Below are 61,710 nucleotides of genomic sequence, written 5' to 3'. Positions count from 1 at the left end.
CTTCATCTTTCCTCTCTGGGGCTTCACCCCTGGGAGAATTTATATTCCAGCCCTCACCTTGACCTTCCGGTGAAAGCCTTTGACTCTGCAGGTCACATCTGGCCTGTGAGCCCCAGCTTTTCTGTGAGGTGCGGGGTCATGGGATTCTTTGCAGATAGGGAGGCAGCTGCTGTTCAGTGCTAGGCTGTGTCATTGGCACCTCCCTCAAACCCACCCTGTTCTCTGACTCACCAAGTGCTAGGGCAGAGAGGATTACATATGTTCCCAGATACTGGCTCTTATTTCCTCTAGGTGTGGGCTGGGGTTGGTGGAGATCAAGTTCAGAACCAGGGAATCCTGAGAGGGAGCAAGGCTGAGCTAGGCCCTAATAATGGCTCACATTTCAGGGCTGTGCAAGCCCCCTGCTAAGTGCGTAATCTATAACTTCTCAAAGGGCCCCTGTGAGGAAACAATGGGGGGCTCAGAAGTGGGAGTCACTAGCCTGGGGCTACCATCTGCCTCCTGATATTTCCAGGATATTCCCACCTGAGCCTCCCCTCAAATGTCTTCCAACTTGGTTGGCTTCCCTGCAACTTCCAGGCCCTGGTCTCCATCCTGCCCTCTGGAGAAGAGGAGGAGCTCAGTGCTGAACACCTACTGGGTGTCAGGTCTTTGCTGAGCCAGGCACTTCTCAAACACCATCTCATGACCTGACTTCCAGATAGGGGTGATGGTGCCCACCTTGCAGATGGGAAAACTGAGCTTCGTGCAACCACTGTTTCTTGCTGGAAAGGGCCTGGGGCTGGGTTTGAATCCCTGCTCTTCCTGACTTGCTGGCCACAGGACCTTCAGCAAGTGACTCAAACTCCTCGCCTCAGTTTCTCCAAGTAGCTCCCAGGGTTGATGGGAGCATTAACGAAATGAATGGAAGCAAACCACAAACGTGTTGGTCTACAGCAAGTGCTTGCTGAGTGTTGGTTGGATAAACTGTTCTTTTCGGGGCCTCTGTTTCCCTCTCTGTAAATAGCACTTGATGGAATGTAGACACAGACCAACTATGGGCGTGGTTTGCCACCCAAAGAGGGAGATATTTATACTGGAGGAGTCCCCACCTGCAGCACCCACCTGCCAGGTCCTGTGAGGGAGGCAGTAAGCTCCTGGAAGGTCTCACAGTACCCCCAGGGACAGTGCCAACTGAGGCAAGTGTCAGGCAGTGGCCCAGCACTGGGCTGCCTCTCCTGATGGTGCCAGTGGTGCTGGCTGGGCTCTGGCTTCTGCTCACTCATCAGCAAGCTGGTGCTGGCCAACCTCCCTGCCACCTCCCAACAATGGCAGGCAGTGCCTCTTGGCACCAGCAACTGACACCCCCCACCATGGGCACCTCAGCTGTACCTGGCGAGGGTGCCCAGGGGATCCCAGCTTTCCCCTGTCTGCCTGGCTTCCCCTGGGCAGGACACTGACTCTCTGCACCACCAGTTCCCGCTACTTCTCAGGAATCCCAGGAATCATCTGACACGATGGCCGTGAGCCAGGCCTGGGCACGGTGACAGGGCTTAATCAACCGAGGCTAGAGAGCCATTTGCCCAAGGTCATGTTAGCAACGCTGGCAACAGAGGAGGGGCACGGAGGCAGGCGGAGCCAGGTTCTCATCCCATGTCGGCCCCTTGAATGCCAATGAGTCTGTTTCTCATCTGGAAAATGGGGTTCACAGGCCCTGCCTCTCAAATGTGTTCATAGTGAAAAAGCAACAGTGTTCCTTTCCCAAGACGCTGGGCCCTTCCCTGGCTGGAGGGACACATCCTTGACAGACGACAGTCAAGACTAACTGGTTCAAAGGCAGCCTCGCTCAGCCTCCCAGAGGCTCAGAGAGGTCAGGCCCCTCCTCGAAAAGCACACAACAGTAGAGGCAGAACTGAATGTGCTGACCACTCCCTTGTAGCGGTTTCCCCCTTAGCCCATGTTTCCCTGTCAAAAACAAGGACAGGATGGCAAGCACTCCTTAAAAGAGTGCTCTGTGCCAGGCATCCCCTGAACAAGGCCTTGCTGTGGCCCTGTGCAGTGACACACTTAGCTCATTTCCAGGTGAGGAGGCAGAGGCTCACCTGAGGTGGCAGAGGAGGGACTGGAACACAGGCCTGGTGGACCTCAGTGAAATGTGGGGTCTTCAGCTGGGGGCCTCACCCAGCCTGGGGATGTCCAAACAGGCCCTGACCACACCCGCTGAAGACACCCTCAGGCAAGGTGGGGAGGACTGATAAGCAGGAGCCACCCCTCCTGGAAGAAGCCTGCAGCTGTACGAAGACTGGTTGAAAGCCCAGGGGAGGGGACTGGGGCTGCAGGGGCAGAGGCCTTCCCTCCAACCACCCTGTGTACCTATTAATTTATTCAGGTGTACATTCAAAAACATTTATGGGAAACTGGAGCAGAGTGGGGACCTAGGAGCCTGCCCATATGGAGCTCATGGACTCGGGGGAGGGGCAGACAAAGGAGAAAAGTCCACAAGTGAGGTGACCTTAGATGGGGTCAGAGGTCAAGGACACAGCACAAGTGGTGATTGGCTGGGCTGGGGGGGCGGTGCCAGGGCAGGGGAACAATAGGGAATCTCTGAGAAGGCAATGTATGATCTGGAACCTGGTGCCAGGAAGGAGCTGGCCACGGGGAGGGCTGGGGAAGGATGCTCCATGCAGCGTACAACATGTGCAAAGGCCCTGAGGTGGGGAGGCTGGAGTGACTGGAACTGTGATTAAATGGGAGCATGGGGAAGATGCGGGTGGGAGGTGGGTAGGGCCTGGAGGACAGTTTGGTTTTATGGAGAGGGCAATGGGGAGCCACAGGTAGGTTGAGAGCAGAGCTGAGGCAGGAATTACAGGGCTGGCACCTCAGACTTCCCCAGAAATGGACTAGTAGCACCCCCCGCCCCCACAATGAGACAGATGAAGAAACATGATGCTCACGGGGCCTGAGGACTGCTCCAAGGTCACAGGAATGACCCAAGGTCACATGGGCGGCCAACCTAGAAGTCAAGTCGGGGCAGCCTGGAGCAGGTGTGGCTTAGTCCCCATTGAGGAAGGTCAGGGCCGGGTGACTGGGTCAGAGGTTCTCATCAGCCCCACTGAGCTGGCAGGGCCCCCCCTCCATCCAGGGGCGGAGGAGGTTTGGACACCACAGGAAGGTGGGACCAGGGTGATGCTACCCCCATAGCTATTCGCATGGGCCAATTTCCATAGAAACTAGAAGCCTCTGGGCAAGGGCCTGAGTTGATGTCAAGGACTGAACTCAAGACATTCTTCAGCCTAGAGGAGGTGAATGACCAGTAGTGGGGTGGGGACTCCGAGAGGTGAGAGGAGCTCCTAATGTATGAGTTGGAGGTGTCAGGCATGGTGCCTGGAGCCCACCAGGGGGCCTGAGGCTGCCCTGACCCTGACTGGGCCACGCGGGATGCACGAGCTGCCAGGTGACCACAACATGACCCCGAGGGTGAATGCAGAGGAGAGCTGGGGTCTGCCAGGCACCCCTGCCTGGCAACCCCTCCAAGACACTTGGGGAGGATGGGCACTGGGGGCAGCGACAGTGATGCCCATTTTACAGATGGGGAAACTGAGGCCCAGAGAGGGAAGCCAGGCTGCCCAAGCCAACCAGTGAGTGAGGACCTCAACGTGGCCAGGCGGGAGAGTGCAGGATGGTTCTCCTGGGGTGACTCGGATGCTAAAAGCTAGACGATCGGCTGTCTCCCATGTGCTCACCTCTGCTCCAACACCCTTCGGAGGGGGCTCTATCCCCTCCCCTCTCCCTGCTTTATGGAGGAGCAAGTCAAGGCTCAGAGAGGTTAGGTCACCAGCTCAAGGCCACAGAGCTGGGTGGGGGCTAGACACTGAGCGCTCCAGCCCCCGAAAGTCAATGCACATTGAGAAACAGCAACCTTGGCACCCTTGGATCCCAAGTCTGACAATGACCCCAGCAGCCCACCCCTCTGAGGGTGACAGTGAATCATATATCCCAGGTTGCTCTCAAAACCCCTTCACTTTCCTCAGTGAACCCATGACCTCCCCAAACATGCACCCCTCTCCCCTGTCCTTTGAGGCCACTGGCTGTGGCTCCCATGCCACATGGTGCTACAGAAGAGACCCTTCCATTGATCAACCAACAGTCTTTTATTACCAGGCATCACTGGCTGGCCTGGGACACCTGGAGACAAACGAGCCTTGGTCCCTGTCCTCTGTTCAGCACAGCAAGGCATCTGTGATCCATTTTACAGGTGGGAGAAGCAGTAGCAGGGATGAGAACGGACTTGCAGGAACAGAAGTGGGATCCCTGCCCTGCTTTGAGATTGGCCAGTATGGTTTCCAGGTTTCAGACAGACCTTTGGCCCTAAGCAATGCTGAGGGGGCGCTTCTACTAGGAAAGGGCAGTGGGGTTGGGTGGCACAGGACGGATGAAGCCGATGCTGTCAGCCGGTGAGCGGAATAGCATGCGGGGAGGCCGGGACCCAGGGGCTGCTTTCTGCTGTGTAGGCACCTCACTAATGCTCCCTTCCCACCCCCTGGCCAATGCTTGGTACCCATCAGACAACACCTCCTGTTAATGGGGGAGGAATCTGGAGGCAGAGTAGCAGGGCATGATTCCTGCCCCCACCCTCTCCCCAGCTGTTCCTGAGTCACATGACTCACCCAGTCACAGCTCACACTGAGCCTGGGGTCATGGTGCCAGGTTACCCTTCTGGCCAGTCCACAGCTCTTGGAGCTCGACGTGGCAGCCCAGGTCCCTCAGGGCGGCCTTGGCCACATCCTCACAGTCGCGATGGGTGGCACGGGCCCGCGAGATGAGTGCCTCAGCCCCCAGGTCCAGAATGGGCTGTGAGAAGGTCTGGCTTCGGGCCACCAGGTTTCGGATCAGCATGCAGGCCTGTTTCTAGAAGAGAGAGCAGAAGGCGAGTGGCTGTGAGCCAGCAGGTGGGAGCCGGGGGTGGGGTCCACTCTGATCTCAGAGTCCTAATCATAAGACAACATGGCTGCAGCCAACATTCAGCAGGTGCCTACGCTATGATTCATCAGGCTAGACTCATGCCTACACTTCATCCTCTTGGCATTCCTGCAGGCAGGGCTAATCACCCCAGCTCCCAGGTGAGGAGACAAAAGCTCAGGGTAGCCAAGTGCTTGGCAGGAGGGGCTGGTCCCTCAAGTGCGAGATCCAAAGTCTCAGAGCAACATCCCCTGACCCTGGCAAGAGCCTGGCCGGGCGGCAGAGGAGATGGCAGGGAAACAGTGGGAAAAGGGGGGTTGTGTACAGGGTCCATCTGTCAATTACACTGTTATTCATTCAGTTGGCATTTGTGCTCTGTGTCTCTGCCGGGGGTGGTGGTGCTGAGAAGCACCCTAACATGGCATCCACCACCAGTGGGAGAGCAGGTGAGAAGCAGGTGAGGTGTGAGGGCCCGCTTGGCCGGGGTGGTCAGGAGTGGACAAAGTGATGGGCCAGCCAAAGGCACAGCATCCTGGAGGAGGGAGCAAAGGTCCCCAGTGGGACCAAGCCTGGTGTGTCTCAGGACCAACAAGGAGGCCCCTGTGCTGGGAGGGTATGAAAGGTGGGAGGCAGGGAGCGCCCTGGGGGCTGCTGCAGGGAGGAGTGTGGGTTTCTGGCAGAGCTGTGCATTGCACTGTCTACACTTCACCTCTGCTGACTCCCCATCAAGGCGTGGACAGTGGCCCCACATGCAAAACACAAAGCAGCAGCCTAAGGTGGGGCAGGGAACCTTTCCCAAACCCCAGCAGATGCCCAGCTGCTGGTCCCCCCAACTCCTCCTCCTCCTCAGATCCCTCTAAAGAGACTGTTCGGAAAGGAAAAGAGCAAATGCAAGAAGAGCAAAGAAGACAGCAGTGGGCAGAATTCAGCACATTTCTGGAGGATGCGAAGTAGATGCAGGACATCAGGGGCTGAGAAGGAAGAAGACCCTGGAGCCTTGGGTCATGATGGGGATGGGACAGGGACAAAGAGGACCTGCACCCTCCCCCTCCCGCCTCCGGCAATGTGCACGCTGGCCTCTTGCCCCACCTGCCCACCAGGCTCCCGTCCCCTCCTCCTGTCCCCCACGCCTACCTGCACGCCAACCTCCTGCGGGTGTGCCTTCATGGCCTGCAGGGCAGCCAGGGCCCCGCCGCCCTCCACGATGACCCGGCTGTTCTCTGGCTTGCGCAGTGCCAGGACACAAAGGGCCGCGCAGCTCTGCTCACACACCTGCGGGGTGAGTCACGGGGATGGCTGAGAGGAGGCAGACAGACCCCCACTGTCACCAGCTCCCCAGGTGAGTGCTTACGGGACCAGAAGTAACAGAAACGACAACAGGTGCATCAACCAAGCTCTTAGGGGTGACGGTCTCACCCCAGACCCCTTGCTCGCCCCACCCCAGCACTCACTCACTCTGCCCCCAGCCTCTTGCTCGCTGACCTCACCCTAGGCCTGGCCCTGCTTCGGGAGATGGGAAAGACCGTTATGTAGATACAGATACTGATCTAGGACTGGACTCCAGCCATGCAGCCCCACCTTGTGTGTCCCCCCTGCCCTGGGATGGGTACCTGGGGACTGGCCAGGTGCCGGGTCATGGCGGACACAATGGGCTCTGTCCCGCCAGCACGGACAATGGCATCCTTCACATCATCGTTGCCTGCGATAGCCCTCAGGGCGCCCAGCACTTGCTTCACAAGGTCCTGAAGAGAGGGCGATGCAAGGTTCACACCCAGCCACACCCTCTCCTGAGAGGCACCCAGGCGTTAACTGCTTGGTTGCTGGATTGTGGGAAGGGGTATCGAGGGAGAGTCTGGGGCTGTTTCAATGTCTGCTGTCTGAACACAGGTGGGGCCACCCCGGGGTGTGCCGCTGAGATGGAAGAGCAGGGTTATTCATCACTTGCTGTATAGAGAAGGCAGGGGAGGCTTGGGGAAGTGGACCCTGTGGTTCAGGCCACCTGCACCCAGGCAAGGCGTCTGGATGATTTCAATCCCCCCACACCCCACCCCACCCCACCCCGCCAAAACACACACAGAAGGGCGTGTGGCTGGCTCAGGCCAGCGAGCAGAGCACGGGTAGCCTCACTGAAGCATCACACACCTGAGCGGGGGTCTGGACCAGCCCCCCCACCACTAAAGGACAGTGAGAGAGAGTGGGTGGGTTTGTTTTCCCCCTAAATTTGAGGTCCTTCTCATGGGTCATGAGAAGTGAAAAGTGATCTTTGGATCTGGGTTCAGCAGACAGGGCCAGCGTGTTCTGACTCAAGCCTGGCTGGGTGATCGCAGCCTAGAGGGGCAGAGTTCACTGGGAGGCCCGGAGCATTCCCCAGGTGTTGAGAGAAATGACAGAGTGAAACTCAGGCGAGGGGACTTCACACCCTAAGACAGCTCTGGACGCCCACCTGGTGGTCACTGCAGTCGGCCAGCAGGGCCACCAGGACGCTGAGGCCCCCGAGGTCGACGACCTCCTGGCAGAACTCGTTGCGTACAGCCAGGCGGGACAGGGTGCTGCAGAGATCACTCAGGATGCTGGGGTTGTCGGGAAACGCTGCAGATGGGGAGGAGGAACCGCTGGGGTGAGGAGAGAGAAAACCAGCCCACGCTCCGAGCCAGTAGTCCTGGGAGGAATCCTGAATCCCGCTCCACCAGCGAAGCCTGGCCCCTCTGCCTGGCCGGGTGGCTGCCTGTACCAGGAGGGCCCCAGGGACCACAAGGTGCGGGGGTGGGGGCGGGGTGCTGCCTGGGCCTGCAGTGCCCCCTGCTGGCTGCCGGCGAAGACACAGGACTGTACCTTCCCCTCCACTGTGCCCCAGATAAATTCCAGACCAACTAATCTCGGCTAAAAAAAGAAAACCATAATAGTGCTATAATAAGACATCCGAGACTATTTTTATGATCTTGGGTAGGGAACGACCTTTCTAACTGCAACAGGACACCTAGAAGCTGCAGAGGGACATATGGATAGAGTTGACCTGAGCAAAATTAAACACGGATGCTGAAGACAGAGGCACCAGGGAGGAGAGGCATGACTGAGAATGATTGGGGAAGAAGAGTTAGGGAGTTGGCAGGGGGGGCACGGAGAACCATAATGACACAGAGCTCAGTAATGGTCATTTATAAGGCCCCCTGGCCAGACCACAGTCCCCAGTGACACCATGAATACTAATCCAGGTGTGCCATGGAGGCATTCTCTAGATGTGATACATCGACGACCAGCTGACTTCAAGGAAATGACCCTTGATGGTCTGCGTGGGCCTCATCTAGTAAGCCAAAGACCTAAGAGGGAAACTGAGGTCTCCCTGAAGAGGAAGAAGCTCGCTGGCAGAGTACAGTGTTGGTTCCTGCCCAAGCCTCCGGCCCGCCTCACAAATTTCAGATTCAAAAGCCCCACGACCACATGAACCAATTCCTTGCAATAAATCTCTCTCTCTCTATGTATATATACACACACATATATGTATACATATATATACAAAAATACACACACACACACACACACACACACACACATACACACACACACACACACCCCTTACTGGTTCTGTCTCTGTGGTAGCATGCTCACTGATAGGAGCTCCTGCAAATAAACAAGGAAGATGCAAAGCACCCCTTGGAAAAGCAGCCCAACTTTGCAGCTGGTTTTCACCCTCTCTCGGGAGGTATGAAGGGGAGAATGAGGCAGCCCCCACTCCTCCACAGACAGGGCCAGAGTTGCACACACAGGCCTGGAAAGAGAGCCAGAGCCACAGGGCAGGCTGGAGAGGGGAACTCATTCTTCTAGCGCCTTCTGTGCACCAGACCCCAGTCAGGCCTTTTCCAGTGGGTGCAGTGGACAGAGGTCAAGGGCTTTGGTGCCCAAACATCAGTGTTGTGACCTCCCTTGGCTGCCTCATCAGGGTCACCCCAGAGTCGGGCACATGGACATGCACAAGAATGGGCGGCCAAGTATGAACCAAAGTGTAAACCTCCGCCTGGGAGCGGCCACAGTGAGTGCCAGCAACACTCCCCCATCTTCGGGAAACAGCACCCTTATTTTTCCCTTTGAGGAGCCCCCTTTTCCACTCTCAGTCTGTGTTGCTGGACAGAGCCAAGATCCCTCCCCAGATGGTTTACAGATGAGCATGGGATGTGGTCTGGGCCAATGAGTGCTGGCTTGGAACTCTCTTGGAGCAACTAGGAGTAAGGACACTGTTATGCTAGGGCTGCCATGCAGGTGGGACCAAGCTGACAAATACAAGTGGTGCCCAGAGCCAGCCGGACCTGAAGCAGTCTTAAACCCTGACTCTCACTCTTGCCACACCTGCTCCTACCTTTGGTGGCCTCAATGAGCACCTTCAAGCCTCCATTCTCCTGCACGATCATCTTGGCATGGTCATGGGCACGGCCGAAGGGCACACGAATGTCATCATCAAAGGTCATGATGCGTAGGGCCCAGCAGGCCTCCCTGACCACGTCGGCACAGCAGCTGTGCCGGGCAATGGCGCCAGTCAGCAGGGGTAGCACGCCGGCCTTCACCAGGCTCTGCCGGTTCTGCTCGTGCTTCAGGCAGGCGTGGCGCACACAGCGGATCCCCAAGCAGGTCACGTTGGCCGAGTCAGCATTCCGGGCCAGTGTGGCCACCAGGAGCTGCAGGCCCTGAGTGTCCAAGAGGTCAGGCTGCCCATCAGTCAGGGCTGACAGGGCATTGAGGGCCTGGAGCAGGAGACCCTGGTCACCTGCTGCGGCCAACTTCCAGGTGGCGAGGAGGATGGGGTAGGCCCCCTTCTCGGCTGCCAAGAAGCGGCAGGCCTTTTGCTGCTCGCACTGCTCGCAAAAGCGGGCGAGGTGTGCTGACACCTCCTGGGGGTGAGAGCGGGCCATGGACTCCTGCAGGTCATCCAGGGCCTAAGGGACATGGGAGAAACCTCAGTGTCAGCTCAGTCGAAAGACGGTCACAGCGACAGTGCTGCACCCCTGTGGGATCCCCTCACGTGGGCTCTGGGCCTTGGTGGAAGTTCTGTGGGGCTAGTTCCAGCTGTGGCAGCTTCCACACCTGTGCTTTTATTTATTTATTTTTTTAATATTTATTTATTTGGCTGTGCTGGGTCTTAGCTGCGGCATGCAGGATCTTATAGTTGCAGCACGTGGGATCTTTAGTTGCGGCATGCGAACTCTTAGTTGTGGCATATGAGATCTAGTTCCCTGACCAGGGATTGAACCCGGGCCCCCACGCATTGGGAGCGTGGAGTCTTAGCCCCTGGACCACCAGGGAAGTCCCCACTGAGCTTGAGAGGCCATGGAGGGAGGGAGGGAGGAAGGGAGGGAGGGAGGGAGAGGGAGAGAGAAAGAGAGAGGCCCTGCCATCTCAGTGTCCCTGACGAGGAGCCACACACACGAATACAGACATTAAACATTCTAGCTCTAGCTGCCATTGCATGAGAGGCCCCCAAGTGAGACCAGAAGAAGAACCATCCAGCTGAGATCAGTCAACCCAGCAAAACCATCAAAAACAATAAAATGGCTATTGTTTTGGGTTGTTTGTTGTTGTTGTTTTTTGGCCGTGCCACGTGGCTTGCAGAATCCTAGTTCCCTGACCAGGGATCGAACCCGGGCCCACAGAAGTGAAAGCATGGAGTCCTAACCACCGGACTGCCAGGGACGTCCCCTTGGTTTGTTCGTTATGCAGTCATAACTCACTGACATACCCACCAATGGCTAGCTCTCTAAGGAAGGTGAAAGCCACCTTTACCAGTCCTGCCCATATCATATACCTCCTGTTCATCTCTCTCATTCACTCCACAAATATTTACTGAGCACCTGCCAAATGAAACCATGCTGTACACACGGTTGGTTTACCCATGTTCAACTCTAAGCCCTTGGGGAAAAAGCTTATAATGAGAGAAGACAATGTGAATAGGGCACACAAGTCTAGTGGCCACTCAAAGCCATGACCTGAGGACCTGTCTCAGCTTGAGCCCAAGATGAACCCATGCCCCTGGAGCTTATGACATCATTTGCATCCAGCCCTGGTGAGGGTGGGTCGACAGATACCATCAGCCCGAAGTGCTTTGATTTGCCCTCGACTGCTATGAAAGTCAAAAATGCCTGTCAGCCAACCCTTGCTGAGCTCTGATTTGTGGACTTAACTAAACATATGTTATGATGAAACAGAATATTAAGAAATAGGGTAATTGGCCCAACATTGTAAATCAACTCCAATAAAAATGAAAATTTTTAAAAAGGTGAAAGAAATAGGTTAAAACCTATTTGTGTGTGTGACTCGAATAGACATTTCTCCAGAGAAGATACACAAATGGCCACTAAGCACATGAAAAGATGTTCAACATCACATCATTAGGGAAATGCAAATCAAAACCACAATGAGACACCATCATGCCCATTAAGGTGGCTACTATGAAAAGAAAAACAAACTGAAAATAACAAGTGTTGGTGAGGATGTGGAGAAACTGGAACCCTGTGCACTATTGGTGGGAATGTAAAATGGTGCAGCTGCTGTGGAAAGCAGTATGGTGGTTCCTCAAAAAATTAAACCAAGAGATCCAGCAATTCCACTTCTGGGTATATACCTAAAAGAATTGAAAGCAGGGTCTCAAAGAGATATCTGCACACCCATATTCACAGTAGCATTATTTATAGCAGTCAAAAGGCAGAAACAACCCAAGTGTCCATCAATGGACGAATGGATAAACAAAATGTGGTGTAGCCGTGCAATGGAATATTATTCAACCATACAAAGGAATACTATTCAGCCACAAATACTACAATATGGATGAACCTTGAGGACATCATGCTAAGTGAAATAAGCCAGTTCCAAAAGGACAGATACTGTATGATTTCCCTTAGGTTCACATCCACGGCTGTCTCCCCCTCCTCCTCCCTTTTTTTTGGGGGGGCGGGTCCGTGCTGTGTGGCTTGTGGGATCCTTTCTTCTCTTTGGATCTCAATTTTCCCATCCTTTAAAAGGGGATGATAACCCTACCCTCACAGGTGTCTTTGGGGGAATAATTGAAATGGCATGAGGAAAGCACCTGGCACAGAACTGAGTCCACAGCCGGTTCTCAATAAACACTAGAACCTTCTGCTGTTTTATCAACAGTTTACCAGTTTGATGGATGACCTTAAATAAAGGACTTAACCTCTGTGAGCTGTACTTTCCTTGTTGGGTCACTGGAGAGCAAGGGCAGGCTCTGGGCCTCCGTTTCCCCATCAGAAAGCCAGAGATGACACCACCTACCTTGCAGACCAGTTTGAGTGCTAAGGGGATGGGCTGTAATGTGCCAGTAAAGAGTCGGTGCTCAGTAAGTGACAGCCTTACTATGATTGCACTCTCTTTTCCCGGGATTCCTATCCAATTTTCTGAGCAAATTCAGTGGTTGGGAGGCCAGAGAGAGGCTCCTCCAGGGGGCCATCCACCCCAAGGCTCCCAACACCAAGACAAACATGAATGCTGCCCGCCCCTTACGTCTGGAGTGCTATCCACTCCCTGTCCACTCTGGCAGCTCCAATCCCAGAATGTGGCATGTGGGTGAGTGGACAGATCACAGTGGTCCCTGAGAGGCCCTGTGATGTGGACTCTAGGAGCCCTGGTTGCACACACAGGCTTGCCTGTGCTTGCTGAGTAGGCTCTGACCTTCTGAATCTGTGTCTGCCATCTGGGAACCAGGGAAAGGGTGCCCCCAGCAGAGTTATGAGGTGATGCAGGACCATGCGTGTAAGGCTCACATGGGCTGCCCTCTCCTACCTGCAGGATGTCATGTGTGGGCTCCTGGGGTCCATCCGCAGAGACTTTCGGTGTCATCTTTACAATGTTGTCTAGATCAACCCCTGCGGGGGATGGGGAAGTCAGGAAACAAGTGACAGCCATCATCCCCATGGGCCTGCTGGAGTCACACCTCAGGTCCCTTCAGCTGGGACCACCCTACTCTGGAGGCCTTCAGGGATCTGCCCAGTTCCCCACCCCACTCCCTCCCTGCTTGGGCAGGGCCCAGCAGCCACACCCACACGGGGGTGGGGGGTGTCTTTGCACCTTGGCCCCATCCAGCCAATGGGAGCAGAGGAGAAGTGAAGCTACACACCAGCGCCACAGAGAGGGACACACTCTGCCCGGTGGGCTGAGGAGGGAGGGGAACCCATGGCCTTCTCCCTTGGGGCTCCCATTGTTCTTCACTTTGGCTGCATTCCCCAGCCTCGTCTGCACCCCCCGAAGGAAGCCCCCACTGTGCAGAACCTGTCTAGGTGCCCCGCCAGCCCCTGTCCAGTGTCTATACACTACTCTGTGGCCGGGACACCAGCTTCTGACCTCGAACGCTGGATCCCCAGTCTCCCTTGCCCTCTGGCATCTGACTGGGTTTGGCCAATGGGAAGCCGGACTCAAGATCAGAGGCAGGAGGAGTGGGAGGGTAGGGTGTTCATCCCCAGCTTCCTGCCTCTGCCTCTATCAGACGACCCTCATCCCTTGCCTTGGCCTGTCACGGGAAGGGGCAGGTCCCTGCTGTGGCTAGCAGGGTCTAACCCTGCCCACATTATTGCAAAGAGCTCCCTCTTAACCACCCTCTTCCATGGCCTGGCTGGAGCATGCCACCTGTTTCCAGAGGCTGGTCACCAACACCCCTTCTGCCTCCATGAACTCAAGCTGGGGTGCAGGTGGGGCAGGGAGACAGGTGGCCCTGTTTCTCGGGAGGTGGTCAAGAAAAGTCTCTTCAAGGACGCAACAGTTAAAATGAGACCCATCTTGAGGGACCTAGCCCTGCAGATGTCAGGGTAAGGTCCAGGCAAACAGTGGGTGGCCAGCGTGCTTGGGGCAGAGTGTAGGCAGAAGATAGTGCCCAGGGCTGCCATGCCAGGAGGGATGTGTCATGGCAGGCTACCACTCTTTTCACCTTAAGGGCTGTGGACTGGAGGCAACTATCGGGCAAAGAGCCAGATCAGCGCTGAGACCGAGCCACACTGCCCTACCTTGTGATTCAAACTGCTCCACGGCCTCTTTCACTGCCTCCTCTGGCCCCATCTCAAACTCCTCGATGTTCTCCCGAACGGCTGCATCAAAGGTCTCCTGGGTGATGCGCTTGGAGGCCATTTTCATCTCCTCTGTGTGGGGTCAAGGGCACCCAGTAATTGTTCCCAAGCTGAGAAGGTGAGAAGTAAGCATCACCAGAGGTCAGAGGGCAAATGAGAACCTGGCTACCACTTAGGGAGCATCTACCAAGGGGCTAGAGCCTATAGCCGCCCTGGAAAAATTCGTACAACCTGAGTCACGGGAAAGGGTGATCTCCCAACATCCACAGAATATCTAAAAGTACAGAAAAGGGCAGGTAGTTCAGTATATTTTATCTAAAAAATGAGGAATGTTAATATAATGTATGTCCTCATAGTAAAAAGTAGTAACAGTAAAATAAATATAAAATACCTTAATAATATTACGTTGTATGTTATATGATTATAATACACTATAATATTACAATATGAACAATATTATTCACATATTATTACTCTATTATATAGTTATATACTTCAAATGTACTTATCTAATGAAATAATATGTTATGATAGCATACCATTGCACTAATAAAATATAAAATTAAAAAATGATATGAAATTACTTATTTAATTAAATAAGTAGTTTGTTAGTGTTACTATATTTATTATTATTACTAAATAATAATAAATAAAAAGAAAAGTAAATCAAAAGCTAATAGAAATAGTTACCTGTAAGGGGAGGTAGAGAAAAGGATGGTGAGAGCAGGAATAGAAGCTGCATTATTCTCTCTTAACATACCTTGTTTTACAGGTTTGAATTTGGAACTCAACTAAATGCTTTATGTGATTAGGAAAAGAAATATGCCAAAATAAGCAAAATAAAAATAAAAGCAATCCCTAAAAATCAAGAGCAAAATGAAAGCCATGAACCTAACAGTATTTCTACGTGGATCAGATCATTTCATGCAATTTTAAAACACAGTGATATGACTGTATATTCTTACTGGGATCTACCCTAAGGATAAAACTGCAAAAGAAAATTTTCAACAGTTTTCAGGAATCATATTATTGGAAACCACATTAGCAATATTATTCAGAAACAATTATAGATGTAGCAAATAAGTAATAATGTTTGTATCATTAGGAATGAGCATAAAAGAAAAAAGATTCTAACATAAAATCAAAGAAGTAAAAACTCAGAACTCCTAAATTTGAACTGGAAATATGATATGAACTCATGATGCATTTTTTCTTGAGCAAATAACCAATTTTCAATTAATATGAACTGAAAATGCCTGGAGGAAATAATACCACAGCAGCAATGAGCAGCACCCTGAATTCCAACTGTGGTCTCTAAATACCATCTCCCACCAAAGAAGCCAGGGCTCTTGGAGTAAGGGTGGATTCCAGGTCTGGGCAGGAAATGGGCCAGAGAAGCCAGGAGCATCAAGTGAGACCAGAAAGCAAAGAAGCTTCTGAAGACCACTGGGGTCATGCTGCGCAGTACGGCCAAAAATTTAAAAAATGAGAAATACATCACTTTTCAAACTTATAGTAAAGCTGCAAGAATAGTACAAGGAGCACTGTATAACCGGAAGGATCTCCTAGCTTCACCAATTGTTAACATCTTGCCATGTTAACCTCTCTATGTGAGTGAGTGTGTGCCTACGAGTGTGTGACACGTACATCATTTGAGAGTGTGTTCCAGTCATGGGACCCCTTCCTCCTACACATGTCAGCATGAAAAGAACACTCTCTTATACATTCACGCAAAATTGAAATTTAGCACAAGAAATTTAACACTGATACAATGCTATTTTCTAACATAGCACACGATGGACTTTCTTGATTGTTGTAATATCATCTTTTAAAAGTTTTGTTTTTTTCTGGTCCCGAGTCCATTCCAGAATCATGCATCATAGAAAGCACAGAAAGTGCGTTAGGGGGACAAAGGCACATGGGGGCACTAGGACCGTGGCATGGGAATGTGCAAATTTGGGCTGTGAGGGAAACAAGCCACCCATGCCCTCACTTCTCTTTGTGGAGGCAGCACAGGATGTGACTATTCCATCTGTGTTTGTGCAGACGCTTGGGCTGGGGGTCGGGGGTAGGACAGGCTCCAGGGCCAGCCAGGGAGGCTCAAATCCCCAGCCCTCCACTTAACCTCACTGTTGGTCAATTTTCATGTGTGACACAGGGACAAACACAGAATCTACCTAGAGGGCTGCAGTGAAAATTCAACCCATCAATTTCTACAAAGCGCTTAGAACAGGATTTGGCACAGAGCTCAATAAACATCACCTAGTTGTTCCTTTGTTGCTTATGATGTAATTCAGCCAGTTTACTGGGGGGTGGCAGACATAAGGCATCAAACAGCTCACCTCACTCCCTTGCAGATATCCCCCTCTTTATTCTCCAGAAGAACAGGGAGCCTGTTTAGGGATTGCTAAGGATTTCCAAATCAAAGGTGGAGGAAAAGAATAAGGATTTTCTGTTTCAAGATAAAGAATTTCTCACTGGGGAGTCCAGGCTGGTGGTGGTGGGGTGCTCCTGGCCAGCTCTGAGGGGCTGGATGCTGCTGGAGGGACTCTGCTTCTGGCTCTGCCACCAGACGTTGCTTCCGCTACTCTGGCCATGCTTCAGACCCAAGTGGGCCATTGATGAGTGGCCACTCGGTCACAGAAGCACAGTCCTAAAGGGGAATGTCATCGTGCCTACTTTAAGGATGAGGAATCTGAAGCTCAGAGAGGCAGCAAGAGGCCTGGCCAGGATCCTATCCTGTCTCATTAACACTTTCCCTCCACCTACGTCCTCTGCGGAGCTTCCACCAGCCCTTCCAGGCCGCCTCCTCATAGGAGCCTTCCCTAGCTACTCAGACAGAGCCTGTGTACTCTCGGTACCCCCGCCCCCCCGCCAAGAATCTCCCTCTGCTCAGCCCTGAGATCCCTGAGCTGGGGAGGTCAGTGTCTGGCTCTGGAACCACCACTTAGGACAGTCCTTCAGGGTCCCCTGGGTCCAGCACAGGCCTGTGGGGGGCAGGGACAGGGATGAAAGTACAGCTCATGAGAAAGATGGTGCCTGGGAATCGTCATCTGGGAGCCACCTGGGGAACAGCCCAGGCCAGGAAAGGAAACAGCATTACCGACCCCCAAGCTGCGTCCAAGGCATGCTGAGGGGGAGTTATCAAGGATCTCTCCACTGACAGCCTGCTTCCCTCTTTAAGCCATGGTTCTGCTTATCAAGAAAACGGTGCCCTGACAAACCGGGGACCCTGAATGATTCATCTTCCTCCACCTGCCACACCCACCCTGGTTCAGGTGGCCTCACCTGCTTCCTCTCTGCCATACCCCGTGCCTCTGTGCTCTACAAGGCAGCCAGAGGGAGACTTGAAAGCACAGAGACCGCCTCATTCACCTATTCAAAATCCTGCAGTGGCTTCCCAACCCTCTCAGAACAAAACCCAGTTCCCTTACCAGCACTTTCCCTACCTACACCTTCTCACCTGGGCTTCCCCGCTTCTTTCTCATTCTTCCCAGCTACCCAAGGGACATCCTTCATAACCACCTTGTTTAAAGCAGCCCCGCTCTCCTACCGCATCGCTCTCTTTTAGTATTTTAATACTGTCTCAACATGGAGCGAAATGATTCATCTATTTATTTGCTTTTACTGTCTAGTCTCCTCCCCAATGATATTTAACCTGCATGAGAGCTGGGGCCCGTTTTGTTAAACACCTTCCCCCGCAAGGCCTAGGATGGGGCCGGGCATGCAGCAGGCAGTCAGTACATACACAGGTGGTGAAAGAATGAATAAATGAAAAAAAGCGAAGGACGGGGAAGTGGGCGATTTTGTCCCTGGGCGGCTTCCGTAACAGTCTTTCATTACCCAAAACCAAGTCCCAGATGGGCGTGCTACAATCACTAGTCCGACCCCGCGGCGTCCACTCTTTGCCTCGCGCGCGTGCGAGCTCGGCGGCCACCGCTCCTCACCCGGTCTTCGCGGCCACGTGGGGAAACGGTGAGGTTCGCGGCTGTCACCGGCTGGGCCGCCTCTGGTCCCTTTCGGCCGCCGTACGTGCGCAGGCGCTTTGGCGCCGCCTCGCCTCGGCCTTCCTCAGCCCTGTGAACTGCTCCCGGGGTGACCAGGGGTGACCGTGAGTGCAGGTAAAACCGAGGGAGCCAACAGGTGTGCGGCGGCGGCGTCTTTGTGTCCTTTTTCGGGTGGTTCCCGTTGCCGCCGCTCCAGGCAGAGAAATTTTTTGCCTCAGGAGTGTCCGCCCTGAAGACGGGGCAGTGCGCCTGCGCAAGAGGGTTTGGCGACGGCTGCCTGCGCCTGTGCATCAAGGCTCGGCGGCGGCCTGAGCCTGCGCGGCGCGGCGCTGCGGAGACCGTTGGCTCATTTGCATGTCCCCGCCTCGCGCGGTGGCGGCGGCGGGTGAGGAACCTGAGGTGGCGGTGGGGGCGGCTCCGCGCGCGGTGGGCTCGGGGTGAGGCCCGGGCCAGGGCGTTGTCGACGGATGGGCCCCGGGGTGGGGGCTTTGGGCTGGACCCCGGGAATCCCGGGTCTCCGCTATGGCGCAGCGGGCTCGGCCCTTGGCTGCGCGGCGGCCTCGTCGCGGCCGGGTCGGCTGGGGGGCTGTCTGCGGCCTGCCGGGCCCGACGCCCCCTTTTCTTCGTTCTCGGAGGCCGGTAGGAGGCAGGCCGCGCCCAAAGGGGTTCATTCGTTCGGTCGTTCATTCATTCAACCTGAGCCGGGAGCGACCCCTCTGGTGGGGCGATAACGGTGGCTGGGCGCTGAATCCGGCTCTTTGCCATTTTTTAACCGGCTCCGTCCCCACAGCAACCCCCATCATGAGCTGCCCATTACATAGATGGGGAAGCGGAGGCACGGAAAGATTAGGTCACTTGAATTGATCCCGGGCCACCTGGCCAGGAGACCCTGCCCTTCGGTAGTAGAGAACAAGGGGGCCCCGGGAAAAGGGCTGAAGGGTAGGAAAAGGGGGTGATGGTATAAGAAATGACTATAAGGCAGGGGCAGACTTGGGTTTTGAGGCTGGAGGTTTTAAGATGGAAGGGATATCTTGGTGGGTAAGGACACTGCCACTGGATTGCTCAGTGTTGCTTCTCAGTCTTTTTCTACTCAGTCTTCAGGGCTTTGTCCCCACTTCCAGTGCCCTGTTTGCCAGCTTTCAGTCTGGGCTGGCTGGCTGACCTTGGATGGGTCACTTAGCCTGAATCTCCCTTTTGCAGTTTTGTGTAATTTCATTCATAATAGGACCTACTTCTTTTTTGGGTTCTTGCAAGAAGTAAACGGGATTGTGGGAGTCCCTCCTCTGCAACAGGACCTGGCACAGAATAAGCTCTGTCAGTAGGTCATCATCACTGGTTAGGGATTTCTCCATTCACTCGTTGAGACATCTCTCTCAGAGGGGAAGATAGCTCTCAGAGCCTCTTCGCCATGTCTGTGAAAATAGGAAAATAGAAAATAGAAAAAGATTATGTCTTCCTAACCACCATTTGCAAGGGTTATGCTCCTACTGCCCTACATTGTTGTGTTTAGTTATGTGTGTTGTTTCATGTAGTCCTTCAGCAATCCCGGAGATAGGACTGCTTTTATAGACCTTCTTTTAAGGGACTCTGGGAAAATGGGCTCAGAGATGCAAAATAATTGTCTAAGATCAACATGTTTGTCTTACTCCTTCTCAGCCAATACACACCTGTGAGGTTCATGAGGGCAGAGCTCCCCTTAAAATTAATCCGGCCTCCCTCTGAAGTACCATGCCAGATTATGGATTACTGCCTCGTTACTTTGAGGATTAGGTGAAACAGATCAGGCTCTGTGAGCATTAGTTGTCATTCTTAGTGTCTTTCGTTTCCCCCTTCTCACTACAGGTCAGAGAAACATGGCAGCAAGGAGAATTGCACAGGAGACTTTTGATGCTGTATTGCAGGAAAAGGCTAACCGATATATGGATCCCAGTGGTGAGGCTGTAGGCGAAGCTCTTCAGTTTAAAGCTCAAGGTAAATTAAAGTGCCTGTTTTTTTTTGGGGGGGGTGGGGTGGAGCATGTGTTTAGGGTTGGGACAAGACCCTGACCTGAAACTCCTCAGATTCTACCTTCTTATTTGTTAAGGGGAGAGAAAATTTTCTCTTGGTCCACTTGTCATGTCACATCATTATGTAGAAGGAGGTATTGTCATTATCTCGAGGTTCTTCTCCCCGGGGACCTTCCCTCACCTAAAGACAGGTTCTTGGGCTTCCCTGGTGGCGCAGTGGTTGAGAGTCCGCCTGCCGATGCAGGGGACACGGGTTCGTGCCTCGGTCTGGGAAGATCCCACATGCCGCGGAACGGCTGGGCCCGTGAGCCGTGGCCGCTGAGCCTGCGCGTCCGGAGCCTGTGCTCCGCAACGGGAGAGGCCACAGCAGTGAGAGGCCTGCGTACCGCAAAATAAATAAATAAATAAATAAATAATAAAGACGGGTTCTTAAATAAACCTCCTGGCTCCATCCCCACCATCGTTACCCAGGTTTGAGCTCTTTTGAGTTCTCACCTGGATTATTGCAATAATCTCCTCCTGAAAGGTCTTTCAGCTTCTGGCTTCATTTCCTCAAATCTGCTTTCCCCACAGATCTCTTAATGCCAACCTTGCTGGGCCAAGTCCCTGCTTGGACTCTTGGGGCTCCCCATTTTGGGTTTACATCCTCAGACAAGTGCAGAAGCAGCCAGGTAACTGGTATGTGCAAGACAGGAGGGCCTGGGGGGCCTGTGGAGCTGCTGAATGTAGGCCCTGCCTGAAAACATTCCTTTTGCAAAGTTTTGAAACATCATGCCAGCAGAATTAAAAATGGTGCCCACACAGATTGCGGACAACTTGGAGGTCCTCCACAGCACACGAGGCTCCTAGCCCTCATCCCCTGCTTTGGGCCTGTTTTTTCAGTTATACTATGTGCCTCTCTGTGTTTTGAATCCCTCATCCCAGCTCTGCATGGTTAATTCCCTCAGGCACTAAGACCCAGCTCACAGGTGCCTTCCCCCAGGAGGCTCTAGTAGGCCTGGAGATTGATTTTGCACTGTGTACTTGCTCCTCTGCCATAGGCTGGCCTCCTCCAGGCCTCCTTTGGGCCTGTGCTGTTTGCTGCTGCACCAGCCCTTGAGCCAGCTGAGGTGTAGAGGCTTTCTCAGTGTTGGCTGGATGAGCCTAAGTGCTTGGGGTAGGGATGACTGTTTTTATGTGCTTTGGACCTGGAGAAACTGAGGCTTAGAGGCTGTCTCCAGATTCTGAGTTTTCAAAAATGAGTAGCAGACAAAACCATTCCTGTTACAAAAGATGGGAAGAATTAAGTACTTAAGAATAGGATGTAAAAAGTCTCTTTGCTGTTTCCTTACCCTTCAGAAGTAACCATATCTGTGGTGTTTTGTGCATCTTTTAATTCTTTTAGCCATATGTGAATCCTGAATACTTAATGTGTTTTTATATATATATGTGTATATACGTAAATGTGTGTATATATATATGGGTATTTGAATCTTGGTTTATCTTTATCTAGAGACTCAAACATTAATACGTATCTAAAGTTACCTCAGGAAAGGTTGGAGGCAGGGGAGACTGTGAACCCAGTAGGGTGCTAGATGGTTCTGGAACCATCTCTTTGTCACAGAGCTGCATGGTCCATCGGTCAGCCTTTCTCTGTGTGTGTGCTCTACTCTGCACTTTTCCAGTGCCTTGTAAACCAAGTCATTGGAAGATCCTGTTGTGTAGAATCCAGCCACTGCTCTCGCCCTAGTGCTACCACCCTCACCAGGCCATCAGTAACCATCACTGTCTGGATTATCTTGGTGGACTCCTTGCTAGAACATCCACATCCACTCTTGTCCCTTGTGGTCTGTTTCCCACATAGCAGCCAGTGAGGTCGTCCCTCGGCTCCAACCCTCCCTCACCCTTCACCCCCATGGCTTTCTGTCTCATTCATAGTAAACCCCAGAGTCCCATCAAGGTCCTGGCTTGATCTGGTACCCACACTGTTCTGTTTGCATCTCCTGTCATAATAGTTCCCTAATTTTGCTGCACATTCAAATCATTTGGGGGCTTTCTAAAAACCCTAATGCCCAGGTCACACCTCATTCTAGTTAATTAAATCAGGATGCCCAGGGACTTCAGTGTGCAGCAGAGTTTAGGTTCTGCCTTCTTACCACTTTGCCCCTCTTTCCCTCTGTTCCATTCTGGCCACATTTGTCCCCTTCCTCGTCTTACTTCAGTGCTTTGTCCTCACACTCCCTCTGCCTGGTAGGCTTTCCCCATAACTGCGAGTTCTGACCCCCACAGCAGGTCTCTGCTACTCAGATACATTGTTTCAGAGTTGCCCACCTTGACCAGCCTGTCTAAAAATGTCCTTCCCTCCTCACGTTCCCGCCTGTTTATTTCTTATTGGCACTTCCTTACACCTCAAGGACTTTTTATATTTGGCTCCCTCAACTGACAGGTCCAGGAAAGTGGGGTCTTTGCTATCTCCTTTCCCTGTTGTAACTTCAGGGCCTATAACAGTGCCCACATGCAGTAGGTGCTTAGAAAGTACTGGTTGGACAAATAAACTTGGATTTATACAAAGCCCTGGCTTCCTGTGGCCTCTTGGCCCATCACTACTTCCTGGCATCTCTCTCTCCCTTTTCTTACATTTGACTTTTTGACTAGGTAATAGATTCTGATTCAAAAGCTAGAAAGTAAGAAAGGCACTCTGTGCAAAGTCTCCCTGAGGCCCACTGTTCCCATATGCCCATAGTTCACTTCTGTTGCTGGCTTCTTACAGTTTCTTCTTTTTTTCTTGGCTGCGCCACGCTTCTTATGGGATATTAGTTCCCCACCAGGGATTAAACCCAAGTCCTTGGCAGTGAAAGCATGGAGTCCCAACCACTACACGGCCAGGGAATTTCCCTCACAGTTTCTTTATGCACAAATGAGCAAATGCAAACGTAGTTTCCTATTTTTCTCATTTCTCCACAGAAGAGGACAAAAGTACACAGTGTTTAGTTTCCATCGTGGCCTCTGTTGTTGTGGCTTGTTTAGCTTCTGTCTTCCCTCCTATCTCCTTCAGTCTCTGTTTTTCCAGGAATTGGTTGGCCTAATGGACCTTCCTGAGGGAGCCTATCAGCCAACTTTGGGTCAGATGCTCAGCCAAGGCCCAGCCAGCTGTGGTGGGTGCAGTGTCAGATATGTCTCCTGCCTCAGTGGCACTGTGGGCCAAGAGTTCCTCATAGGAAGTAGGGGAAGCAGACATCCTCTAGAAAACCCATCTGCTGTGTGATAGAAGTAGAAATACACAGGTGTTCTGGTCGCATTAAAGAAGCCCAGGTTATTTGGGGTCCAAATACCCTTCCCTGAGTCTAAAAGAGGGCTTGTAAAACAGAGCCAGGGCAGGAGATCTGAATGAGTGAGGGACACTGCTGCCCAGCCTCAATGGACTGTCATCAGGGCAAATGCAGGCCCAGTACTTGTAGGTCTTCTGTTTTTATAAGTAGTAAATCTGTTTTTAAGTGAAACCATACACGTTTTAAATGTTGGCAACAAATATGAGCTTCTAAAAGGCACTCTGACTGATAAAGCACCCCTGCTGGCTGGTGGTCTGTGGGTCATCCGTTTGCAGCCTGTGGTCTAAAGTACCTTTGTGTTGCTTTTTGGATTGTTTATTTCAGATCTTCTAAGGACAGTCCCAAGAGCCAGAGCAGATATGTATGATGACATTCATAGCAACAGCAGATACACTCTGGGCGGATCTGTAGCTCATCCTCGAGACACTGGGAGAGAAGGCCTGAGAGGTGATATATTTCCAGGACCTTCCTTCAGATCAAGCAACCCTTCTGTAAGTGACGACAGCTACTTTCGCAAAGAATGTGGTCGGGACCTGGAATTTTCCCACGCTGACTCCCGAGACCAGGTCTTTGGCCACCGGAAATTGGGACATTTCCGTTCTCAGGACTGGAAATTTGCACTCCGTGGCTCTTGGGAACAAGACTTTGGCCATTCAGTTTCTCAAGAATCCTCCTGGTCACAGGAGTATAGTTTTGGTCCTTCTGCATTACTGGGGGACTTTGGCTCCTCCAGGCTGATTGAGAAAGAGTGTTTGGAGAAAGAGAGTCGGGATTATGACGTGGACCGTCCAGGAGAAGCAGACACTGTGCTCCGGGGCAGCAGCCAAGTCCAGGGCAGAGGCCGAGGTCTAAACATCGTTGACCAGGAGGGTGCCCTCCTAGGAAAGGGGGAGACTCAAGGCCTGCTCACACCTAAAGGAGGGGTTGGGAAACTTGTCATGCTGAGAAATGTGAGCACAAAAAAGGTACCCACTATAAGTTGTATCACTCCCAAAACTCAGGGCACTAACCAAATTCAGAAAACCACCCCAAGTCCTGATCTGACCCTGGGGACAAACCCAGGGACGGAAGATGTCCAATTCCCCACTCAGAAAATCCCTTTGGGGCTTAATCTGAAGGATATTCGGCTCCCCAGAAGAAAGATGAGCTTCGATCTGATAGATAAGTCTGATGTTTTTTCGAGGTTTGGGATAGAAATAATCAAATGGGCAGGATTCCACACCATAAAAGATGATGTTAAATTTTCCCAGCTTTTCCAGACTCTCTTTGAACTTGAAACCGAAACCTGTGCTAAAATGCTCGCCTCATTCAAATGCTCCTTAAAACCAGAGCACAGAGATTTTTGCTTTTTTACTATCAAATTTTTAAAGCACTCTGCTTTGAAAACACCCAGAGTTGATAACGAGTTTTTAAACATGCTTTTAGACAAAGGTGCTGTGAAGACCAAAAATTGCTTTTTTGAAATCATAAAGCCCTTTGATAAATACATAATGAGGCTACAAGACCGGCTGCTGAAGAGTGTCACACCCCTGCTCATGGCCTGCAATGCCTACGAGCTGAGTGTCAAGATGAAGACCCTCAGTAACCCCCTGGACTTGGCTATTGCCCTGGAGACCACCAATTCTCTCTGCCGGAAGTCTTTAGCTCTTTTGGGACAGACGTTCTCCTTGGCCTCTTCTTTCCGGCAAGAGAAAATCTTAGAAGCCGTCGGCCTCCAAGATGTAGCTCCCTCTCCTGCCGCATTTCCAAACTTCGAGGACTCTACTCTGTTTGGGAGAGAGTACATCGATCACCTGAAGGCCTGGCTGGTCAGCAGTGGGTGTCCACTCCAGGTCAAGAAGGCCGAACCTGAGCCAACCCGAGATCAGGAGAAAACGGTTCCTCCTACCAAACCTGAAATTCAGGCTAAGGCTCTGAGTGGTCTAAGTGATGGTAAGGAAAGTAGCAAAAGTTTCTATTTGTTGCGATTTGCTTGCTTTTCATGTTTTCTTGTAATGTCTCTCATTCTCTTTGACATTTGTACATAAAACTCCTTTAGCCAGTTGGAAACAAATCAGAATTTTAGTAGTCAGCTCACAATGACCAGTATACATGCCTGTCATTCATTCTGTAAGCATGTAAGCATGCGTTAGGAATCTTCTGTCTGTTACAGAAGTCCTTAGACTCTCTGGGTCACAGACTCCTTTGGGAATCTGATGGAAAGCTGTGGTCCTTGCCAGGGAAAATACATATATGTTTGTACACAATGTTGCACTTTCTGGGGTGTTCCTGTCATCCTGCAGCCAAGTTTTAAGAAGCCTTATTCCAACAGCACCCCTTCTCTAGCCCTGCCCCTGCCAAGTTATTACTAGAAGGGAGAGTAAATGCTGGGCACAGTCTCTTAAGAATTCCCCAGGCTTCTAAAGGGAAAGAAATCACAAAACCCAGCCCCTCCTTTGCTGGGATTAAGGGGGCTATAGGAGAGGCCCCAGCTCAGCTCAGCCTGGGGAGTCGGGAAGGCCATGTTTGAGCTGTTTTGAGGGATGCGTGGTGGACGCACCTTTTCACCTGCTCGCTTTTCTAGACTGGCTAAAGTTTGAGAGATCCCTTAGGCATACCTGGTAACCTGCAGTTAACGAGTTGGCTTACTGGGGAGGGGGGGAAGGACTGGCTAAAGGTTGAGAGATCACTTAGGCATACCTGGTAACCTGCAGTTAACGAGTTGGCTTCCTGGGGAGGGGAAGGACCTAGAAGAAGGTAATAGAAATAGAAATGACTGGCTGGTGTCCCTTGTCCCTCCCCCTTTTCTCTCAGGATGGACGTTCTCACAACCCAGACATCCCAGAGGTCATGAACACACATAGTGGCCATGTGGCCATTTAGGAAGTCCCCTTTCCCTCTGATACAGTTTTCAGCTTCCATTGACCCAGCCAAGTTGGGAAGTCTCATTTGTCCCTGAGTCTCTTCAATCCTCTCCACCCTCGTGGAGCCCTGACTGCAACAGGCACTGGGTAGGTCACTCCACAGATGGGCGACCACACCTACTCCCAGAGGGAGAGCCTTCCAGTAGTGGGATCAGGGCTGAAGCAGGACCTCTCCTCCCCACATCCCCCAAAGTAGTGGGGTGGAAAGTCAGTATAACAATGATACTGAAGAACTGTAAGAAGGACAAAGAAGTCCCCCATAACCTAAGTTGCCTGCCACCATCCCCTGGTTGTGCTGCTATGTAGGCATGCCTGTAGCTGCAGTCTTGTTGTACTGAAAACACTACAATCTGCTCTTTTACAGGATTATCAAAGGCTCTTTTCTGTGTTTCTGTGGCATTTGCAGCATCATGACTAAATGTAAATTTACCTCACCTCTCCCTTGATGTTGGACTCATAGTTCATTTAACTAGAGGCTTCTGAGGCTGAGCAGAGCTCAGTTCCCATGAGATTGGCATCTGCAAAGCATTGGCTCCTTTTCTGGTCAACAGGTAGACAGCGCCAGCACCCATGTCTTATGGGGCGCTGCCCTGCCATTACTTCAGTACTGTTAGAAATGTTGGGATGACATCTTTGGTTGCATTTATTATTGCTATTATTTTCGTTAAAAATGTTTTTGAATCCTCCCTTAAAGGAGATATTCACAGAATGATTGCTGGGCCAAAAGTAGGACCCACTTTCTGGCCTTTACTATGGTCATCCTCTCTAGAGATGGTTGCAGTGATGCACAAATTTCATTGTCTTTGAATCTCTTATTCTTTTGTAAAATCATATAAAACTAGAAGTTCTATAAAATGAGAGCCAACAACAAAAAAAGGGAAAGTAACTTCAGAGGGGAAACGGCATATGACAATTGAAGGATTGACTCATCCTGTGTTAAGAATCACATTGATGTTTAAAATACCATTCCACAGAACAAACTGGAAAACCTCCCCAGTTCAGGGCTGATTTTTATTGAATGAATGAACAAATAGACCATCTGTGCTATTAAAACTAGCAAATATCAGAAAAATAAACAATCTTAGTGTTTTAAGGACATAATGCTCTTCTGTGTTGCTGGTGGCATTGTAAATTACAAGTCAATGGAGGAAATTCACACTTTAAGAAATGTTTTCTTTCATACATTCAGATATTTTCTGTGAACACCTACCTTGGAACTACTGACTTTTTTAATTGGGAAATTTTTCTTTGTAAATTTATGTATATGTTTTATGATTACAAAACACATGTGTGTTTAACTTTTATAGATGAAGCAAACACAAAAAATGAAATCCCTGATAAATCTACCACCCATAGATAAAACCTCTGTTAACTTTCTGGTATATTTCCTTCTACTTTTTTTCTGTGTGTCTGTATTTATGTATCTCTTTTCCTTTTTTTCATATTGCAACTCACAGTTTAGATATACTTTTTACATATTTTATACCTAGATACATTTTATGTCTTTTGTTCTCCCCTTAATATTGTGAACATTCAAGTTAAGATGTATGCAAAAAGTGGTATGGAGTTGCTACACACCATTTTCTCCTATAGAATATGTATATATATTGCTCTGTACAGTCATTGTAAGTTTTTTTTTTTTTAACATCTTTATTTGAGTATAACTGTTTTACAATAGTGTGTTAGTTTCTCCTTTACAACAAAGTGAATCAGTTATACATATACATATGTTCCCATAACTCTTCCCTCTTGTGTCACCCTCCCCTCCCACCCGGTCATCGTAAGTTTGTGACTATTTCTCTCCTAGCGATTATGCTGTTATAGCTTTTGAGAGGATATTTTGCATATTGGTTTCGAGGATAACAGGCCCCTTTCCTCTTTTCAACGCTGATCTGTCATGAACGAGGATTTCAGTTCCTGGTGCCTGCTTAGGCTCCAACCTAAGCCTTCAATTCTGTCCTGGTCTTCCCAGGCCCCATGTGGTCCAGTGTGTTTCTCAAAAAAGCCCTTCTTTGTGTTCCAGAGGTCCCCCAGCGAGCAGACCACAAGGTGGTGGACACCATTGACCAGCTGGTCACACGTGTTGTTGGAGGCAGCCTGTCTCCCAAAGAAAGAGCTCTTCTCAAGGATGACCCTGCTTACTGGTAGGTCTTTAAATGTTGCTCTTCAGAATTCCTCCTGTAAAGTACATGGCAATGTTTTCGTTGCTCTGATGATGTCCGGAGAAGAAGGTGAGATGCTTATTTTGTGCTGTGGTGTAGTCAGTGGGAAGAGCATGAGGGTGGGTCAGGTTCATGTGGGTTCAAGCTCCATCCTGCTGCTTGTGTGCCATGTGGCCTTCTCTCATCTGGACATGGAGCACTTTGTCCCTGCTTTGCTGGTTTGAGGATGAGGTGAAAGGTGTATGCAAAGAGTGAGTGTAAGATAAGGAATATATCACAGCAGTTGTTTGTGATTTATTGCTACTGTTTGTTAAACTGTCTTTTCCTTTTGCCTTATTGCCTCTTCACTTGAATAGAACTTTTTAAAATTAAGGTTTTCACCATAAATACAGTATTTGCTCATTAGAGAAGGTAAAGAAGAACAGAAAATTGGGCAAAGCCACCTGTGTGCTTACTGGCATTCACTGGCATTTTTGGGTATTTGCTTCCAGTCTTTCTGCTCATTGCGAGCTGTTTGGTTTTTAACACAGTTGTGATTATGCTGTGATACACCCTACTCCTTTTAGATAACAGGAAAATGCTCGTATTCCCTACTTTTTGTAAACATTTCAGATAGCTGTGTTTACCAGTTCGCAGAGTAGGTGATCAGTTTATCTAGCCATTCCTCTCTTGTTGGATTTTTAGAATTTTTTTTTTTTTCAGTACACGGGCCTCTCACCGCTGTGGCCTCTCCCGTTGCAGAGCACAGGCTCCGGACGCGCAGGCTCATCAGCCATGGCTCACGGGCCCAGTCACTCTGCGGCATGTGGGATCTTCCCGGACCGGGGCACGAACCCGTGTCCCCTGCATCAGCAGGAGGACTCTCAACCACTGTGCCACCAGGGAAGCCCTAGAATATTTTTTATTGTACACTATTTTTAATTTTTTCTGTGAATAGCTTAATGCGTCACATTTTTGTGTGTGTTTAGGATTATCTCTAGATTAGATTGCTGGAAGTTGAAAGGTTTTATACTTCGTTAACTTTAAAAAAAATGATCAAAGTGGCATATGCCTTTGTAAAAATAGAGAAAAGTAAAAAGGCAAAGATGGAGTTACTCAGAGCTCTCCCACTTCTCCCCCACTGTGTGTGCTCTGTAGTTGTGTCCTGTGTTTTAAACTTAACATAAATGTCCTTATTATCAATGAACGCATACTATTCCTTCTTACACAATATACTATGCTCAACCATTGCCCATTGGTGGATTCTTAGATTCTAATCACGTTATGATGAATGTTGTTTTGCTTTTATTTATGTCTACATTTCTGGCAGTTTATTAACGGTAGTATCTGGGAGTGAAATTGCTAGTTTAAAAGGAAAGCTCATTTTAGAGGCTTTTGATCTGTGTCAGTGTTTCACAACTGCAGCATTATTGATGTTTGAGGCTGGATATTTCTCTGCGGGGGGACTGTCCTGGGCACCCTTGGCCTCCACTCACTAGATGCCAGTAGAAGCCTCCATCTCAGCAAAAATACCTTCAGACATTGCTCAGTGTCCCCTGGGAGACAGAGTTGTCCCTGGTGGAGACCACTGATCTTTATCATCAGGTTATTTTCCGTGATTGACACCCTCACTGCCACTCCATACATGTGCCATGCCCTCACATGAGTGTTTTGACTTAAAGATAACTTCATAGTGTGATGTTTTACCTTATATTCTTTTGTTAATTAAAGAGATTATGTGTTTACTCATAGGACTTCTAGTTGTAGTTCCTCTTTTTTCAGTGGTCTGTTCAGGTCTGGTATAGTCAATGTTGTATCCATACGAAACTCTCTATTCTTGCTGTTTTAATTACTAAAGATGCTTGAAAGGTGTAAATTTCTGTGTAATGGCACCAGGGCTTTGGTCCTAACCAGAATGATTTTTCAGGAGAAGAGTTGGAACTTGTTATGGTTTTATTTTTACAGAATTTTTTTTTTTTTGGCTGCCCTGGGTCTGTGTTGCTGCACTCGGTCTTTCTCTAGTTGTGGCGAGTGGGGCTACTCTTTGTTGTGGTGCGCGGTCTTCTCATCATGGTGGCTTCTCTTGTGCAGAGCATGGGCTCTAGGTGCGTGGGCTTCAGTAGTTGCAGCACACAAGCCCTAAGACGCGCAGGCTTCAGTAGTTGCTGCGCTTGGGCTCAGAAGTTGGGACTCGTGGGCTCTAGCGCGCGTGCTCAGTAGTTGTGACACACGGGCTTAGATGCTCTGCGGCATGTGGGATCTTCCCGGACCAGGGCTCGAACCCGTGTTCCCTGCATTGGCAGGCGGATTCTTTACCACTGAGCCACCAGGGAAATCCTTTACAGAATTCTTGAATTCATCTAGATTATGTTCTTGTGTTGAATAAGATAGGCATGTAACTTAAAAGGTAAAAAAAAAAAAAAAAAAAAGAAACCCAGTAACCTAATTGCCCCAGTATCATTTATTGAATACTTTTAATTTAGCAAATACTTTTGCTTTCTGTGCACTTGGGTACTGTTCTAAGCACTTTACTGCTTTAAGCATTAGCTGGCCGAACCCTCATAAACAACCTTTGTAGGTAGATATGTTGTCATCCTGATTTTACAGACAGAAAACTTGAGGCTCAAAAGAGACCTCTTGCCTCAAGGAGGCAGAGCTAGTAAAAGACAGAGCTGAGATTCACATTCTGGCTCTGTGGTCTCAACCAGCGCTCATACTTAAGGAAGGAGGCTAGATAGCCTCAGATTGACGGATGAAAGCAGAGACCAGATTCTCTGGGTAAGATGTCATCTAGACTTGGAAGACCCAGGGGCAATTTCCAGGTGATTGCCGAGGTGATTGGGCTGGAGGGAAGGGAGACCCTGATAGGACTAGGAGCATGCCTCTCTGCCGCATGACCGCTGCGCACTACCCAGCAGGTTCATGATCACTGACAGCCAGGGGTGGCGGACGGAAGCATAGCCAGAGCTGGGTGTATGTGTGGCAGTGGGAGGGGGTTGCAAATCAGAAAAGAGCATTGAGCTCTAAACCAAGTATTTGAGGGAAACTGGCAGCATGAAAGAGGGCCACCCAACTCAGCAGATCTGGCACCTAAGAAGATAGTTACTATAAGGAAAAGAAGATTGTCTACAAGTACATATGTGTAGTTAATAGTCTTGGCTGGATAATAGCATATTGTGTCCGTGAAATAGGAACTGCTTGTTATGGAAAAGAACCAATTAAGGATCTTGGAATTGACAAATGTGATTGTTGAAATGATCTCAGTGGTCGGCTGATAGAATTGACCTGGATGAAGAACAGATTAGGGAGCTTCCCTGGTGGTGCAGTGGTTGAGAGTCCGCCTGCTGATGCAGGGGACGCGGGTTTGTGCCCCGGTCCGGGAAGATCCCACATGCCGTGGAGCGGCTAGATCCGTGAGCCATGGCTACTGGGCCTGCGCTTTCCGGAGCCTGTGCTCCACAATGGGAGAGGCCACAACAGTGAGAGGCCCGCGTGCCGCATTAGGGAGCTGGACTCAGAGACTTGATCACCTGTGACTTCCTTCAGAAAGAATTACCCAGAGACTGTAAGAAGAAAGAGTGTGCAAAAAACAGTGTTAAAGAACTAGTAAACTTAGGTTTTTGGTGTGTATATTTGAATTCTTAAGTTAAACTAGTACTTGTATGTGATTTACCAAAAAAGTGAAGTAAACACAAAAGGCAAAATGTTTCTGCCATGATATCGATGGCAGAAACCATGGCTGTGTCTATGCGACATGCAGGATCTTAGTTCCCTGACCAGGGTTTGAACCCGTGCCCCCTACAGTAGAAGTGCAGAGTCTTAACCACTGGACGGCCAGGGAAGTCCCCAGTTCCACTCCTTGGAGACAGTCGCTTTTAGTTCGTTAAACTACTTTTAACAGTTACTTCTGTATCTCTAGAGATGATAAACCTATGTTGCTCTTTTTTTTTTTTATGACCATACTGCAGGTCTTGTGAGATCTTAGTTCCCCAACCAGGGATCGAACCCGGGCCCCAAAAGTGAAAGCACCAAGTCCTAACCACTGGACCACGAGGGAATTCCCCAAAGCATTTTCCTTATAATGAAAAGTGTATAATTCAAGCCTCACAGCAACATGATGAAGTAGCTTATTATCATCTCTCATCTTACAGATGGAGAAACTGAGGCACAGAAAGATTCAGTAAATCTCACAGCTGATAAGTGGCTACACTGGGATTTGAACCTGGCAGGCTAGCTTAGGAGTATTCTATGCTCTTGATGTTATGCTCCACTAGAACTAAGGGAGATGGGTTTGTGACATGTCCTCACACTGCATGCACTTGGCATTAGAACCGACCAGGGGAAAGGGACTTACATCTTGGGGATCCAGGTCACCTGGGCACTGACTCCACTTTCTGCCCTGGATGAGGGGCTGCGTTTGACCTGAGAACTGGAGCTTCTGTGTTGGTTAACCTCCCCTTATGTGGCAACCCTTGCTTGTTAGGGTGCAATCTTGTAGGATGTTGCTGTTGGCCTAGCAGAGTGTCCAGGGCAGCAGAGGAGCCCTCACATAGGCTGTTTTCTCAGATCCAGCCAGGCCTTGACTGTGCAGTGGGCATCAACAGGAGCTTCATATGGAGCTGCCCACCAGGGACATGCCACATCACACGGTGCTGCCAGCGTCCTGCTGTGCACTGCCACCTCACAGCCAATCAGCTTCTGTTATTGGTAATTGGGAACCTCATCTAATATATGATCTCAACGTCAGGTGGTCCAAAAGCCGCATGAAATATTGCCATACTTACCAAACAGTACTCGTTCTTTAACACAAACTGAGATTGAATGTTCACAAAAACCTTGTTATGGATGAGGTCGTGGAGAAAATTACAGAATATCCCAGGAAAGGAAAGTCACGTGGGCCACATTGTGCAATGCATAGAAGTTGAAACCAACAACAGCCAAAATAAAACAGGCTTCTAAATAACTTTTGTATGAAAGAGAATTAGAATTGGAATTAGAAACTCTTCAGAAGGAAGTAGCAGGGAGAGCATTGCATTTAGAATGCAGCCATAACAGCGGTTGGGGGAAAGGTGCGACCTTGCGTGTGTATCAGAAATAAAGAGTGAAGGTAAGCATTCAACTCATGAAGCAAGAAAGAAATGGTGCAAAAAGCCCAGAGACTACAAGGAAAGGGTTAATAGAGATGAAAGAAAGTGCTAATGAAATGGTCAACAGAGTAAATAATGGGACATTCCCCTTCTAACCCAATCATTCCCCTTTCTAACCCATTCCTTGAGCAAATCCTTAAGTTTGCTTTATATTCTTTCAACCTATGTGAAAAAAATATATGTGGATGTCATGTACACAAAGCAGTTTCATATGGTACGTATCAATGTTGGTCTTCTTCTCCAGCTTGCTCTCTATGGACTGTATTACGGATCTCTTTCTATGTCAGTAAATGTAACTCAAACTCCTCTTTTCTGTACTGTTCTCATTATGACTCTGGCACATGATTTCACAGCAGTGGCACACTGGCCTTAATGATGTAGTTAAAAGGTCGCTGAGTGTCCACCATTTGAAGGGCGTCATCTCCTGAAAGTGATGTCCAGGACCAACACCTGCCACTCTCTGACAGCAGAGCACTTCCATGGTTTCAGGGTAACTGGTTTGTATTGTGAGGCCACCAGGAGCTGGGAGCTCCTTCATGGCTGCTGATGACAGAAATTGAGGAAGAATTGACCAGTGTTCGGTCAAAGCTCAGGGTCACCCTGTGGCCACTCTGAGCAGGACAGATGACCAGGGCCCAGCTCTGGGTCCTTGGTGGAGCCGGGCAGAGCCTCTCCAACAGCAGGGAGGCCACCAAGTAGAAAGGGTTTGCAGAAGTGTATTTACAGTTACAATTTGGTCATGCTGGTGTATTCACAAATGTCCTGCTATTCCTGTTTTGTTATATAGGTTTTTATCTGATGACAGTAGTCTGGAGTATAAATATTATAAGTTGAAGCTGGCAGAAATGCAGCGGATGAGCCAGACCTTGCCAGGAGCAGATCAGAAGCCAATGGCGGCAGAGTGTGCAGTCCGGGCCATGCTATATGCCCGGGCAGTCCGGAGCCTCAAGAAGAGGCTCCTACCAGGGCGGCGGCGGGGGCTGCTTCGAGCTCAAGGACTCCGGGGCTGGAAAGTGAGGAGAGCGACCACCGGGACCCAGACCCTCCTCTCCTCAGGCACCAGACTGAAACACCATGGCCGGCAGGCTCCAGGCTCCTTGCAGGGAAAGCCGCCCCAACCAGATGGAAATGATGCTGCCAAGGCCTGCCCGCCAGACCCAGCCGGACCCTCTCCTAGGGACCCCAGCCCAGAAGCCTCAGACCCATCCCCCAAGCCAGCAGGAGTGGATGTCTCCGAAACCCCTCAGACCTCTTCTCCTTGCCTGTCTGCTGATGGTGAGTGCTCACTCCTGTCCCCCTCCTCTGGGCCCCAGCCCCAATGCTCATCTATCCCCAGGGGTCTCTGCAGAAATAGGTGGCTTCAGTGGGCTGGGCTGGGCTGGGTTGGGCAGCAGGCAGCAGCGAAAGGGACCTGGCCAGGATGGCACACACACAGGCACTCTCTCTCCTCTTGCTTCCTCAAGGGGCTGGCACTAGACTCCTGCTGCACCCTTCCTCTTATCCTGAGTGTGGAGCTGACACAAGGTGCTGCCTGGTGACTCTGTGCTTCCCTGCAAGGTCCTCCTGCTGGTCAGCAGGGTGTGCCATGTGCCCGTGCTTAGGGCTTTGAGCTCCTTGATCCATTTCTCTCTATTCTTGCCCGTTATATGTTCCATAAGGCTGCCCGCGTTCTCATTCTGCTTCCTCTTCCCCGCTAAGGTCTCTGTTTCCTTCCTTAGAGTTAGTTGACCTGCAGTTTCTTTTGTTTCTCCCAGCCATTACCTTCTCCTACTGCAACAGACCTGCCCTCTGGCCAGTGCTTCCCACTCAGCACTAGGTGGGAATGGAGAGGGAAAAAATCTACGCAACTGCTACATTTCTCTAGCTATTGCTACATAACAAGCCAATCCAAACTGTGGCTTCAAACAGGAGGCATCCAGTGTTGCTTCGAGTCAGCTGGGCTGGGCCTGCAAACTGTCTGCAGGCAGCGGCCAGTTGTTTGGAACTGTCAGCTGAGGTGATAGGGGTAGTGGGCTACATGCCTGTCACCCACCAGCAGTTCACCTGACCGTTGGGTTTGGCCATCCAGGAGAGGCAGAGGAGGTGCTTGAGCCCTCTCAGGCCTGGACTCCGCATTTCTGTCACATTCTTAGCCAGCAAGAGTTCCAGGGCCAGCCCCAGTTCAAGGGGAAAAAAGAGAGTCCACCTCTGCTGGACAGAGCTGCAGAGTCACATGGCAAAGGGCAAGGGTACAGTGAGGGGCTGTCTTTGTAATCAGTCTCCACAACCCCACGATGTTCACATGGGAATTGGCAGCTCAGAACCAATACATGACAGTTGCTTTATTTTGTAGTTGATACGAAGACAATGGAGACTGCAGAGAAACTGGCCAAATTTGTTGCTCAGGTGGGACCAGAGATTGAACAATTCAGCATAGAAAACAGCATTGACAACCCCGACCTTTGGTATGTACCCATCACACCCCTTTAATTTGAGGCCATGAGTGTCCTGAGAGCCCACAGGGGTTCACCCCATGAGTGTCCTGAGAGCCCACAGGGGGTCGCCCTGGGATGAATCACGACTTCACTTCTGCTGAGCTCAGGGCTGTTAGGGAGCATCTGTTTTGGGTTGTTGAGAGACCTTCCCTCATCTGGGGCATCAGGAAAAGCCTCCCCCGGAGGGAAGTTTAAGCTGGATCTGAAGGTTCAATGGGTGTTGGCCTGGGGAAGGGGGAGAGAATGCCCTGGCCGAGAGACTTATAGTTTCCCCAGAACCTTTGCAGAGGCAAAGAGGAGAGTGTGTCCTCTCCCGTGAGTCTGAGGAGGAGGAGGGCACTGTCCCTGGTCATGCTGACTACTCTGGGCAGGATGAGAATGTGCTGCTCATGTAGCATGTTGGTAGGTTTTGGTCCAGATGTGAGCAGCAAGCACTTCCACGTAGTGATGGCGTGGCACCCTTGTGCCAGGAGGGGGCACCATTATCCTCTCCATTCTTCAGATGGCGTAATCATTCAACATTACACAGCCCAGAGACCACAGAACCAGAGCCCCACTCTGCCTGCAGAGTGTGGGTTCTCCTTCAGGGAGAGGCTGCCTGAGGGCCATGTGTTCCCAGTACTGAGCCGTAACCCGGCTGGGCTCCCCCTGGAGTGTGGGGTTCCCACACCGTGTGGATTGTGTCCTATTGCCAGCTAGGGGTTCCGGGCCCTCACCCTGCTCCCAACATGCTAGAGAGTCGTGCCTCAGCTTAGTTAAGAATACAGTTAAAAACTTTACATTTCCTGGAGCATTTCTGGGACCCAGTAGTGGCTAAGTGCACACTTCTACTTTGGCGTTACACACAATCTCTTTGTGTTTGTGGTGAGAATTTTTGGGTATCTTCCAGAAGGGGATTGTTGAATCATAGTTCAATGCAAACTAAGTTTCATTAGTACGAATTCCCCTCCCTGAGGGCCACTCTCCTAGGAGTGTCATGAGTGCCTGTCCCCACCCCCCATCTTTTGGCATGCCTTTGAGCCAGTGGGATTGGTAAGGAATTTCTAATTTTCTCAGTGAAGTTTTAGTTTGCATTTTTCTTATGAGTGAAATTGAACCTCTTTTCATAAACTTGTGTACTTTGAATATCTTTCTGTAAACTGTTCATATCATTTGCCTGTTTTTTTAAAAAAAAGTTTTGTTGAGGTATGATTGACATTCCATAAACTGCACATATTTGTCTAATAAGTTTTTTTTATTAATTAATTTATTTTTGGCTGCATTGGGTCTTTGTTGCACGCAGGCTTTCTCTAGTTGCAGTGAGCGGGGGCTACTCTTCCTTGCAGAGCGCGGGCTTCTCATTGTGGTGGCTTCTCTTGTTGCAGAGCACGGGCTCTAGGCGTGCGGGCTGCAGTGTAGTTGTGGCACGTGGGCTCAGTAGTTGTGGCACACGGGCTTGGTTGCTCCGCAGCTTGTAGGATCTTCCCGGACCAGGGCTCGAACCCTGTATTGGCAGACGGATTCTTAACCACTGCGCCACCAGGGAAGTCCCTGTCTAATAAGCTTTAATACGCGTTTACACTCATGCAGCCATCACCACCATCAAGATGATGAACACATCCATGACTCAAAAGTTTCCTTGTGCCCTTTGTCATCCCTTCCTGCAGGCAGCTGCTGATCAGGGCTCTCTCACTGTAAATAGTTTGCATTTTCTATAATTTCGTGTAAATGCAGTTTGTTCTCTCCATTTGTCTGGCTTCTTACTCCACATAGTTATTCGGGTTTCATCCATGTTGTGTGTATCCATAGCTCATTCGTTTGTTGCTGAGTGTATCGCATTGTATGGCTGGACCACAGTTATTTACCCTTTCAATTTTAGATAAACCTTCTCTGAGCAGTCATGTACAAGGTCTGCTTTTATTTCTCTCCAGTAAAATACTGAAGCAGAGAAAGACTGGCTCACATGGTGGGTCTGTGTTTAACTTTTGAAGAAACTTCCAGACTGTCTTTCTAAGTGGTGGCACAGTTTTGCATTTCCAGCAGCTTGGGTGAGAGTTCTGGTTCCTCCCCATCCTCACCAGCACTTGATAGTGTCAGTCTTCTTCATGTTAGCCCTCTTGGTGTGGGGGAGGGGTGTCCCACTGTGGTTCTCATTAGTGTTTCTCTGAGGACTAACAATGCTGAGCATCTTTGCATGTGCTTATGTATTTTTTTTTTTTTTTTTTTTTTTTTTGTGGTACATGGGCCTCTCACTGCTGTGGCCTCTCCTGTTGCGGAGCACAGGCTCTGGAAGTGCAGGCTCAGCGGCCACGGCTCACGGGCCCAGCTGCTCCGTGGCATGTGGGATCTTCCCGGACCGGGGCATGAACCCGTATCCCCTGTATCAGCAGGCGGACTCTCAACCACTGCACCACCAGGGAAGCCCCTGCTTATGTATTTCTTTAGTGAAGTGTCTGCTTGGATCTTTGGCCCATTGTTTTATTGGGTCGTTTATTTACTTATTAATGAATTTTGAGAGTTTGTTATATATTCTTTTTTTTTTGGCGGTATGTGGGCCTCTCACTGTTGTGGCCTCTCCCGTTGTGGAGCACAGGCTCTGCACGATAGGCTCAGCTGCCATGGCTCACGGGCCCAGCCGCTCCGCGGCACGTGGGATCTTCCCGGACTGGGGCACGAGCCCGTGTCCCCTGCATCGGCAGGCGGACGCTCAACCACTGCGCCACCAGGGAAGCCCCTGTTATATATTCTTGATACAAGTTATTTGTCAAGTGTGTGGTTTGCAGATAATTTCTCCCAGTCTGTGACTTGTTTTCTCATTCTAGCAGTGTCTTTTGGAGGGCAGAAGTTCTTAATCTTTGCCCTTTTCTCTATTGGGCTTTTTGGATTTATTCTTTCTAGTTTCTCTGATCTTTTACCTGTAATGTAATTGTATCTGTTTCCTTCATAGTTGGATATTTATCTTTCACTTTACTTATGGTATGTTCCGCAGTGCAGAAATGTTTGATGTAGTCAAATTTCTCAGTTTTATCTCGTTGCACCTGGATACAGAGTTACAGTTAGAAAGAATCTCCCTACACTCGGATTATAAAGACATTTATGTATGTTCTTCTACAACTTGTATGGCTTGGTTTTTACATTTAGATCTCTGATCAGTGTGGGGTTAGCTGCCCACTTGTCCCAACACCACTCGTTGAAAAGACTGTTCTTTTTCACAGTGGTTTGAGAGGCCACCTTCATCAGATACTGTGTTTCTGGCCTTTCTCTTGGTCTGTCTGTCCATAGACAAGTACCACGCTGTTTTAACTATAGAGGCTTCCCACACCTTGTAATATCTGGTGGAACTGGGCCCTTTGTTGATCTTGTTCAGGAGTTTCCTAGATAGTCTTACATATTCATGTTTCTATATGAACTTAAGAATCATGTTCAGATCCAGAAAAAAATGATGCTTTTACTTTTATACATTAATATTTAATTAAGGGAGAATTGACTTCATTATGAGCCTGAGTTGTCCTGTCCAAGAACAAGGGCTGTCTTTCCTTTGGCCCAAGTAAATTTTGTGTGTTTTCGGTTTCTCACACCAGCCGCAGCTCCAAGCTGTGCTAGGGCCATTGGACTCCGAGGCTCAGAGAGGCCTTTTTGCCAGCACATTCACGCAGCTTTGCTGCAGGACGTGAGGCAGGAGGTGACACACCTCTCTCCATCTCATGGCTGCAGTATGGGAGGAACCAGAGAGTCACAGTGAGCACACGCAGGCCCAGAGTGGCCGGTGACATAATCAGAAAGAGATGAGGTAAGGCCCAGGTCGGATCTCCTGGCTGAAGTGTTAGAGCTCGTTCTAGCATGTTCTCTGGTCGTCCCTGCATACCTTGTTCCTCCAGCTCCCTCCCCGAGAAAGCAATTAGGCCTCTTATGTTCTGGCTCCTTCGTTAAATTACTAATACTTTTCAAGCTTTCTGTCTCATTGTAAAGCTGCCCATGAACCACAGCTGGTGGAAAGAGGTCATGTGTTCTCTTCTTTGTCCCACCCCCAGCTTTGTAAGGTCCATTTGGACAGTTTCAGAAAATACGAATGTTTATAGAGAACACTCTGGTTAACCAATGTATTTCATCTTTATCCCAGGTTTCTACATGATCAAAACAGTTCAGCTTTCAAATTCTATCGAAAGAAAGTATTTGAACTGTGCCCATCGATTTGCTTTACGTCATCTCCGCTGAACCTTCATGCCAGCAAGAGCGCCGATTCTCAGGAGAGTCCCCTGGAGCCCATGGAGGGGGAAGGAGGGTTTGAGGATGAGCCCTCCCAGCACGAGGCTGAGCTGGAGAGCCCAGAGGTGATGCCTGAGGAAGACGAGGATGAGGAGGAGGATGAGGAGGAGGACGAGGAAGGGGGTGAGGAGGCTCCCACTCCTGGAGGGGCCTCCAGGCCGGCAGGAGAGTCGACCAAGTCCGAGGGCACGGAGGGCAGCCCCCCAGCTGATGGCCTCCTGAGTGAGGTGGCCGAGGATGGCCCGCCTGGTGCACCTGCCCTGTCACAGCCCTCCTCAGGGACCTGCTTCCCTCGGAAGAGAGTCAGCAGCAAGTCGCTGAAGGTCGGCATGATTCCGGCTCCCAAGAGGCTGTGTCTCATCCAGGAGCCCAAAGGTGAGTGCCTGGCTATTGATACAGTGCCCCCAGCACGGTCTTCTGTTTAACACCTGAGGAGGAGTCATGATGATCAGTTGTGGGCCATGAAAAATTGTGGAGACGTTGTCTGACTGTTTTGAAGAATTTACCTGGCCCTCAGCCCAAGTTCAGGTGCAAGATGACCAGCTGGCCCCCGTCACCCTTTCTGCCTCTGGTTACTCCAGCTAACCTGGACATTACCTTCCAGAACACTTCCAGGGCCAACACAACATGGAGTTCTTCGGTTTTATGTTTTTAACCTAAAATAGTCCTGTTGGTTTTGCACACAGTCCAAAATGTTTATGAGAAACTGACGTTTCCAGTTGGTCTGAGGTTGGCACTCTAAGGAGATGCTGCGTTTGGCTTCTAGCACCCCACATGCTGTTTGTTATTTTCCATTATTGCTCAGCTTCAAACAGGGGAGTCCTGGCTGTGGAAGGAACGGGCCTGGGTCATCTTGGCTGTTCCCTGCCTGTGATCTTGAGGCATGCCCAGCTTTCTGAGTGTCCCCACCTCCCTGAAGACCCCAGAGTAGTGATAGCTGCTTAGTGACGATGAGGCAGGAGGACACGGACCGGGACCAGTCTTGGGCAGCGGTTAGTGGGAGTTGTGCAATCCATGCTCTGCCAGCCTTGGCCATGGAAGGCCATCTCCTTCCTGCCTGTGGGGAGGGTCAAGGTTCTTGAGGTACAATTTACCAGCAGTAAAGGTGCACCCTTTTCAAATGGACAGTTCACGGAGTTTTGGCAAAGGTGTATAGGCATGAGCCCCCCAGTATGGCCGAGCTGGAGCTCGTCCCAGAAGTGTCTCTGTGTCCCTCTGCAGTTTCCTCCTCTACCCAGCCCGGGCAACCACTGACCATCTTCTGGCCTTGTGGTTTTGCCTTTTCTAGACTGTCATTAGGTGAATCACATCATGTCCCCCCTTTTTTTGGGCTGCTCGCTGCCCACCCAGGTCTCCACACAGCCGGGCCTGTGTGGGGCTCATGCTGCGATGCTTGTATGGCAGGTGGTTTTAGTGAACAGGGCTCCATTGTGTGCGGAGAGCCTGTGCGTTCTACGTTGTTGAGACCATCATATTCACATCCAGCAGTGTCAGTATAGTTTCTCCTGCTAAAGGGACAGTTCTCATGGTTTGTGTTTGGAAACCTTGGTGTTGCAATGGATTTCTAACTGTTCTACTAAACTCTTATGTCCTTCAGATCTTATCAGAGTATGGTAGCACATCAGAATGCTTGTTAAGATGGCTTTCATGAGGGGAAAGTGGAATTCTTTCTACTTTAGAAGCTCTCAGTTATTTTGATAGGGTGGTTGATGAGATAGTACCAGACCTGCTGATCTCTCCTTTGTCAAATATAATAATAACAATAATAATGTGAGGGCTTCCCTGGTGGCTCAGTGGTTGAGAATCCACCTGCCAATGCAGGGGACATGGGTTCGTGCCCCGGTCTGGGAAGATCCCACATGCCACGGAGCAGCTGGGCCCGTGAGCCATGGCCACTGAGCCTGTGCTTCCGGAGCCTGCGCTCTGCAACGGGAGAGGCCACAACAGTGTGAGGCCCACATACCAGAAAAAAAAAAAAAAAATAATGTGATGTGGTGCTGTGTATGAGAAGCATGGTTGTTTTGACTAGAAAGTTCTGAGTGGACTTTACTTCTCTATGGAACAGTCACAGGGACATGAGGAGGGCACAGTGTTGCAAATAGCTCATTTATTGAAGCAAAATGTATTCCTAGGGTCATGGAAAATGACCCACGTGTCAGGTCCTTCGTCATAAATGTGGCAGTCACGCTTAGGTAGACTCTTCCACAGCAAGGCAGCCCTCAGTTGAGCCTCTGTTCTGCCTCTGCACTCTGTGGGTCACACGATTCCTGAGAGGAGCCAGGGCCAAACGGCTGGCCCTGTGGTGCAGCTCCTAGCCACCTTCTGTCAGCAGAGGGGCTATAAGCCAAAACTGCAGCACCCTCATCCTCTAAATAATTTGGGGAAAGTACATATGTGTGTATATATACATTTCTTTTGTCTTCCAGTTCACGAACCAGTTCGAATTGCCTATGACAGGCCTCGGGGTCGTCCCGTGACCAAGAAGAAGGTGAGTGTGTCTGTGAGTCCTCACGTGTGACGTAGTCAGAGTTTGCCAGAGTTCCAAAGGGCACTGGTGTGACTAAGCTATACTCATACTTCAGGCCAGGTGTCAGCATACAAAGCACAACACACAGACTTTTCTCTCCCAGGACTTCTTAAAAGTGTTTTGTATTGCCCAAAACCACAAGAGGGAGTAATTAGTCTATTTAACGGATGTGTGAGGCCTGATATGTGCAATGGATTGGAGAGATGAACAAGATAATGTCTCAGCCAATGAGAAGTTCAGATTTAGTAGACTATAATTGTGGTTAAAAGAGTGCACTGCTTTGCTAGTAAGCTGAGCGCATGTGTGTGCATGTGTGTGTTTATTAACCGGTCAGCACCTTTTGTGCTCCCAGCTGCATCTGCCCACCTAGAGGCAGCCATGAGTGGGGCTGGCAGCAATAGAAATGTGCAGGACTGGGAATGGTGGGTGCTGTGGGTGCAGAGAAGCAGGTCAAAGGGAGGCAAGGAATAAGGTGGGTTGGGGGGTACCCTTTAAGCAGGGAGGCCTAGGAGAAGCCCCAGATCAGTCACAGGTCAGCAGGAGCCCTTTGTGCCTAGAATGGAGTGATGGGGTGAGGAAGTAGAGGTGGCAAGCACCCACGTCACATAGGGCTTGTAGATGGATGTCAGCACTGTGGCCCCTTCTCTGGGAGAGGCATTGGAGAACCACGGTGGGGATTTGGGTGGAAGACATGGCCACTATGGCTGCTGTGTTGAGAGCAGCCTGTGGGGTGGGGGGCAAGGCAGAGCCAGGGAGCCAGGAGAGGTGAAGGTGGAGTTGGTGGGACTTGCTCATGGATTAGATGTAGAACAGAGAAAGCCAAGAGTCCAGGGTGACTCCAGGGTTGTCGGCCTGGACAGTTAAGAGAATGGAGCTGCCATTGACTGAAATGGGGAGCCCCTGTGGGAGCAGGTCATTGGAAGGAGACGGGGGCACACTCCAGACAGCTGGGCTGACACATGTCGGGGCAGGTGAGGCTAGACAAGCTCACCTGGGATACATGTGGGGACATCACAGGTCTCTAGAGGTCAGGGAGGTGAGTGGGGAACCAGGCGAGGTCTCTGCTGGTGTCAGGGGGTGAGCAAAGCCCAAGTTGTGGCTCAGACCTGTTCTGAGTGCATTGTGTCAATATCAATGGCCAAATGAAGCATCAGTGTAACTCCAGTTACAGCTGAGAGCCAGGGACCTTCCTGTACCTGAAGCTTGTGGTTTTAATAGCTGTGTTGGGTTTTAAGCTGACCCAGCACCCGGGTACCCATCTGGTGTCCTGGGTGAGGCACAGCCTGGTGAGAAGGCAGCCTTTTTAGGCTCAGCCTGGCCATCTAATCTTGGCATGTGAATCCTGAGGTTGTGTTTGTACATCTGTAAAGTGGGGCAGTTGCACCTGTCCTGCAGCTAGGAGATACCTTGCAGATTAAATGAAATGTATGTTAACCCGGTGTGCAGCCAGCTGGTGTCCTGCAAACATGGGTCTCTCTTTGGGGTGACTGCAAGCAGGGAGGAGGTCTCCCCTGGAGCTCTCTGTGCACACCTCAGCCTGGCCTATGGTGCATGGCTTTGCTCCAGCCCCAGGAAACCAGGCAGGGTGATTCTTAGACACAGTTGAACACTCACAAAGATCTGTCCAGCTGAGTGGACCCCTGTTCCTCCTGTTGCTTCCACCTGAACAGCTTTCCTGAAGGGGGATGCAACCCTGCCATTTGGGGACCTGTGGCCAGCCTTCCCTCTGCCTTCCCCAGCCTCTTCCCCTCCCACACTTGTCCCCTGCTCAGACCCTCTCCACTACTCCCAGCTGCCTTGATCAGGACAGAGGAACCTTCTCCCTGGGAGCATGTGAGGCCCTGGGGACAGGCTGTGTTTAGTGTTTAGTAAACGGATTAAAGAAACAGGCTCAGGCGGCAGGGACTCTGAGCCCCCAGCTGCCCAGGCTTCCAGCACACTGTGGGTGCTAATGAATATTCATGAGTGACTTTGCTCACACAGGGTAGGCTCCTCCTCCAGAGGCCTCTAGGCTTTTTAATTTGTCTTCCCACAGTCAGCTCTGGAGCCCAGACTTCCTCTAGGGCTTCTTACCTTTCCACCCACAAGGTCTTTCCCAGGCCCCATCCTCTTCCCAGCTGCACTGGCTCTCAGTGAGGTCTGCTCTGTGCTAGACATGGACCCCAGAGTCCAAGTAAAACCTGGTTCCTGCCGTTGGGGAGCTCTCAGAGCTCCAGACCTGAGAAGGACCAAACAGACACATAGGTCAGTCAGGTTTGCTGAGTAATGCCTGAGGGCACCCAGGGAAGCTTCCAGGATGGGGTCACTGCTCAGGGTTTTGGAAGCCCATGGGAATGAATGAAGCAGTGGGAGAGGAGTGGGGGTCAAATAGGGAGGACCGTTTGAGCCGATTTTTCTGTACAGCCTCTCTCCACTGCCTTTCTGGATCCTTCCTGCCTTAGCCCTGCTGCCCCTCTGACTCTGCACTCCAGGGGCCTTCCTGCCTCAAGTCCTGTGCCCTGTGTCCCTCAGCCTGGGATATGCCCTCTGGTCATCACAGGGCCACTCTCTTTATCCAGGTCTCCACTCTGGGCTCTTCCTACTCACCCTTTGGCCCCAGGACCCACCATCCCCTCATGAAGTTTAATTCACAGTCTCAACACTGCAACAAGAGTGGTCATGGTGAAGCCTGAGAGGCTGGTCTGGCGTGGTTCTGTGGGGATACCTCAAGCTGGTGACCTCCAACCTTTAGAGGTCTCAACCCACCCAGGGAATGTTGCCAGGACCATGGCTTGATCTTGAGCATCTGTGGAGTCAGGGAGGCATTAGGGGTGTTAGTACTGGACCATGTCCAGGTGTAACCCAGGGCAGACCCTTGTCCAGGGGCTTTGCCGCACCTCTCGTGCCACACTCTTCTCTCTCCTCAGAAACCCCAGGACTTTGATTTCGCCCAGCAGAAACTGACCGACAAGAACCTGGGGTTCCAGATGCTACAGAAGATGGGCTGGAAGGAGGGCCACGGCCTGGGCTCCTGCGGGAAGGGCATCAGGGAGCCTGTCAGCGTGTACGCAGCGGGCACTGGGGGCCAGGGGTGGGGATGGGCAACCGTGCCTGGGGAGATGAGGCTTTCTGTGGGATTCTGTCCTAAGTCCTTTGACCTGCAGCCTGATCGTTGGTTTCCTTCATGTCGAACATGGCTTATAGCAGATCATTTACATATGCAGCTCTTTGCTGCACTTGCATAGACTTGGTCCCTGGCATTTGGCCACATTCATTATTATCATAAAATCTTGAGTGGTCATGCTGGGTAGTTACGCTAAGAGCCACTTACTTCCCTTTTCCAGGAGCCCACATGCAGACTAGCCAGGGTAGAGCACGGCCCAGAGTTTATTAAGCCCATTAGCATCCAGCAAGCATTTCAGTTAAAACTGAGCTTAGCACCTGCTGGGGAGGCTTTCTCCTGTAATCAGGGGCTGGCTTCTGAGCACACTTCTCAGAAAGTTCGCATGCCTGCACGGGTGAGTATCCCTTGTTTCCCACTGTGAATTGTGTCTTTTTTTTTCCCCCTCCCTTGCTGTCACTTTTGCTTGTCCCTCATACCTCTGTCCCACTCAGATGGCTCAGGCTGTTTTTCATCTCCTGGTGGCCGGGCTCTGGGCTCAGGTGTGGCTAACTCTCCATTTTGCTCCTTAGGGGAACTGCCTCGGAAGGGGAGGGGTTGGGTGCCGACGGGCAGCAGCACAAAGAAGACACGTTTGATGTGTTCCGTCAGAGGATGATGCAGATGTACAGACACAAACGGGCCAACAAATAGGTATGTGTGTGAGCTAGTGTTGGGGGCATTCTGCCTAAGCTATGTTTTGGTACACAGAGAAGCTTCCTCCAGAAAAGTTAGTGTGCCCCACTCCTCAAAACCCAAACATCAAAATATCTCTCCCCCCCAAAAGATCATAAAATTTTGTAAGGGAAACAAAAAGAGTGTTTGGATGTGGATGTGTCCCGCCTCTCACCTTCCAGGCTGAAGGAGCGAGCCCCATGCTCGCCAAACGCCAGTGCACGCAGCCCATGGTGCGGCCTCCGCACTGGGCTCCCAGCTGCGACTGTACGTGGCCATCTTGTGGAAACAAGCCACCATGGGAGTGGCCTGGTGTCTTGTGAATGTAAGGGTGACCTGGAAGCTGGTGCTGCAGAGGACGCCACTCTGCCTCATCCCTTTCTGAGGGTCTTCAAATCCTTTTCCTTCTGAGGGGCCTTTGGCCTATAAATATTCTATCTTTCTCCTCTCCTTTTAGTTGTCCTCCCCACCCATAATTTCCATCTCAGTTTTGAACAAAATCGTTCTCTCCCTGAATAGATGAAAACCATTGGTGAGAAAGATAAGGCTTGAAGCAGCAATTACTCTTAAAACGCCACCTCTGTCCCGGATCTGCCCTGGAACCAGTGCCCAAGTAGGTTTGGTGTGTACACGAAAAACAAACGTCTCTGCAGTTTCTGGTGCGGAGGTTCCACCTGCTGGCTTTTCTTTTTCTTAAAAAAAGAACGCACCATTTCCAATCTGCTTTTGCCTTTCACCCTCTTCCAAATGCTTTTGGGAACAAGTCTTCTCCAAGTCTCCCCTGGTTCCGCTTAGAAGGTGGGGCTGCCCTTAAAAGCACCAGCGCCCTTTAAGTGCTCAGGAGCCAGCTCCTGTCGATTTTCCTGTCCGGGGACACATTGCTCTCTAAAAGTGATCTGCTAGCAAACTTGATACCGAAACAGTCACAGATTGTATCTTCTCAAATTTAAATAGGGAATATAAATCAGTAATAATGAGGTCTGTGCTCTGGTACCACAGCTGTCGGTTGGAGTGCTGAAGCTCTTTAAACAAGTGGAGGTACTGGATTCGATGAACGTGTTATTTATGGAGTCTCATCTCTTAAATGCATCCCAAGAGACTTGACGAAATTTCAGCAATGTATTCAGCAGCTGTATTCAGTGGGGAGTAATCATTACACCGATGAAACTTTCCCAAATTTACGTGTGTCTTAGAATCCACAAAGCAAACTACAGTTTTTTTTTTTAAACCACATATGGAGTCTCTGCTACAAAGGGGTGGGAGGTGTAAACTCTTCAAGACTCTTAATTTTTTGCATGTGTGGCAGTGTAAAGAATTGTTTTATTAGGGCCTTTGTACAGAGCAGAAAGGATCCTCTTGGGGTGGGCTCTGCAGCTGTTTGCTATTTCAAGGCATATGATTGCCGCCCCTTCCAGCTTCTCACACTCTGCCTCTTGCAACTACATGCGAAATTCTCAGGCTGTGGGAATCTCTCAGCCCTTCCTCATAAAGCAGCAGTGTTGAAGTTTTAAATACATGCTAAAATCTGGAAAACAGGATCCTGCTGATACTATAAGCTTGGGGGACACAGCAATGAGTTACCCTGTCAGCCACTTGTATTGGCTGTTATGAAATCCTTGCTTTCTCAAAGCCCGAGACCTCCTGGGCTGTAGTCCCAGGCTCTGGATCTGTCTTGTCTGTCTGGCCCACACTCACCGGCACAGCGTCACGGGCCTGTGCCAGCATCTCACGTGCCCGCCTGATGTTGCCCTTCTTCATGCCACGGCTAGTCCCCAGGGCTCTGCTTGCTTCTGATCACTTTTGTTGCTTTGGCAACTGGCAGATCTTTATGGCCATGGACATGCTGGAGGTTCTTCAGCAGAGTTGAAATAGCCTGCAGGGTGGTGTGGTCTGGGGGAACCACAGCTATGGGGGTTCACCTCCTTTCTTTTCTAATCTTTCCAACAGCCTTCCATGTTGGCTGGGGGTCAGGTAAAGGGATAGAACTCTGAGAACAGGGCCTCGATCCCACATGGCCTTTCACAGAACACCCTTTGGTGCTGAGTGAGGTGTGCACCCCCCAGCATGGGTCCTGGCTCTTTTTTCAAGCATAGCTTTGACCATCATATTCGCTTTGTTCTAGTATACTCATTCTTGGCTTTCTCTGCTTTTATTTATAAGTAAAATACTTTAGGGATTCCCGGGGTTTGAACCCTGTTTCCACAGCCTCCTGCCACTCCTCCTCCTGGGGGTGTCCTGCTTTGAGCTGACACTGTGAGCCTTTGGCAGTCGTCAAAGGGAGCACTTACTTCTTGAGCCTGGAAAGTCCCGTAAGCACTCAGGTGGCGCTTCTGTGGAGTTGGCATTGAGGCAGTGAAGGCATTGCGTGGGCCGGGGAGGAGCGTGGTGGTGCGTCCCTGTGCCAGCTGTCGGCTGGGGACCAGCGCGCTGCCCCTCTGTGCCCGCCCTTGCCCCCTCCAGCAGAGGCCGCTCTGCGGGGAGCACGCGTGAGAGCAAGTGCGATGTGCAGTTGCATAGCCTTGTCAAAGTCACAGTGTCTTTTCTGTCATTCTAGTTCCAGGGTCTCTTCCATGAGGACGACAGGCATCCGGAAAGTGCTAACTCACCACTTTGGGTGCTTACTGTCTCTGCCTTGTTTCCATCACTGGAAATCATATAGAGAAATTTAGCGTTTTTGGTCCTTGGTAAAACCTAGAAGACGTTTGTGATGTTACAAAATGGAAGCTTTGGGTTTTTTTTTCTTTTTTTTAATCTAAGAAGTTGTGGATGTTGTTAATCATTTAGCAGTTGAAATAAATGTAGAGGAAACCCAATTTTCCATGGTCTCCGTTGATGTGTTTTAAAATCAGACTGGTTGGGGAACACACGGTAGATGTTGTCGGGCCTACATGGAGCCAGATCGTAAACACTGCTGCCTCCCAGGCATGCCCTCTGCCTGCGGGGCCTTTCTGACTTGCTTGCTGCAGCTGGGGGGGCCTGGTAAGTCAACGGGAAAGCCTAGAGGGTGCCAGAAAGCAGGTAGTGATCAGGGCCAAACATAGTGGATGGGTCCACCCTGTTTTCTGTGGAGAGGGGGGTTTATTGCTGGGTACAGAAATCTGACTTTGAGAGGGTGTTGGGACATGGAGCTTTACCTGAGCTGCCCACAATTCACCTGCCCACCTCAAGGCCTTCCCTGAACTCAGGGTCGGGGTTCCAGCTGCCAGAGTTAGACCAAGGCCCACCTGGGCTTCCCCCTGAGTTAGGAGCTGGCCTGTGGGACATCTTCAAAGCTCCCTGCTGTTCCCATATTCTGCCCAGCCTGTGTCTGATTCCTCCGTCAGCAGCCCCTTGGCCCTTCTGGTGAGGAGGGAGGGTAAAGAGCACATAGGTGGGCAAGCCTGGCACCTACAGGACCTGCAGAGACCTCTACCTGAGCACAGTGTAATGGGCAGGAGCCTGGGGTATGGTTGTGCCCAGGGTAGCAGGGAGCACAGGAAGGGTTTGGGGGGCTTTGTCAGCAAGAAAGGGGGTGTGGAGGAGACAGGGCCCCTTAGGAAGCTGGTGTCAGACCCCTGAACCTCTCCCCTCACTGTGTCCCAGAGGACACTCAGGAGTGACGAGGACCCATATGATCATGATGGGAGCTCTTGTCATCCACGAACCTCCCACACGTTTGCTATCGTCTTCACCAGAGCCCTGGAGGTTGGTGTCTGACCATGAGCTTTAGTGCCACTCCCTGAGAAAGTTGCTCAGAAACTACAAGGACCCCACCCATTTTCCTCCTCCCTCTTGGGAGACCCCCTTTCCCAACTTCCCTTTATCACTGTGCAGGGCTGGGGAAGGTCACTTAGACAAAGGCACACAGAATGAGGTTCTCCAGCCCAGGACACTGTTCAGGCTTTGACCTCTGGCAGGTCTTTCCACCTCAGGCCTCAGTTTCCCCTCTGCGATTTGGGAAGGATTTCTTCCTCTGCTACCTTGTCATTTAGGGCTAACTGGAACCTGAACATGCCATTCTCAGCCTGGAGGGCCCCTCCCCTCCACATCCTCCCCCCACAGCCTCTCCTCTCCCTGGAAGCCTTCTGGACCAGGACCTTGAGAGGCAGAGGGAGCTGCCGGAGAAGCTCCAGTCTCCAGTGTTAAAGCAGGCCTTTGCTATGCCTGCACACGGACCTACGTAACATGCACACGTAATACATACAAACATGCCCGTTCAAGCAACATGAGTACATTTTCTTTGTAAAAGATTTTTGGAAATGCAAGACCCAGATACACACAGAACAAAGCACAGATGTTTCCCTTCTTCCCCACTCCCATGTAAAAATAACAAAAAATAAATTTAATAATTTAAGGCTTACCATGCATGCCGTCTAGAGACTTGCTTCCTCGTTGTCTCAGCAGTCTTTCCACATGAGTTTAATTTCAGGTACTGTTTGTGAATAAGTAATGCCTGGCTAAAGTCAGAAGGTACAGAAGTGTGTTCTGTGGGAAGATAATTTTCCACGACCCACAGCACTCAGGTATCAGATCCCTATGTGTAGATTATTTTATTTTCTTTATTAATTTTTGGCCACGCAGCATGTGGGCTCTTAGTTCCCCAATCAGGGATCAAACCTGCACCCCCTGCAGTGGAAGTGTGGAGTCTTAACCACCAGACCGCAGGTTAAGTCCCTAGATGATTTTATATGTGGGCATATTTTATTTTTTTTAAATTTATTTTTAGATGTTGGGGGTAGGAGTTTATTTATTTATTTATTTTTGCTGTGTTGGGTCTTCGTTTCTGTGTGAGGGCTTTCTCTAGTTGTGGCAAGCGGGGACCACTCTTCATCGCGGTGCACGGGCCTCTCACTATCCCGGCCTCATTTGTTGCGGAGCACAGGCTCCAGATGCACAAGCTCAGTAGTTGTGGCTCACAGGCCTAGTTGCTCCGCGGCATGTGGGATCCTCCCAGACCAGGGCTCGAACCCGTGTCCCCTGCATTAGCAGGCAGATTCTCAACCACTGCGCCACCAGGGAAGCCCTGGGCATATTTTAGATACAGACCTTCTTAAAAATGAAAATTATACTTCACATTCTGTTTTGCCTTTTGCTTTTTTCCACTTAACTTTCCAAAAAACATTTAAGTATGTATATATGTCTTGGACTGTCATTTATCTCACAAGTTCCCTGTCCATAGCCATATGGGTTATCCCAAAACTTTGGCCCTGACATTGTAGAACACTTTGTGGATAAAGCCCTACAAATGGCTTTTCTGGGGTCTCCCCAACTCACTGCCTCCCTCCAGTGTTCCTGTGTCATCCGACTTTGGGGGCAACCCTAGGGGTTCCCCTGTTTCCCCAGCCATGCCTGCCTCGCCAGGGCATAGTGAGGCTGTGAATCCTGGGAAGTGCTCCACTGCAAACCAGAGTCTGCAGCCCTGACCCCTCCGGACCATGTCCTTGCACTATATTCAGGACATGGGTCCAGCTGCCACCCCTCTCTTCTACCCCCAGATCCCTCTAACCCCGTCACCCCCTCCCTCCAATTTTGACCGTTCTGGGGCCAGCACAGCTGCAGCAGGTGACTTTGTTTTCCTAGGAGGCCCATCGGCCTGGGCAGGGGACCCTGCCTCTCCAGGCCTTGACTTCCCCCTCTATCCAGTAATTGGCCAACACCCACCCAAGGGGCATTATGAGGGCTGCATATGCACCAGCTGGGAGTTGGGGGAAGGGGAAGGGGAGCCTGCCACAGCGGGTGGTGGGACAATGTGCCTGGTTTCCTCCAGTGAAATGGTACAGCCAAGTTGCAGGGTAATCCAGGACCACTCCTAGAGAGGGTTTAGAGAGACTGGTTTTGTTACTGATCCTTCCATATCCTGTCCCCTTGGGCCTCAGTTTCCCCACCTGTGAAGTAGGCATTGTCCTTGAGGATCCGTAACCCCCTTCACTGCGTGCCCTCCTCACGCCTCCCTGGCCAGCCTGAGGGTGGGGTCACACCCCCAAACTGCCCCCCTTCCACTGAGGAGGGGCTGAGGTCTAGGGTCCAGCCCCTAGGAGAGGGGTAAATTGTCAAACTCCCATGTGTTTGGGGCGTGGGGACAGTCGGAGGGGAGGAGCAGGGGTGCCAGTTATTGCTAGGGCTGGAGCCAAACTCCTGCCCAGCTACATGACTGCCAGCTGTCCTGTCCTATTGTACAGATGGGGAAACTGAGGCCCAGAAAGGGGAAGAGCCCGGTCTCAGGCTGCACAATGAGTTCTCCAGTCTCAGTGCCTGCTCGAGTCTCAGTTTCCCCATCTGGGTAGGGCTGGCACTGTGCTGCAACAGGCAGCAAACTTTTGAGCCTGTGTTGTTGGGACTTACAGTTGAGGCCTGGGGTCAAGTATTGGCTCCTACTCCTGAATGTCAAGTGTTAGGGAAACTCCTAAGCTGCGCAGCTGGCCATCAGTGGGGGTGACTCTCCACCCCGCCCCCAGGCTCCACTATGCCTGCCGGACCTCCATTCAACCTTCAAGGCCCACTTCCCATGTCTCCTCCTCCAGACAGCCCTCCCTGTGCTCCCTGACAGAGGCCCTGCTGCCCGTCTGGCTTCCCCAGGTCTGTCCCTTACACCCCTGGCTTGGGGCGTCCCAAGTCTGGCCCTGTCTCACCTGGGTTGAGAGCTCCTTCACCTGGACCTTCTTGTCTTTAAAACCGCAGCATTGAATGAGTGTTTCATGAAAGGACAATGAAGAAGTGTATTTTGTACAGTGTCTGAAGGGGACCCGCTTTGGGGTGGGACAGGCAGACCCAAGTCAAGTCCTAGACCGTGGGCATGACAGTGGGTGACCTTGAGCAAGCCCCATGACATCTGGGACTCCATCTCCTTCATTCATAACATTGGATGATGATGTATGAGCTCGGAGAGTCCAAAATGTACCATTAATTGAAAAGCCACTTTTCTCCAGTATTTACACTGCCTTTTTTTTTGTTTGTTTGAAGTTTTGGCTGTGCCGCACGGCTTGTGGGATCTTAGTTCCCCACCCAGAGATCGGACCCAGGCCTGTGGCAGTGAAAGCTCTGAGTCCTAACCACTGGACCGCCAGGGAATTCCCATACATTGCTGTTTTAATACACTGTATTAAACTATATGGAAATAAAGATACAAACTCAAAATATATACCTGCACTGTGCACCGTCACAGACAAAATCTGGAAAACTCCACACCCACCTATCAACAGGGGTTCTTTGGGAAGTGGGCTGAGCTGCGGGTGGAATTTTTCCTGTTTACCTCATACATTTCTGTGTGGTTGGAAAGCTTTGCTTGCATGATTTTAGAGTGACAAAAATTCATTGTCTATGAAAACGTGGATGATAAACTGAGCCTTGGGTTTGCTTTGAGAATCAGAGGAGATCACGGGTGTCAGCTTCGCAGCCTGTAGCTCCGACTATATACTGTGACAAATCTTCTGATAGACAGTGGTCTCTCTGGACTCTAAATCTTCACATCCAGCAGAAACTGGCCCATTTCCCAGTGGAGAAACAGGCCTGGGAGCCTGACTCCAGACTCACACTAAATTCCAGGATTTCCAGTTGGTCTCTTCTGGTTTTGAAGCTCCCCATAATATACACACATGTGTGCATGTACATGCATACGTACACACATACAAAGACACGTGTGCATGTGCAGGCTCAGAAACACATGTATATATACAGACACAGATGCGCACACACACGTGCACACACGCATGCATACGCACCATTCCTATTTCCCACCAAGCCCATGCTCACCGCCCTGAGAACTTTGACACTGAGGAATTGCAGCTCCACGATGAATCTGACACCAGCTGCTTCCTTCAGGACCCAAGGAGGGGGACCTCATGAGCTGAGCTTTTCTTTGCTTGATTTTTCTCCAGAGATTCCTCTGTTTGGACTTGTGGGAGCACCACCTCCCAGTTCCTGGAATTCCTGGTCCAGGTGTGAGATTTGAGGTTTCAGCTTCAGGATTTCACTGTCCACATCTTGATAACTTGCTTTGCCTAGAGGCAGCTCAGAGCAAAGCAGAACTTGAGAGTTTGAGTCCTCAGTCCTAATATGTCCTCCCTGTGCTGTGTGACCTGGGGTGAGTGATCCACCTATCTGAGCCTTATTTTCCTCATTTATAAAGTGGGAGAATGGTAGTATCTAATGCCAGGCTTCTGAGAATCAGCACCAGCATGCTTCGAAGCTCACAAACGTTCACGGTACTGTTTCCATCGTTCTGTGACTCTGGGGAGTCTGTCATTGAGGTTTCCTGTTGGCCTGCTCCTCCTAAAAGTAAAGTCCCAAGTTTGTGATGTGGTGGGAGGACCACATGGGTGATCTTACAATATTCACTTCACCCCCTTGAAACCTCAGTTTCCTCATTTGTAGAATAAGGAGATTACCCCCATCCTGGAGCATCAGCTGAGAAGTGTGTATGAGCAAGGGATCTGGAGGAAAGCAATACAGGCAGCCAACAGGTACCTGAGAAGAGGCGTCTTTGCTGACCACACGCCCAGACAAAGGTTAGAATTGCTAATGCCCAGTGGTTGCCTGTGTTGGCAGGGACAGCACCTCCCTCCTTGCTGGCTTCCATGAGGATCACCCCAATTTTTTTGTTTCTTATTGATGTAAAATTCACATAACATAAAATTCACCATTTTAAAGTGAACAATTCAGTGACATTTAATACATTCACAGTGTTGTGCAAGGACCATCTCTATCTAGTTCCAGAACATATCCATCACCCCAAAAGGAAACCCAATGCTCATTAGCAGTCACTCCCCAGTCCCCCCTCCCCCAGCCCTGATAATGTCTACTCTGCTTTCTGTCTCTATGGATTTGCCTGTTTTGGACATTTCATAGAAATTGATCATATACTATGTGGACTTTTGTGTCTGGTTTCTTTCACTCAGCATGGTGTTTTCAGGGTTCATCCATATTGTAGTATGTGTCAGTGCTTCATTCCTTTTTATGGCTGAGTAATATTTCATTGTGTGGCTAGACCATACTTTCCTCATCCATTCATCTGTCAATGGACATTTGGATTGTTTACTCCTTTTGGCAATTGTGAATACTACTGCTCAAAACACCTGTGTAGGGCTTCCCTGGTGGCGCAGTGGTTGAGAGTCCGCCTGCCGATGCAGGGGACACGGGTTCGTGTCCCGGTCCGGGAAGATCCCACATGCTGCGGAGCGGCTGGGCCCGTGAGCCATGGCTGCTGAGCCTGAGCGTCCGGAGCCTGTGTTCTGCAACGGGAGAGGCCACAACAGTGAGAGGCCCGCATACCGCAAAAAAAAAAAAAAAAAAAAAAAAAAAGAATATATAACAAACTCTCAAAATACATTAATAAGTAAATAAACGACCCAATAAAACAATGGGCCAAAGATCCAAGCAGACACTTCACTAAAGAAATACATAAGCAGGGGCTTCCCTGGTGGCGCAGTGGTTGAGAGTCCGCCTGCCGATGCAGGGGACGCGGGTTTGTGCCCTGGTCGGGGAGGATCCCACATGCCGTGGAGCGGCTGGGCCCATGAGTCATGGCCGCTGAGCCTGCGCGTCCAGAGCCTGTGCTCCGCAGCGGGAGAGGCCACAGCAGTGAGAGGCCCGCGTACCGCAAAACAAAACACTCGTGTATAAGTTTTGGCTTGAACACCTGTTTTCAATTCTTTGGGGTCTATACATAAGAGTGGAATTACGGGATCCTATAGCAACTCTACTTTTAATCTTTGGAGGAACTGCCAAGCTGTTTTCCTCAGGGTTGCTCCATATTCCAGCCATTTTCGCCAACTGATCTGGGCCAGTGTCTTTGAAAGCCATGATCCTCTCCCTCATGGGGCAAACCCACTGAGGTCAACCCAGGGCATGACTCTCAGTGTCCACAGATATGAGGCGGAATCCCGGGAACAAAGCAAATAGAGGGAAGGTAGGGAGAAGTTAAGGGGTCTTTGGATGTAAAATATGAATGACGTTTTTCACAAAAGAGACCCTGAAGGACAAAACCCAAAGTGTGATGTGATTTTTGTAGAAAATATATAAAATGTAGACAGATTCCCCCACGCAGAGAGTGAGAGGGGTCTGCTCCAAACTGTCTGAGTCACGGGGAATGTGGGGGTGGGGGCGAGGGAGAAGCTCTTCCCATCCCTTCCCCAGCCATGTGCCTGGGCACACCAAGAGTGCATGCTTATGCAGTTTGAAAAGAAAACCCATTGAAGAACATTCAAAGGAAGTTAAAATGATGAAGCATGTGCTGGCGGCAATTGTCGGTCTTTGTTTCAGAGGCAGCTGTGGTCTTAGGAGAAAAAAGCACCAGATGTGAATCAAGACAGTCTCTTCCTGTGTCAAATGGGTGAGTAAACATTGCTTCCTCCAGGACCGCTGTTTGTAGGCTGCCATGAAAGTCCCTCCAGCAACTCCCTGGCAGTCTCTCAGTAGCCTCTGTCCATCTATCTGTTGGTTCACTCATTCACTCACTCATTCATTCGCCCACTCATTCATTCACTACATATTTGAGAAACACCTAACTGCTCCTTCCGGGTGGAACTTTCCTTCCAAGATCTAAAACCAGTATGAAATTATTGGGTGGGCCAAAAAGTTTGGGTTTTTTTCCATAAGATGGCTCTAGTAGCAATTAGTTGTCTTTAACTTCATTCAAAACAATTTTGTTAGATTGTGACAGCTGTCATATTGGCGTGCATTTAAAAAAAAACATCAAAATTTGTGTAGCCATTTTAATATTGAAGACGGAAGAAAAAAAGCAACATTTTCGGCATATTACGCTTTATTATTTAAAGAAAGGTAAAAATGCAACTGAAACACACAAAAAGATTTGTGCAGTGTATGGAGAAGGTGCTGTGACTGATCGAACGTGTCAGAAGTGGTTTGCGAAGTTTCGTGCTGGAGATTTCTCGCTGGACGATGCTCCACGGTCGGGTAGACCGGCTGAAATTGATAGTGATCGAATCGAAACAATAATTGAGGACAATGAATGTTATACTACACGGGAGATAGCCAACATACTCATAATATCCAAATCAAGTGATGAAAATCATTTGCACCAGCTTGGTTATGTGACTTGCTTTGATGTTTGGGTTCCACATAAGTTAAGTGAAAAAAACCTTCTGACCATATTTCCGTATGCAATCCGCTAATGAAAGGTAATGAAAACGTTCTGTTTTAAAAACAAATTGTAACAGGTGATGAAAAATGGATACTGTATAACAATGTGGAACAGAAGAGATCATGGGGCAAGCGAAATGAACCACCACCAACCACACCAAAGGCCAGTCTTCATCCAAAGAAGGTGATGTTGCATATATGATGGGATTGGAAGGGAGTTCTCTATTATGATCTCTTTCCAGAAAAACCAAACAATTAATTCCAACAAGTACTGCTCCCAATTAGACCAACTGATGAATTTGGTCTAATTGGATGCATTTGATGAAACGCATCCAGAATTAGTCAACAGAAAACACATAATCTGGGACTTGCCTGGTGGTCCAGTGGTAAAGAATCCACCCTACAATGCAGGGGATGCGGGTTCGATCCCTGGTCAGGGAAGTAAGATGCCACAGGGCAACTAAGTCCGCGTGCCACAACTACTGAGCTCATGTGCCACAACTACAGAGCTCGTATGCCTCAACTAGAGCCCGTGTGCCACAAACTACAGAGCCCACACGCCCTGGAGCCCATGTGTCACAACTAGAGAGAAGCCCTCACACCACAACGAAGATCCTGCGTGCTGCAACTAAGACCCGACTCGGCCAAAAATAAAATAAATGAAAAATAAATCTTTAAAACAACAAAAAAGAAAACACATAATCTTCCACCCGGGGGCTTCCCTGGTGGCGCTGTGGTTGTGAGTCCGCCTGCCAGTGCCGGGGACGCAGGTTTGAGCCCTGGTCCAGGAGGATCCCACGTGCCGCGGAGCCACTGGGCCCGTGTGCTGCGGCCGCTGAGCCTGCGCTCTGGAGCCCGCGTGCCACAACTGCTGCACCTGCGCGCCACAGCTGCTGAGGCCCACGCGCCTGGAGCCCGTGCTCTGCAGCGGGGGAGGCCACCACAATGAGAAGACCACGCACAGCAGCGAAGACCCAACACAACCAAAAATAAAAATAAATAAAGAATTTAAAAAAAATCTTCCAGTAGGATAACGCAAGACCACGTTTCTTTGATGACCAGGCAAAAACTGTTAACAGCCTGGCTGGGAAGTTCTGATTCATCCACTGTATTCACCAGACATTGTACATTCGGATTTCCATTTATTTCGGTCTTTTCAAAATTCTATTAATGGAAAAAATTTAATTTTCCTGGAAGACTGTAAAAGGCACCTGGAACAATTCTTTGCTCAAAAAGATAAAAAGTTTTGGGAAGATAGAATTATGAAGTTGCCTGAAAAATGGCAGAAAGTAGTGGAACAAAATGGTGAATATGTTGCTCAGTAAAGTTCTTGGTGAAAATGAAAATGTGTCTTTTGTTTTTACTTAAAAAACCAAAGCGGGACTTCCTTGGTGGCTCAGTGGATAAGAATCCGCCTGCCAGTGCAGGGGACGCAGGTTTGATCCCTGGTCTGGGAAGATGCCACATGCCGTGGAGCAACTAAGCCCATGCGCCACAACTACTGAGTCTGCACTCTAGAGCCCGTGGACTACAACTACTGAGCCCACGTGCCACAAGTACTGACGCCTGCGTGCTGTAGAGCCCACGCTCCACAACAAGAGAAGCCATTGCAATGAGGAGCCCACACATCACAACGAAGAGTAGCCCCTGCTTGCCACAACTAGAGAAAGCCCGCGCACAGCAACGACCGAACGCAGCCAAAAAACAAAAAACCGAAGGCACTTTTTGGCCCACCCAATACAAACTGCAGTCAGTGATTTGAAGGAAACATCCAAGGTACAAAGAGAGGCCCATAATGGAGCCTAGTCTGGGAGATAACATTTCACTGGAGAACTGAAGGATGAATAAGGGCATGCCAGGCAGAGGGAGTGGCATGTGCAAAGGCCCTGAGGTGCAAATGATCTCAGCTGTGGGAAGAGGAGTGAGATTAAGATAGGAGGGAGGGAGACAAGGGTGAGGGGTTTCTGGGGTGGGAGACAAGTATAGATTTTGTCCTAAGGCAATGGGGAATCACGGAAGGCTTCAGAGCACAGAAGGGGCATAGCCCAATTTATGCTTTTTAAAAATTGTGGTAAAAGTTACATAACATAGTTACCATTTTAAAGTGTTTAATTCCATGGCAGTTAGCACATTCACAATGTTGTATAACCATCACCTCTATGTAGTTCCAGAACATTTTCATCATCCCAAAAGGAAACCCTGTCCCCATTAGCAGTTGCTCCCCATTCCCTGTCCCCCAGCCCCTGGCAACCACCAGTCTGCTTTCTGTCTCTATGGATTTGCCTGTTCTGGACATTTCATATAAATGGGATCATACAACATGTGGCCTTTTACATCTGACTTCTCCAATGTATACTTCTTCTTTTTTTTTTTTTTTTTGCGGTACGTGAGCCTCTCACTGTTATGGCCTCTCCCATTGCGGAGCACAGGCTCTGGACGCGCAGGCCCAGCAGCCATGGCTCACGGGCCCAGCCGCTCCGTGGCATGTGGGATCTTCCCGGACCGGGGCACAAACCCGTGCCCCCTGCATCGACAGGTGGACTCCCAACCACTGCGCCACCAGGGAAGCCCTCCAATGTATACTTTTAAAAGAGCAACTTAGAAGGACAGGAATGCAAATAGACACTGTGCTGCTCCATCCACACTCCTCCATCCCGCTCCCTGTTTAACAACAGGCACCTTTGTGATTGACTGTGCTTGCCAGGGGCTCCCCTGGGCTGCTGGAGCACCTGTTGCCTGCATGACCAACAGAAGGCCAGAAGTGCCTTGAGTTGACATCCCCCAGGGTAGCCCTGATCAAAGCATAAGGTGTTCCCAGATGTCCCGGCAGGATAGAGCCAGTCACCCTCCAGGGACTGCTGGATGCACGCCCCTCACCACTGAATTCCAGTCTTTGCTCTCTTCCCTTTTCTGAGCCTCAGTTTCCTCCTCTGTAAAATGGGTCATAGGGAGGGAGCATATTGCACTCAGTGAACAGTCAAAAGTCACGCTGGGTTTACAAAAAGTAGGATCTACATTAAGAGTGCAAGGAAAGGACTTTTCTGAGTGCTGATGGGGTCCACTTTGGGAGAGGTATCAGGATCAGGAGTCAAGACCCAGCAGGGAAGGTGTCAGGTGGTTGGGAGCAGCTGGAGGCACAGCAGAGGCGCAGCATGTGGCTGCCAGCCCAGCCCTGGGAGGTCAGCCTCTGAAGGCTGCATTCATCCTCCCAGGAAAATCACAATTCTCTCTTTCCCCTCAGCCCCTCCCCAGCCCCCTCCTCCGCCCTAGTTTATTATTTACCCATTCAGGGCCACGATTTATTTTTGGACGAGAACGTCGGTCCTTCTCACTCTCGTGGCCACCCGCCAGAGCCGCGCACTGGCCACGCTGGGAGATGGAAGGCCAGAGAGAATCCAGCCTAGCTGAGAGAAGGCGGGTCCTCGGGGGAGGGTCTTGGTCACGCCTGCCTCTTGATCTTTTGTTTATCTTCATAGACAGCAACTAGGAGTGCGGGCAGCCGAATTTTCGGATTTCTCCACATTCCTGACGAACGAAGAGACTGATATGCCAGTTTACAGCACTGTCTTTGCTGAAGACATAAACAACGTCACTTAGAAATTGACATGGGTGAGCCAGGCATGGTTTGGGGTGGGTTGTGAAGTGTCCAAATATACACTCCTTTAGTTCATGCAGACAAATAAGGCTGCATTCATTTTCATTTTTAAAATTATGTTTATTTTGTTTATTAAATTTTACAAAGTTGAATTCACCCTCAGTCCCCAACTTCAACTTGGCAAACTCCTATTCATCCATCAAAACCCAATACACAGACTCCTTCCTCCATACTTCACATGTCCACACAAATGCTACATCTTTCTCCTCTCTGTGCTGTAAGAAAGGAATCCTCCAGTACTATGGTCATCTGTTTATGACTCTGTGTCCCTCTATGGGCTCTGTTCTAGCACCCAGCACAGTGCCTGACATATAGTGGGTGCTCAGTAAATGTGAAGGTTTGGGGGAACATTTTTAAAAACAGCTTTATTGAGATGTAATCCACATATCATTCAATTCGTCCATTTAAATATG

At 50.2% G+C, this 61,710-nt stretch overlaps 2 protein-coding genes across 31 annotated transcripts; one reads left to right on the top strand and one right to left on the bottom strand.

Moving 5' to 3' along the window:
* Positions 1-4,111: 4,111 nt before the first annotated feature.
* Positions 4,112-18,320, bottom strand: ARMC6 (armadillo repeat containing 6). 12 transcript variants are annotated; one of them, XM_067032540.1, is made up of 9 exons: positions 17,942-18,320; positions 14,226-14,268; positions 13,935-14,104; positions 12,721-12,803; positions 9,290-9,863; positions 7,382-7,527; positions 6,549-6,680; positions 6,073-6,210; positions 4,112-4,887 (listed from the first exon to the last, which is right to left on the bottom strand). In XM_067032540.1, exons 3-9 carry the CDS (start codon positions 14,059-14,061, stop codon positions 4,675-4,677), a joined length of 1,413 nt encoding a protein of 470 aa, XP_066888641.1. In that variant the 5' UTR covers positions 14,062-14,104; positions 14,226-14,268; positions 17,942-18,320; the 3' UTR covers positions 4,112-4,674. The 12 variants fall into 12 exon arrangements, with proteins under 12 accessions (XP_066888641.1, XP_066888638.1, XP_066888640.1 ...); XM_067032537.1 differs by having other exon boundaries at positions 17,838-18,270; XM_067032539.1 differs by lacking the exon at positions 14,226-14,268 and adding an exon at positions 16,337-16,647 and having other exon boundaries at positions 17,838-18,247.
* On the top strand, positions 17,833-61,380 carry SUGP2 (SURP and G-patch domain containing 2). Of its 19 annotated transcripts, none has more exons than XR_010840422.1 (13): positions 18,358-18,386; positions 19,844-19,972; positions 20,581-20,678; positions 23,640-25,247; positions 28,242-28,362; positions 34,294-34,781; positions 35,839-35,950; positions 40,080-40,600; positions 42,652-42,713; positions 45,659-45,795; positions 46,425-46,545; positions 47,086-47,179; positions 49,121-49,377. XR_010840422.1 is itself a non-coding variant. In XM_067032527.1 (12 exons), exons 2-11 carry the CDS (start codon positions 19,855-19,857, stop codon positions 46,543-46,545), a joined length of 3,393 nt encoding a protein of 1,130 aa, XP_066888628.1. In that variant the 5' UTR covers positions 17,880-17,969; positions 19,844-19,854; the 3' UTR covers positions 49,121-49,377. The 19 variants fall into 19 exon arrangements, 12 of the variants coding, with proteins under 12 accessions (XP_066888633.1, XP_058916835.2, XP_066888628.1 ...); XR_010840416.1 differs by lacking the exon at positions 18,358-18,386 and adding an exon at positions 18,620-18,640 and having other exon boundaries at positions 20,581-20,685; XR_010840421.1 differs by lacking the exons at positions 18,358-18,386; positions 20,581-20,678 and adding an exon at positions 17,833-18,115.
* Positions 61,381-61,710: the final 330 nt, after the last annotated feature.

This window comes from Kogia breviceps, chromosome 4 (genome assembly GCF_026419965.1).
Source record: "Kogia breviceps isolate mKogBre1 chromosome 4, mKogBre1 haplotype 1, whole genome shotgun sequence".
Lineage (NCBI taxonomy): Eukaryota > Metazoa > Chordata > Mammalia > Artiodactyla > Physeteridae > Kogia > Kogia breviceps.
Note: the sequence above shows the minus strand (reverse complement) of the source record. Positions and strands in the feature narration are given on the sequence as shown.

What these genes read in the sequence shown, in the direction of transcription:
- ARMC6 (XM_067032540.1), bottom strand. Translation starts at nt 14,061, where the DNA reads ATGAAAATGGCCTCCAAGCGCATCACCCAGGAGACCTTTGATGCAGCC. An exon ending in CCACACATGACATCCTGCAG is followed by an intron (nt 9,864 to 12,720) that starts GTAGGAGAGGGC and finishes CATGTCCCTTAG; the next exon opens with GCCCTGGATGACCTGCAGGA. An exon ending in GGCACCTGGCCAGTCCCCAG is followed by an intron (nt 6,211 to 6,548) that starts GTACCCATCCCA and finishes CTCACCCCGCAG; the next exon opens with GTGTGTGAGCAGAGCTGCGC.
- SUGP2 (XM_067032528.1), top strand. Translation starts at nt 18,469, where the DNA reads ATGGGCCCCGGGGTGGGGGCTTTGGGCTGGACCCCGGGAATCCCGGGT. An exon ending in TCTGAGTGGTCTAAGTGATG is followed by an intron (nt 25,248 to 28,241) that starts GTAAGGAAAGTA and finishes TTTGTGTTCCAG; the next exon opens with AGGTCCCCCAGCGAGCAGAC. An exon ending in ATCAGGGAGCCTGTCAGCGT is followed by an intron (nt 45,796 to 46,424) that starts GTACGCAGCGGG and finishes TTTGCTCCTTAG; the next exon opens with GGGAACTGCCTCGGAAGGGG.